The sequence below is a fragment of the Beta vulgaris genome, chromosome 6 (assembly GCF_026745355.1).
Source record: "Beta vulgaris subsp. vulgaris cultivar EL10 chromosome 6, EL10.2, whole genome shotgun sequence".
In the NCBI taxonomy this organism is placed as follows: Eukaryota; Viridiplantae; Streptophyta; class Magnoliopsida; order Caryophyllales; family Amaranthaceae; genus Beta; species Beta vulgaris.
Window position 1 is genome coordinate 63,926,965 of NC_079207.1, and position 70,343 is coordinate 63,997,307.

Genomic DNA, 70,343 nt, shown 5'->3' on the forward strand with positions numbered 1-70,343 from the left:
TTATTATTTGCTGGACTTCACCCACCCAGCGAGGGTTCGGAAGGAGATCACCCATCCTCCAAGGGTTGTTGTTCATACCATACCTTACTAGGTACCGGCCTTTACCCATTTCCATTTATAATCTATTTATCTCTGTAGTTTAAATATATAGTACATCACTACCTCACTTGAAAAAACATATATTCATCCATAAGAAGATGAAAAGGAGGAGTAGTCACACTCATCCTAGTATTACCATTGTTTTAATGTACTAAACCTTACGTGAAATTCCTCGTTTAATAATTGAATTTTTCCCATGTTGATGAAAGGTAAAACTTTTTAGGAAAATAGTCAAACTATGCTGGTTGTACAAAATATGCATATACCTAGGTATCTAGCTTGCTCATTTAAACCTCCTTTACAAAGTAAACTAGTTTGAACATATAAAATTTCGTCAGAAATTTCAGCATAAAACAGTAGCATTAAAATGGTTCTAACTTCCTGCTCAGGAGTCCAAATCGAGAAATTTCAGGACCTATCCTCAAGAGTTTTTCGTTACGAACATTTTCTTGTGAAATAGAGAAAGGCTAAAAACCACGTTTCGGGGGACAAAACTTCGATTTACAGTAACAGGTCACATGAAATCCGAAAATAATACTCAACACTTTATTAAAATCCTAAAAATTTCCTTTAAAGAGAACTTTTATTTTAATTTATGAGTGAAGAGAAAAGACTTCTAAATCTGTAAAAGAAAGTTATCACCTAAAAGAAATAATATATATATTTTTATTTATCTACATATTTGCATAATAATACATACTTTTATCAAAATTCATTTCCATTATAATAGAGTGACTTCCTTAATTCTCCTCTTTCATGGATGAACATCAAGAGTATTTATAACTCGAAATCAATCACATGCAAGTGAAATCTTAACTCAAAATTTAACATGCATGAACTATTTTCATCAATTTGATCAAAAAATTAAAAAAAAAACATAATTGAACTACCACACATCAAAATGTCACCAAAACTAAAGAGAGTAAATAAAGAGGGTGTTCTCATTTACCTTAATCTCCTTGATCTATCACTCAAATCGTTTTCCTAAGCTCCTTTTACCTCCAAAGACTTTAAACTCCAAGTTCCTACATAGTTTTATCAATGCATACCATTAATTTCATGAGCTAAGCTTACATCCAACTTTAAATATGTTCTTCTACTTCCTTTAAACTTTTCTTACCTTGTATGAGGATGATTCTTTAAAATCTTCTTATTCTCCTACAAAGATCTTTACTCCTAGACTCCTTTTTATGCAAAATTTCAATCAATTACTAGATTAGGATCCTTTGATGAAAATTTTTTCCAAAGAAATGCTCATAAGGGACGAAGAGGAGAAAGGAAAAGAAAGAGGAATTGCACCTCTATTTCTGGCGGGTGCATGCAGTGGGGAAAAAGGGAAGTGGGCAATGTTATTTTAATCTAATTTAGGGGCTTTGGAAGTTGGGGTATCACCCTAGGGTTGTCCCCTACCCATTGAGAATCCCAATCTTCTCTTTCCTCATAAGTTTAATGAGATATCCTTCATTTTATGGGTTGCTGTCCAGCAGTCCTTAACTCACTTAATCATGTGTTTGGGGCCCTAAAACCCCTTCCTAGCCTAACCAAAAAAGATGTACACTAGTAGCCCACACATGGTAGGGCATATTACAAGTGTTTTTAGAGTTTCATTCCTTTATTCATGGCCCTAAAGTGATGTTACTTCCAAAGTCTCAAATCTAAGATAGAACTTGGTTTCATTTTTTTTTTTCTAGAGTTTATTTTATTCCTTCCATCCTCCTAAGAACAATTTATTACCCCTTTACCATAGGTAATTGAACACTTTCACTTGTCCTTCAGAGATCATAAGAAAATTTAATTATAATAACATTACGAATATGCACATATGATATTATTGGTACGCACATGGAGAATGATTGAGATGTTTTTTTTTTAAAAGGTTAAAATTTTGGAAAAATTCACATAAATAATCCGAACTATTGGCAGTCTTCCCATATTAATCCCAATTATGAATTATTCTAGTATAATCCTAACTATTTGGGGTATCTTCTCCTAATGACATGTAACATGAAGAAACTGGTTGAGCAAGTTATTTAAGGCACGTGTCTTGCATTTATTGGTTCCTATAAGTTTTTGAAAGATTGTAAAAGAATTTAATCACAAAACTCAAATTTCTCCCTCCACCCTTTTTCCCCACCGTCCCCTACAAAACAATAGAAACCCACCACAATCACCAACACCACCTTCGACACCACCATTTTCGTTATTGTCTCGCCACCGCCATCCTCATTTGACGTCGCACCGTCTTTCGCTCGCCACCATTGTTCCAGTACACCACTAGGCTTGTTAGTGGCCTAATTCGACCACCTAAGCTCCAGATTTGGAGCTTTAATGGTCGAATTTGACCATCTAACACCAAACATAGTGCATTAATGGAGGACGGAGGTTTGTCTCATATGTTCCCTTCTTTTTAGTCTTTTTGGTTGGTGGTTGAGATATTGTCCAATTTTGTTGTTTAGGTGGTTCGGAATGGTGGTTTTATGGTTAGGGTGGTGGTGTTGTGGTGGTTAAGTTTGCATATTTTTTAATTTGCGCAATTCGTGAATAATTGTTGTTTATGGTTGTTGTTTGTTGGCATGGAACTATACTGGAGATAGTGTTGTGGTAGGGAAATAAACGGTTTTGAGGGGGCATGCGATTGGGGTTGGGGGTAGTTTTCAGGTGGATGGAAGTGTTTTTCGAGGTGGTGGGCTTGGTTTTGCGGTTGATGATGGTGGTTTTCGGGGAGAATAAAATGATTTCCAAATTGGTGCTGGTGTTTCATAGGGTGGGTGGGTGTACCGGTGGTGTTTCAATGGATGAAAGTGGTGGTCAGTGGAAGAGAAAGGAAGAGAGAAAGAAATAAAAAATAAAAAAAAACGAAAATCTTAAAATTTAACCGGTTTAACAAGTTGTAGGTCATCCGGGTTCAATTAAGGAATGTAACTCAATAGTTGGGATTATACTAGAATAATCCATAATTGGGATTAATATTGGAAGACTAGTCATAGTTCGGATTATTCATGTGAATTTTTCCTAAAATTTTTCGGGCTGTTACATGCTACCCTACTTAAGGAAGTTTCATCCCGAAACTTAACGATGATATAGAAACCTAACCTTAACTTTCTTCGTGGAATAGTGCAGGATAGCGGGCTTTCATGTCTGCTTCTTTCTCCCAGGTTGCCTCCTCGGTGTTGTGATTCCGCCATAGAATTTTAAGCAATGGTATTGATTTTCCTCTCAACTCTTTAACTCTTCGATCTAAAATACGTACGGGCTGCTCCTCGTAGCTTAAGTTCTCCTCAATTTGCAGAGGTTCATGCCTTAATATGTGAGAGGGTCATAAACATATTTCCGGAGTTGCGAAACATGGAACACGTTGTGCACCCTGGCTAACTCAGGAGGTAGGGCTAGCTCAAAGCTACTTCCCCGACTCTTCTCAGGATCTCATAAGGCCTATAAACTTGGGACTTAGCTTCCCTTTTATCCCAAATCTCTTTACTCCACGGGTAGGGAGACTTTTAGAAACACTTTATCTCCTTCCTGGAACTCCAAAGTCTTCCGTCGCACATCAGCTACTTCTTCTGACGATCTTGAGCATTTTCATCCTTTCCTGAATCATTCGAACCTGCGCCATGGTTTCTTTGAATCATTTCTGGTCCCACATCGCCCCCTTCCCATAATCATCCCAACATATCGGTGTTCGGCATCGGCGACCATATAAGGCTTCATATGGGGCCATATCAATGGTAGCCTGATAGCTATTGTTATAGGAGAACTCGACAAGTGCCAACCGGTCCTCCCAAGATCCCTGGAACTCCATTACACAAGCTCTAAGCATGTCTTCCAGTACTTGAATGGTCCTCTCAGTCTGACCATCAGAAGCTGGATGAAACGATGTGCTGAATTTTAACTTTGAACCAAATGCCTCCTGTAACCTCTGCCAAAAGCTCGAGAGGAAACGAGTATCCCTATCCGATATTATGGTTCTTGGCACCCCATGAAGTCGAACTATTTCTTTCACATATGACTCAGCCATTTGTTCATACTCCACGTGCTTTTCATAGCGATAAACCGACTCGTTTTCGTGAGCCGGTCAACAGTTACACATTGAGTCATTTCCTTTTCTTGATCTGGGTAGGCCAACAACAAAGTCCATGGAGACCGACTCCCACTTCCATTCAGGCACTGGCAACGGTTGAAGAGGGCCTGCTACCTTACCTCGATCAAATTTTATCTTCTGACATGTTAAACATTTGGAGACATATCTAGAAGCATCTCTCTTGAGTCCCCTCCACCAAAAGTATTCTTTGAGATTACGGACTAACTTGTCCCTCCCCGGGTGAACCGAGTAAGGACTACTATGAGCCTCCTTTAAGATCTTTTCCTTTAAAGCTGGATCCTCCGGAACACACCATCGCCCTTTCAATCTAATGCTCCCATCTTCGCCCAGGTGGAATTCGGAAGGTTCCCCCTCCCATCTTGGCCCGTATCTCCGCCAGAAACTCATCTTGGCCCTGCTTCTCTCGGATTTCATCAAACAAAGATGGTTGCGCAGTTAATACATTTAATGACTCCTGCGGAACTCCCCTCTTGACCACATTCAGATCCAACCTTTGAAATTCCTCATATAATTCATAGGGTAAACTTAACAAGGAATTTACTACTCGCCTAGGCCTGCGACTCAAGGCATCTGCCACCTATTTGCTTTACCCGGGTGATACTGAATCTCCATGTCGTAATCTTTCATTAATTCTAGCCATCTCCGCTGCCTCATGTTGAGTTCCTTCTGAGTGAAAATATATTTATAACTTTTATGATCGTGAATATCTTGCAAGGAACCCCATAAAGATAATGCCGCCACAATTTTAGCGCAAACACCACTGCTGCCAATTCCAAATCATGCACAGGGTAGTTCTTTTCGTGAGGCCTCAATTGTCGGATGCATATGCTATAACCCTTCCATTCTGCATGAGTACACAACCCAATCCTTCAATGATGCATCACTGTAAACTTCGTATGGTTCTCTGCTATCGGGTAAGGTCAGAACGGTGGCACTCGTCAGACGCAGCTTTAGCTCTTGAAAAGCTTCTTCACATTTCGGTGTCCATTGGAACTTGACATCCTTCCTAATCAAACTGGTGATGGGAAACGCTATGCGGGAGAAATTTTCAACAAACCTCCTATAATATCCTGCTAATCCCATGAAACTACGGACCTCGGTCACAGAGGTGGGTGCTGGCCATTCCATAATCGCCTTGATCTTCTCAGGGTCTACGAAAATTCCTCTCTTAGACACTACATGGCCCAAAAACATGACCTGCTCCAACCAGAATTCACATTTGCTAAACTTCGCGTAAAGTTTTCTCTTCGTAGAATCCCTAGAACAATCCTCAAGTGTTCTTCGTGCTCAAAAGGACTCTTCGAATATACCAAAATATCATCAATGAAAACTACCACAAACTGGTCCAGGTATGGCTTAAAATATCTTTGCATTAAATCCATAAAGGCTGCTGGGGCATTAGTTAACCCGAATGGCATCACCACAAATTCATAGTGTCCATACCTAGTCCTAAATGCGGTCTTGGGTATATCCTCCTCCACAATTCTCATTTGATGGTATCCCGACCTGAGATCTATTTTCGAAAACACCCTTGCTCCCTTAAGTTGGTCAAACAAGTCATCAATTCGGGGTAAGGGGTACCTATTCCTAATGGTAAGCTTATTTATCTCACGATAATCAATACATAGTCTCATGGTCCCATCCTTTTTCCTAACAAACAGCACAGGTGCCCCCCAAGGTGATGCGCTGGGCCTATGTAGCCTTTTGAAAGTAATTCTTCAAGCTGGGTTTTTAACTCGGCCATTTCTGCCGGGGCCATACGGTATGGGGCCTTAGATATAGGTGTTACTCCGGGCATTAAGTCTATGTGAAAATCTACAACTCTATGAGGGGGTAATCCAGGCAATTCATCAGGAAATACATCACAAAACTCCTTAACTACCGGTATGTCTTCTGGTTTCATCACAACTTTAGTGGTGTCCACCACTTGACACAGGTACCCTACATTCCCCCTTTTAACTCCTTCATCATCTTCAGAGCAGATATTATTTGTACCCTAGGTTTCACTGTAACCCCTTCATATCTTACTTGAGTTCCTGAGGCTGTTGTAAGTTGGATGGTCCGCCTAGTACACTCTATCACTGCCCTATGATCCCTTAACCAATCCATTCCCAAAATTACGTCATAGATCCCTAGTTCGAACTGAACTAAATTTGCCATAAACTCGTTCTCAGAAATTCTGACAGGACAATTTCTATACATAACGTCACACAAGGACTGGGTTCCATCCGGAACGCCTATCAATAAATTTATTGTGGATGGGGAAGGAACTTTTTTCAAATTTTTAACAAATGAAACAGAGATGAATGAATTGGTGGCTCCAGAGTCAAACAACACATGAGCATTTACAGAGCATACGGGAAAGGTGCCAGAAATAACATTACCTCTAGTTGTAGGAGCCTTTAGATTCCCTTGGGAGCTTTCAGACATAGAAAATACTTTGCCCGGGGTTTTCCCAGAATTTCCCCGATTTCCTTGATTGAATCCCGCATTCCTACCTTGGAAACCCTGGGGTTCCCCCTGCTCGATTGTACCCAACAAATCCAGTTTGCCTCCCGGAGCCTTCACCATTTCCGGACTTCTGAGGGCAATCTCTAAACCTGTGACCCGGCTTCTTGCATCCAAAGCAGACTTCCTTTCCCTCACAGCTCTTTCCCCAGTGATCCTTTCCACACTTAAAACAAGCTTTTCCCTCTTTGGTGCCTTTTGTGGCCTTCACCCCTTTGCTGTTGTTCTGAGCCACTTCTCGTCGTTTGATTCCTCCTCATTCATTTTACCGTCATTCTTCCTCCTATTTGACTCCTCCTCTTTCTGATCAATCCTCCCTGCTCTAGGGCTCGATCATATAACTCTTGATAGTTGGTGTAATACCCCACCCTCTTCTGGTACTTAAAATTCAACCCTTCGAAAAAGCGAGATGTTTTAAATTTCTCCGAGCTGACTAGTTCTGGAGCAAAACGGACAACTCCATAAATTTTGCAGCGTATTCCACCACGTCATCTTTCCTTGCCGGAGATATAGAAACTCACTCTCTTTCTTCTTCTGTAGAGCTGGGGGATAAAACCTTTGACGTATGGTTTCCAGAAATTTGTCCCAAGTGTAGTCTGATTGCTGGAAATTTTTCTTGACAGTCCTCCACCATATCTCAGCTGGCCCTTCTAGGTAGAATGAAGCCAACTTAACCTTCATATGCTCAGGACAACTTATGATCTCAACAGCTTTTCCATGTACGCTATCCAGTCCTCAAACTTAACCGGATCTGGCTCCCCATCGTAGGTTCTTGGCCTGTGGGATGATAGCCTCTTATAAAATTTTCCTTCTTCATCATCAGACCTTTGACCCTGAGCCTCCAGTATAGCCAATAATCGAGCATTCATGCTCTCCATCTGACGCAACCGTCCTTCCATTGAGGAGCTCGATTCTCTAGCATTTTCGTCCCCTTGAACGAGAGGAATTTCGCCTTCTCTCGACATGCTCTTTCACGATGCCTTCCCTTATTTAATTCAAAGAATATTACTAAGTTAGATGATTTAAATTTAAACTAACCATAGTAATTTCACCTCATATATAATAATCATACTAATCATCATGTTGACAAATAACACACACAAGTTGTAGCAACACACTATTATGATATTGACTACTCATGAACCATTATCCTTTCCTGGCCTAAGATGGCTACCTTTTTAAACATACATATTTAAGTTATAAGAAATCGAGTTGGCCCAAACAAATTTATCCCTTTCATAGAAGATAATACCAACTCCTCATAAGAGAGTTTATAGTTACCACGCTACTGGTAATGCATAGCACCAAAGTTCTACATCATCAAATGAAAACATAAATAAATTGTTCATACAATCCAAATGGTCATAAAAACAATGTCTTAATCAAAGAAAGTAAAGTAGAATAATAATAATCTTCTTCCCCTTAGCCATTTCACGGAACTTCCCTTCTTCTTTTAATTCCATAATTCCGCTTCCTACTAATCCAAGTCTAGAGGGTCATAATAATAGCCACTATCAGTGGTACTGATGCTAGGGTCCTCAGGTACATAGTCGGGATCCCAAATATTAGCGTTGCTAACCGACCCTGCACTACTACCATTAAGGGATACACTCACACTAGGTGGGGTCCTCCTAGAAGTACCTGCGGTAGACTGCCTCCTATTATCATCCCTAACAACTCTTGTCTCTTTTGCCTCTTCGCGGGTTCCCAACCGCTCATAGAATTTCCGCCAGAACTCCCCAGCATCTTCAATCATTCCCCTTTCCCTAATCCGGGTATCTACCTTCCTCATATCTCTTAATACCTCGTCCGCTGACACCTTCCATCTAATGGCCTCTTTTGGTACCCCTTCGGGCCTATTCCTCCTCCCAAGATCCCCACATTTGCTACATACAAGTATAAAAGCCTCCAATATGCCCTCCTAAATGATTCCCATGGTTCACACTCGGGCAAGGTCTTAATCAGAGTGTAAGCTTGGATTTTCGACCTTGAATACTGGTTGTGATCCCCTCTTCCATAGACCGCATTCCAATCAGCAATCTTCCCAAGTACGCGGTTAGCATTATCCATTGCATCCTCCCAGGCAGCGTTTCTCGGCCTATAGGTATCTGGTTCCTGCATAAAGGGTCCACGAGATCCTTGGCCTTTCTGATTCCTGGAACTCATCTACACCATACATCAACAAACATAATATCCGTTACTTCACATCAAATCATTAATCTTTAATAATGTCATTAAGCATCCATATATATACATTTCTATTCTTAACAATATTATAATATCTCTTTACCTCAAGGTTTCCTTCACTTACAAATTGTAATCCCAACACACCTTTTTCCCTCTTATATGTACCCCTAACAATCCCAAGAATTCAACATATACCCTCATACACATAAATTACACGTATTAAGATTAAAATAGGTTGTAATTAACAAAAACTTCTCAAGTAATAATGTGAAAATAATATATATATATATGTATTACTTTTTTTTAAAAAAAATAAACCTAGGCTCTGGTACCAACTGTAACAGCCCCACATTCTCACACATCGTAATTACCTTTTTCGTGTGTCATGGACACGCACATAATCTAAGTGGGGCTACCACAAGCAGCAGGTCATACTAGATTTACCACAACCATACTTAAGATAAAGCACTTTATAAACATTATTATTACAAACCATCGATTTATAACCTTTAAAGAAAACTATTCAAAATACTTATACAAATATATATATATAAGTGTATTTATAGCAAAAAATGCTTTCCAGCGGAAGATGGAAATCGACTAAGAAGCAACACAACAACAAAGGACTTCACAAAATGGTGCTGACCCACGCGACCATGACAAACTTAAAGAAGTAGTTTCCCCACCTCCTTTGATCTTCCTGCAACAATTACACTCCTACCCCCACCAAGACAGGTTCAAGAACAAATATCAACAGACAATTGAGTACAAAAGTCCACCCCAAAATTCATGTTTGGTGGCTTATATGTCATGAAATCCAGTTGTGTTAAAATAAAATCAATGCATTTCACAATAATACATTTCCCAATACTGGAATCAATATTCATGTGCAAAACCTTAGAGTGATAAAAAGAATTACATCATGAAGATCACCATTCGAGTCATTCAACTTCCTCAAAACAAAACATTATTATACTTGGGTAAAGTGAACACGAGTAGAGAGGGGCTCCTATACTAGGGCCGACTATCTCTAAACTATTGGAGGTCGTCACCCCACCATTTAAAATTTTATGCTTGCAAGCCTTAACTAGGACATGTACCATTCTTATTATTTGCTGGACTTCACCCACCCAGCGAGGGTTCGGAAGGAGATCACCCATCCTCCAAGGGTTGTTGTTCATACCATACCTTACTAGGTACCGACCTTTACCCATTTCCATTTATAATCTATTTATCTCTGTAGTTTAAATATATAGTACATCACTACCTCACTTCAAAGAACATATATTCATCCATAAGAAGAGGAAAAGGAGGAGTCACACTCATCCTAGTATTACCATTGTTTTAATGTACTAAACCTTACGTGAAATTCCTCCTTTAATAATTGAATTTTTCCCATGTTGATGAAAGGTAAAACTTTTTAGGAAAATAGTCAAACTATGGTGGTTGTACAAAATATGCATATACCTAGGTATCTAGCTTGCTCATCTAAACCTCCTTTACAAAGTAAACTAGTTTGAACATATAAACTTTCGTCAGAAATTTCAGCATAAAACAGTAGCATTAAAATGGTTCTAACTTCCTGCTCAGGAGTCCAAATCGAGAAATTTCAGGACTTATCCTCAAGAGTTTTTCGTACGAACATTTTCTCGTGAAATAGAGAAAGGCTAAAAACCACGTTTCGGGGGTCAAAACTTCGATTTACAGTAACAGGTCACATGAAATCCGAAAATAATACTCAACACTTTATTAAAATCCTAAAAATTTCCTTTAAAGAGAACTTTTATTTTAATTTATGAGTGGAGAGAAAAGACTTCTAAATCTGTAAAAGAAAGTTATCACCTAAAAGAAATAATATATATATTTTCATTTATCCACATATTTGCATAATAATACATACTTTTATCAAAATTCATTTCCATTATAATAGAGTGACTTCCTTAATTCTCCTCTTTCATGGATGAACATCAAGAGTATTTATAACTCGAAATCAATCACATGCAAGTGAAATCTTAACTCAAAATTTAACATGCATGAACTATTTTCATCAATTTGATCAAAAAAAAAAAAAAACATAATTGAACTACCACACATCAAAATGTCACCAAAACTAAAGAGAGTAAATAAAGAGGGTGTTCTCATGTACCTTAATCTCCTTGATCTATCACTCAAATCGTTTTCCTAAGCTCCTTTTACCTCCAAAGACTTTAAACTCCAAGTTCCTACATAGTTTTATCAATGCATGCCATTAATTTCATGAGCTAAGCTTACATCCAACTTTAAATATGTTCTTCTACTTTCTTTAAACTTTTCTTACCTTGTATGAGGATGATTCTTCAAAATCTTCTTATTCTCCGACAAAGATCTTTACTCCTAGACTCCTTTTTCTGCAAAATTTCAATCAATTATTAGATTAGGATCCTTTGATGAAATTTTTTTCCAAAGAAATGCTCATAAGGGACGAAGAGGAGAAAGGAAAAGAAAGAGGAATTACACCTCTATTTCTGGCGGGTGCATGCAGTGGGGAAAAAGGGAAGTGGGCAAGGTTATTTCAATCTAATTTAGGGGCTTTGGAAGTTGGGGTATCACCCTAGGGTGTCCCCTACCCATTGAGAATCCCAATCTTCTCTTTCCTCATAAGTTTAATGAGATATCCTTCATTTTATGGGTTGTTGTCCAGCAGTCCTTAACTCACTTAATCATGTGTTTGGGGCCCTAAAACCCCTTCCTAGCCCAACCAAAAAAATGTACACTAGTAGCCCACACATGGTAGGGCATATTACAAGTGTTTTTAGAGTTTCCTTCCTTTCACTAGTACAAAATAGGCGATTTGCGTCGGATGTGAGGCGCCTATTTGCGTCGGACATGGGTCCGACGCCACAGCCCTCGACGCAAATCGCGTATCAATGGTCTGCGTCGATTGCAGATCCGACGCACTTTCACCTATTTGCGTCGCACCTATACGGCGACGCAGATGGCTATCCCAGCCCAATTCAGAGTAATGAGGGTAATGTGCGTCGCACATTGCTAGAGTGCGACCCATTAGTGATTTGCGTCGCACCTCGGGATATGTGCGACGCAAATTACTATTTTAATAAAAAAAAATATTTTTGGAAACTGCACATACAATTCTCGAACAGTAGAAGATTGAGAAAAAAATACCAACTGAAATCGAAGTAGAATAGAACACAACAAAATATACAAACAAAATAATTTCAGATGAGTAACAAAAGATTTCATCTAAAAACAGATCTCTAAAAATAATTCTCGAACAGTAGAATAGAACACAGCAAATGAAGCAAACTCCCAGAGATCTCTAAAAACTTGTACAGTAGAATATAATACTTCCGAGTTCCGACCTTGTACTATAGTAGTCCGACGAGCAAACTCCCAGAGATCTCTAAAAACAGATCTGCAAATGAGAGTAACAAAAAAAAATCAATAAAAAATCAGATTTAAAAAGTAAAAAAACAGAAGAAAATAATTTCGGATGAGTAAAACTCGAAGACAATGAAAAAATGAAAAAATTACATCTAAACAATGTAAAAATGAAAAAACGAAGGAAAAAATTGTAGATCTGAAAACATGAAAAAATGAAAAAACGAAATTGTAGATCCGAACAATGAAAAAACGAAAAACCAAAATTGTAGATTGAAAAATTGAAAAAAAAACGAACCTGTGAGAGAGATGCCGGAGACGAAGTCGAATGTACGCCGGAGAAAGATTGAGTTCGTCGGTTGAGTTCGTAGTGGCTGCGACAAAAATGTTGATGGGCGCGGAAAGATCAGACGCAAGTGGTGAGGAGAGAGACGGAAAGATCTTCGTCGTTGTTGTTCAGAAGTAGTCGCCGGAAAGAGACGCTGTTCTAGTGTGAGGAGAGAGACGCACGCGAGAGGAAGAGGGAGTTTTAGGGTTTGAGAGAATGAGGTTGTTCTAGTGTGAGGAGAGAGACGCGAGAGGAAGAGGGAGTTTTAGGGTTTGAGAGAATGAGGATCCGTTCCAGTGTGAGGAGTGCTTAAGAGTTTGGGGTTTTTGGGCTGATCTGCGTCGGATGGGCCAAGGGTCCGACGCAGATTACTTTGTTATGTGCGTCGCACTGTGGGCTTCATGCGACGCACATAAATGATTTGCATCGCACGTTAATTATATACGACGCACATCATTCGTCTTGTGCGTCGATTCATTGTTGCATGCGACGCAAATGGTATCTTTGCGTCGTTTCCGTGTTTGTGCGACGCAAATGGGGCGACGCAAATTGACCTTTTTCTACTAGTGTTTATTCATGTCCCTAAAGTGATGTTACTTCCAAAGTCTCAAATCTAAGATAGAACTTGGTTTCATTTTTTTTTCTAGAGTTTATTTTACTCCTTCCATCCTCCTAAGAACAATTTATTACCCCTTTACCATAGGTAATTGAACACTTTCACTTGTCCTTCAAAGATCATAAGAAAGTTTAATTATAATAACATTACGAATATGCACATATGATATTATTGGTACGCACATGGAGAATGATTGAGATGTTTTTTTAAAAGGTTAAAACTTTTCGGACTGTTACACGGTTATATTGAATTTTTGGATCCAATACCCTCAATCCGATCCGAAAATCCAATTTTTCAAAAAATCTCAATCCGAATCCAATTTGAACACAGTTCGAATCTGAGCTGAATTACTAATTCGGATTGGTTGGATTGGATTTTGGATTTTATCCGAATAACTTTCACCCCTATGCCATACACAACATCTAATGAGGGATGGATTTTTTTTAACACAAAATAGGGCATTATATTATAAGATCAGTTTGCTACATCATAAACAGATACTAGTAAAATCCACCACTGATTTGAGCACATTACAATCAGCCAAGTAATTCTTCTAACATACATCATCACCAACACCCAAAAGGAAACTGACAGAAAAATTATGCCATAGGGTTGACCAGTTCGTGCATATACTCTTTCATTATGCATTGTGGTGGTGCAGTATGAGTGATCTTGTCCGCATCCATTGCCATCCCAAATCTAGCCAGACCATGAGCAACCATATTTGCATCCCGTTTTGCATGAAGAAAGATAACTACCCAGTTCGTTTTAAGAAGTTAAACAATATCACAGATGATAGCATTTAGTTGATGATGCGGATGATGTTCAGCTCTATCCATCATGATCTTGAGGGCCTGTGCGCCAGTTTCTACCTCAAGCCTCGAGATGTTGTGGTCTTTTGCAATCGAAAGCCCTTCTCTTATAGTCATTAGCTCTGCTGCAGCTGGGTTGATGGCACTAAATTTGATAGAGAATCCCATGAACCAAGAACCATCGGTCCTTCGAATCACCCCTCCACCACTAGCTTTATCATTTGCTTTCCACGAACCATCAGTATTAAGCTTCAGGTAGCCATGAACAGGTGGTTTCCACGCTACAGGTTGGGTTGGTTTGATAGTTATCTTGCTTTGATTCTGAAAAACATGGTTATTATGCATGTAATCGATGAAGAAATGATTGTAATGAGAGGCAGAGCTGGCCATAGCACCTTCAAACACTGCCCTATTCCTGTTTTTCCAAATATGCCATAAAGCAACAACAAATAATTCTAGCCAATGCAGATTTTGAGAGAGGTTGAACTGTATCCAATCATTCCACTCATCATTAAAAAAATGAAAAACATCAATTGCTTTAGCTAGATGGCAGTTTTGGAAGATCCTTTTCCACAATATACTAGCATGAAAACAGTTTCGGAACAGATGCAAATGAGATTCTGAATCCATAAGACAACATTGACAGCTTGCATCAAACCAATGTATTTTTTGGAGCAAATTAGAACCTGTTGGAAAAATTTCATGAACGACATTCCAACAAAGCATTTTGTATTTAAAGGGAACATTTATTTTCCAGATTTTAGGCCAGAAATTAGGCGTTTGAGACAAAGATCTTTGAATGTTACTGAGATTTCGATAAGCTGATTTGATAGAAAAATCCCCATCCGAAGTAAAAGTCCATCGAAGGCCATCCTGAACAGTCGCAATTTTTGGAAAGGGGGTAGCTCTAATTTCAGCTATAACCTCCTGAGGTAGTAAGGAAGTCAAAAGGTTTAAATTCCAAGACCCATTTTGAATGATGTTAGCGACTCTCCAATGAGCTATTGTTTCCGGGATAACAATTTCGTGATGCTTGTAAAGAGGTTTATCCCCAACCCAATGATGATACCAAAGAGAGATATCTTCTGTAATATCCCGTACCTAAGTAATATTAATTGTCGGATTAATTATGGATTAAATCTTTTCAAACTAACAAAAACAAGAATTTTAGATATTAAAATGTATAATGAGCTATTTTAAGTTTCCTTTATTTAATCTAACTTGTGGACAATAGAACAAGTATATACTTAAGCAAGCAAATTACAAAAATATCCCTATGAGTCTAACACTCTAGCCTATCTTCTTCCTCCCTCCAACTTCCTTCTTTCTCGATAGATTTTCATGTTCACACATGAAATCAAACATTTCACCACCACATTTCAACACTCTTGTCAGTAGCTAAGATCATATAGTCAATAAAGCTTGCAACAACATCTCACAAAATCTGGAACTTTGAATTCTCCATCTTCCTTCATTAATATAACTTGACCAAAGTTCATAAGCTTTGAATTATAAATTGAACAGCAAGACAATGGCAACCTCTAACAAGTTCTATAAATACGGATTGATTTCCACGATTTGCCAACACAAACAAAAACCAAAAATCAGATTTTTATTAGCCAAAATACCACTGCTTTGTTCCTCTGTTTTTGGGCGAGCTCCACCGCACCACCACTGAACCACCCACGTCTGCCGCCGCTATACCCAACCACCAAGCACTCCGCGCCGTCCAGTCGCGCAGCCCGCCTCCCAACACCGCCACTACCCAGCCAACCACCGAACACCCACACGCACTCCCTTCCTCTCGCACACCCACACGCACCCCCTTCTCTCTCCTCGGCCCACCTGCGTCGAGCCTCCACCACGAAAGAAACCACCTTCGCGGTTCCGCCACCTCGACCCTCACCAAGTGCTGCGTTGCAGCCTCCATTTCCGGCGAAGCGCGTCTCGTCGCACCCCCTCTGTCCTTGCCGCAAGGTATATGAACCATGTTCTGTTTCCTTCATTTCTCTCTTGATATTAATGTTAGAGTTCTGCCTTACTAGTTTTAATGATAAATAGTAGGCTCTTATAATAATTGAACTTGATTAGTGATTCTTGGGCCTAATGAACCTAAATCACATTTCCCTACTTATGGTGTTTGGGCAGTAATACAAACTTCTAACTTATTGTTGTTGGAAGTATTACGTATAAATACTTACTAGTTACGAGCATATTACTATCTTAAACATAAGTATAATATAATCTAAGTAATGTGATTTAGTATTGGACAAGTTGAGTGAAGTAGTGAACTAAGTTAAGCCAACTTAATAATAAGTAGTCATATTTTATATTTTTGTTAACATAATATTATTGACCTTAATTAATTAACTTATACATATGATGAGTCCTAATATTATTTAGAGAGGAGTTAAGTAATAATAATTATTCAAGTAATAAGACGGTGCTTATAAAGTTTAGTAAACAAAACGAATATACATAGTCCAACTATTAATTTGGTTAACGAGTCAACCTTATAACTATAATAATAATAAATGAGGAATGTTACAGTATTAATCGTCTCGTTATCAATTATTGGTTAGATTAAGAAAAAAAGGGATATTACAAGCCTCCCCCGACTATCAAAGTTACTAAGCAGGATTTGAGGTAACGTCTACTGCTAACACCCGCATTCCCTTTCTAAATATATGTATGTTTTATGTTGATATTTATAATGTTTATGTTAAATGTATGCTTTTATGGATTGCGGGATATGAAATAATTTTTATGAACATGATATTTCATGACGTTACGTAATTTATGATGAATTGCGAAAGATTAAAGAATATGATTTCCATGATGATTGTGAAGTATAATGTATAAATAAAAAGAAATGGAACATGATAAACAAAAGTGAAAGATGGTTCTTGGCAGTACGATGTTATGTTGGTCGTGCACGTACCGTTCTATTCTATGGCGGAAACGCCACCTTCTGGTTAGGGGCAATTGTCCCTGGTGGCACCGCACTATGCATGGCTTTATGCCACCTTCTGGTTAGGGACATTGTCCCTGGTGGCTATTGCCCTATGATTATGATGATGATGATGATGATGGGAGACGTCCCTGTATGTTATACTCGCCAAGATACCAATAAGATAATTATGATGATGATTATGATATGAAGATAATAATGAATTTATGTTTACATAAAATGTTTATGAAATGTTTTTACTCTATTCTCTCTCCTCCCTGTTTGCAACTAAAATGAATTGAAATGAATTTACGATGTTAGAGTAGTATGTTACTGGGCTTCGGCTCATGACGTTTTGCTTTTCTGTTTTAGGTAATGACGGGGATGACGCAATGGCGTAGCAGTGAGGAATAATTATTACTTAAATTAGGCAGACTCTTATTATTATGTATTCTAAGCTTAAGAACATTAGTTTATGAACCTTAACTATGTTTCACCTAGTCATTTACGCATTTTTAAGTTAGTTATGAAGCTTAATATTTATAAAGTTATGTTTTTTTAACGAACTGATGTTGCCTTGTATTTTCCAAAAGGAAAGTACGGCAGTAACGCACCGACTAAGTTAAGTCTTCCGCTGCTAAGTAAGAGCTAATTAATGAATTAACGATGCTTAGGAGTCGGGGCGTTACATCTTCCCCATTTCCCACATTTAGAACAAGGCCTTTAGCAAGCAAATCCCTACCTTTAAGGATATCACGCCAAATATTAGAATGAGAAACATTAGGAATGACATCCATGAAAGTAGTACCTTTGCAATATTTATTATTTAAAATTTTAACCCAAAGTTTTGAAGGTTGAGTTAAAAATTTCCATCCTAATTTGGCCTTAAAACAAAGATTCCAATGTCTTAAATTTCTAATGCCCAAACCGCCCTTCATCATTGGCTTACACACTTGATCCCAGGAAGTTCTGGAAATATAATGTCTCTGACCTACCTTATTCCATAAGAAACGTTTGACATTTTTCTGAAGATCATTTAGAACCCCTATGGGAAGAAGGTTAGTCTGCATGACATGCAGAGGATAGGTATTTAAGACTAATTTAATTAAGGTGCAACGGCCAGCCATGTTTAGAAGCTTTGCTTGCCATCCTCGGATTCTATCAGTAGTTTTATCAAGCAAATCCAAATAGTCTGATTTTCGAAGCTTATTAGGAGAAATGTGGACGCCTAAATACTTCCCAAAGTCATAAGAGACATCAAGACCACTATGAGAAGTTAGAGAAATTCTAACATTGTGATTCATTTTTTTAGGGACGATAATAGTTGATTTTAGTCTATTAAGAAACAACCCTGATTGTTTTCCAAATTCATTCAAGACAGTGAAGATTAAATCTAGGTTATCCAAAGAGGCTTTCCCGAATAAAAAAACATCGTCTGCATAGAAAAGGTGAGATAAGCCTATGTCCCGGGAAATCATTAGGGGTTTCCACAGTTTCAAATCAAGCTTTTGCTGAATAAGGAGAGAAAGCCTTTCCATACGCAAAACAAAAAGGTAAGGGGACAAGGGGTCTCCTTGTCTTATACCTCGAGAGGGGCGGAACTCAGGTGTAATCTCGCCATTCCAAAGAACAGAAATAGAAGGCGTGGTGACCACGCTCATGATAATATTAATCAGCTTGTCCGGGAACTTAAAACCAACTAAGGTATCCTTAATGAAAGACCATTCAAGACTATCGAAAGATTTGGTAAGATCTATTTTCAAGGCCATAATACTCTAATTACGTTTTGTTCGATTAAACAAGTGAGCAACTTCCTTTAGAATGATAATGATTTCATCAATAGTTCTATCTTTTATGAAACTAGACTGAAGAGGACTAATCAAATCTACCATGAGAGGTCTCAAACGAGAGGTAATGGCTTTGGTTATTATTTTCAGAATAGTGTTACACAAACCAATAGGTTTAACTAAAAAAAACAAAAGGAGTTATGTTAACCGCACTAGGTGTAGACATGTTTATTGGTAGGATCATGGTAGGTCAATAGCATGTGGGGCCATTAGTTGGTCACTTTTTGCGAGCTAATAGCTTGTTAGTCCTATCGGTTTGTGAGCCAGTACCGATCTTGAATTATAGGCATGGTAGTAGAAGAGTTGGACATCTAAGATAGGATATATAGAAATTGACATTGCTAATAGCTCAACCATACATAAACACTTGTTTTACCCTAATCTTTTTTTTGGAAAATATTTGGCCTATGATCTCATGACCCCTTTGTATAGGTTTATTGACAAACAACTCATGCAGTAGCGACGTAGCTAGTATTCGTCTTTTGATTTTGCGTCAATGAGCCATCCACTTGAATAGTTTTGGTATTCATTGTTTTACTATAGTTTGTCTTCCTATTTCTAATTAATCGATCAATTTGCTACAAGACATTTTTAATTTTTATTGGATTCGATAATTTTCATTATCGTAAAAAAAAAAACGACATACTTTACTATATATTATGAGAGTCAATCCTACTACTTTTGGTCCTGGGGTTCCCACACTTGAAAAAAAATCTGGGGACATATCGCTCAAATTATTGGTTCGCCACCTGACGTAGTTTTTCCTCTAGGCAAGATGCCAAATATTTACAACAATCTAAATAATCTAAAACTCGAAAATATCAAGTATCCTAAATAACTAAAATATTGAAGATAAAATCATAACAAGAATAAAATCTTTTAACTAAATTAAAAGACTAGTATATTGAAAATAAATAAAAACGTATCCTTTTCACACATAAACTACTAGTCTTATATGCACGCGATGCATGTGTTAATTTCAAAATTTTTTATTTTATTATAGATTCTTTTATCAAATGCAACCCTTCAAAATGACCAATTTGTATTGCAACCCTTTGATTGTAATCTCTTCAAATTACAGTCTCAAATAAACCAAATACTTTTAAGTTGCAGCCTGAACCCAACTTATTTTTGTGCCTTTTGGACCGCAACTTATTAGTGGTTGCTCTATTTGAGGCTGCAACTGAAGATATTGAAATGAAAGGGCTGCAATGAATAAAGTGACCACTTTAAAGGGATGCATTTGCCAAAATTATTATATATACTCCATTCGTATTATAACTATGATTACACTTAAAATGTCAAAGATTAATAGTTAGATGAATTTAGATATATTAATTTGCCAATATAAAAAACTAATAAAGGTTGTGAGTGATTTTTAATATTAATTTTTTGTGACTGAATTAAAGATTATCAAAGGTAATGCGTGTTTCAGACTTTTCAGGTGGACGTCATGTATACCATATTCTCTTATTAAAAAAAAGGTCAAGATATTTTGTCCATTTAATTTTCTGATTGAAAATTTTCACATTACTATTTTTAACTTATTTGAATGGTAAGTTCAAATGAGAAATGATTTTCAAATTGTTTTCTTTTGTAATTTTTTTCATTTAATTAAATCGTTAAGGGTAATTTAGTACTTCCAAATGAGGACACCATCTTCCTCCCCCCCTTCCCTTATATAATAGAGATTAAGAGCATGGCTAGTCGTTGCCCACATATCATGGACATGAGAAGATATGTAATATAAACCTATTATAAAATTGGGGAGAGATGGAAAAAATGGAAAAAGTGTGATGGATTGGAAATGGGAAAGGGAACGGGAACCGACCAAATTGTAGATAACAAGGGTGGAGTGTATAGTGGGCTATAGAAGGATCATAAGATAGGATGGAGTGTAGGAAAGAGAATATAAAGTCAAAATATTATCGAGCAACCATTATGAGTTGGGAAAAGTATGAGTGAGCCATAGTAAAGTGATAACGCTATAAACTAATAAAATAATTGACAACCATTTATGTTGGGGCAAACATTAGTATGCTTTTCAGGGTGTGTTATCTCCACCTTAGAAAAATAAGTTTCAAGTTTGTTCGAATCTAACCAAGGTTGATCAGATCTAATTAAATTTGAATCTAAGGTGAAATCATGGTTGATCAGGTCTAATCATGTCTAATAAGTTAAATCTATAAGTTTAGGTGAATAAATCTCACCCTAAATAAAACCAAACCATAACATTACCACAACCTTAAATTGTAAAATAAGCAAGACCCCTAGTTTAGCCATGTTTTGTTGGACACAATTTCAGTTCAATTTAGTTCACTTCAACTAGTTTTCTCTCACAAATTTAGTTCAGTTTGATTGAGTAGTGTTTCTTCACATGTAACATAACATGGGATCTTAGGAGGTGGTGGCTCTTGCCATTTCTCGATCTTCTTGCGGATCTCTTCACGTAATGTCCTTCCTGTCTTTCCAGTTGGATCTCCTCTTATACAATCTACTCGTGCTGCAAGGCTTGACTTGGCTGCCAAAAGACGACATGCACGCATTTTCAAAGGAGGAGGCGTGCTTTGAAATATCTCTGTTTGATCAATATAGCCAACACGATATTGAGATGTTGCAATTGAAAACCCCGCCAAATTCTTCTTTTTGGCCCCAAGAAGTTGAACATTACAAGCTGGCATCTTAGCTAATGCGTTCAAACCTCCAGCAGTCCTCATAAGTTTTGCTGCAACAGCACTTCCAACAATAGATGAAAGATTGGGTGCAATATATACCATTCTGCTTTCCACAAAGTCAAGGACATTCTTCCTTGCTGAATCAAGTTCAATTGCACGATCACAAGCCTCAATAGTCTTCTGTAAAACATCCTCTGGGAGTGGCTTACCACTGGTAGTTGAAGCAGTGACTGAAACTACCATAATAATTGCAGAAGGCAGAAGCCCTTCCAGATCCACTAGGGTCAAGTCCACTTCATTACCAATCTTTTTGACAACACGAGCATAGTCAATAGGGTGATGAACAAGAGATTCAAGCTCCGGAAATTTTAGACGTACTTATCACGAATGAAATTGTGGATAATAATAATCTCATTTTCAATATCCACTGATAATGCATTACAGTCAACAATCAACTGATATTCAGGATCGTCTTCCAAAACTATTCCGTGATCAGGAATCTCTGAACCTTTTTCCAATGCATCTTCAACTTTCCGCCAGTAAAAGAGCTTATTATCCATGACTGTATAACTATTAATGAATAAGTAAGAAAGACTCAGAAATTTATTCGTTCAAACATCCCATCTTAAAGATAAGCAGTGAAACAAGATTAGCACCCAATCCATAGAACAGATGACAGACAGAGAATAAGCAGTAAAACGAAATTAGCAGATGATGGACCTAAGGAAGAGAGAAAGAGAGGGAGGGCTTCGGCAGTTGGCAAAATAGAAGCACAGACTTGGGACTTGGGCAATAAACACAAAGGACTTGGGCAAGTCATGCAGATGAAGCTAAATCTACCTTTCAGAATAGGACAAAGGACTTGCGCAATAAACACAAATGGCGATAATAGATAACTGCTGATAGTTACAAAATCATAGAAGCTAAGAATAACAGTAAGCATAACACTGTCTCAAGAAGTCTGACAGTACGCCAAGATGCCCAAGACTCAAAAGGAAGCATGTAATGTTTATGACCTAACCTGCATTATGTCACTGTAACGTTGTGATTTTTGTAGTTTCGAGACATTATCAAGATCATCATAATTCAAGGAGTCTATGTCAGCCAACTCTCCATCAATATCCTCCTCTATGTTCTCCCCATCAGCATCTTCTTCCACCTGCAAAAGCAACAGCAGAAAACAAATTGGATACATGCCAAGTTCTAATGCAGTTCTCCTTGCAACAAAACAGATAAATCATCAAGATCAGCCAAAAATGAATCCGCAAGAGTTGCCTGGAACAAAAGTTTAAAAAGAACTCAGCCAATATGCAAAGAGGGAATATGACTTATGCAGTTGATAAGCATGAGAACAGAACCAAGCATAGAAGATTTTATGTATTTTTTAAGCTCGCACTAAATATTTCCTACCCAAGAACTTCGTACAGAAGATAGCCTCAGAAACTTTTGGGCACTACTCTAATCTCGAACATTTAAAACTTCTATTTCCAATCTCAGCGACACAAAAAAACTGCCTCAAGCCCCGCCGCACCCTAGAAATAAAGAAATAAAAAAAAAGCCACCAACAATAACCATCGTGATGGTTCTATAGGTGATATCTATCATATTGATGATACTTAGCATGCTAAGCACGTCGACATCCTAAACTATCACTGAAGAACCCCCACTACACCTTCAACATGTCCGCTGTCCAGACCTCAAAAAATAAGCCTAATATTCATGAAATCAAACACTTAAGTACACACAAGATGTTAAATAGCCAATCTATTCACCAATTAGCGTTCTAGCCACTAACAAATCTTTGATCTTAAAACCATCAATTATAGATATATACCTTTCAATTATAATGATCATTGAGAAATAACATCACATTGACGGGTGCTAGTTAAACATTCACCCTAAATTCAAGCTAATTCTTATTAGAATAAATTTCTCAAGTACATGATAGAACAAAAAAAGAAGTAACAAATATAACTTCGATCACGACTTTTGAATTATTGCAATTCTACACAAAACTTAGTAAAACTCTTAATTACTATGACTTCCTTTCTACTTATTACTATTTCTCATTGCCTGCAACACCTCTTTAAAACACAAAAAAAAGCTATAAATTCAAACCAAAGAAGCATAATAAACATATTAAAATAAATAATATATGATTAAAGATTATAAATTAGGTTTTTCAATGACGAAACCAGAACTAATGTGACCAAATTAACGTCTTTTTAACAGAGAACTACACAAATTCAAATCTAAATCACGCAAAAAATAAACACTATAACTATGGAACTTGTATAATTCAAAGCAAATTAGAAAACAAAGAATTAGACTAAACGAAGAACAAGATTTACCATTGTGATTTAGCTTGGCCAAACTAATGAGTGAATCAACGCCTGAAATTGGGATTATACTTAAAACCATAATTCGTACATATAGCGCACAAATTTAAATGAGTTTGTATTACGGAAAATATTGTAATATTGTGATATATTTTCCTATATTTGTAATTATCTTTTAGGAGTATCTGGTATATCTTTTATAACGTGATTTTAGGAAGTTAGGTGTTTTAGGGTTTTGTAAAGCCTTGTATATATGGCTTTAACTTCTGGTGATTTGATATACAAAAATATATTCTCCTAAACTGCTAAACACATCTAGCCTCCTTGTTCTTAACATGGTATCAGCTTAACATCGTTCTTGGGTTGTGTTCGTTTTTCCGCTGCGTTTGTTTTCTGTTTGTTCGTTTGTGTACTCCATGGCAGGGGATAATGATGCTGCTCCTAAGTCTTATGGTTCTCGCTATGAACCTTTCATCGAATATTATTTACATCCCAGTGAATGTACGGGTGCGGTGATCAGTCCTATTCTTCTTAAAGGTGACAACTATGAAGCTTGGTCGAGGTCTCTTTGCAACAACCTGCGTGCCAAAAACAAATTAGGCTTCATCGACGGGACTATTACGGTACCCGATTCCAAATCTCCTGATTTTTCTCAACGGGGTATTGTTAATTCTATGCTTGTTGCTTGGATTTTTAATACGTTAGATGTGTCTGTGCGTTCTACTATGTGTTTTCTCGATAATGTTAAGTCCCTGTGGGACGATTTACGTGATCGTTATTCCCTTAGTAATGGTCCTCGTATTTTGGAGTTAAAAAACCAAATTCGGGATTATCGACAAAATGGTCGGTCGGTTGCTATTTATTTTGGTGAATTGCATCAGTTGCAAGATGAATTGATGTCTTACTGTAAACTACCTGTTTGTACGTGTCTTGCTGCATCTGAGTATATTCGTCTTCAAGAAACCGAACACTTGCATCAGTTTTGTTTGGGTTTGGATTCCAAGAAATTTGGAATGCTGGTTTCTGGTTTGCTCATGCAAGATCCTCTTCCTTCCATCAATGTCGCTTATGCGAAAATCATATCTGATGAAAGGAAGCAGTTAGTTTCGGCTTCTCACGAGCAGACCCAGGTTGATGCTGTTGGTTTTGTTGCTTCGTCGTCTACTGCTGCACGCCCCTCTAGTTTGCCGCAGGGGGATGAACGTGTATGCAGCCACTGTGGTCGCAAAGGCCATCTCAAGGAGACTTGTTACGAGATAGTGGGTTGGCCTGCTGGTCGTGGTCGCGGGGGACGTGCTGGCAGGGGGGGTCGTGGTCGGTTTACTACGCGTGGAGGCTCGCAATTTGCGGGTAATGTTGGTGGTAGTTCGCGACATTCCTCTTCCTCTGTGAGTGATGTTGATCGAGCGAGCACACCTACTCTTAGTGACGCTCAATTCCAGCAACTCATGGGTGCTCTCAAAGGTGTTCAAGTGTCTTCTTCTTCCGAAAAATTGAGTGGTATGTATGGTTCTTTTGATTGGTTGATTGATTCGGGTGCTTCTAATCACATGTCTGGTAATCTTGATGCGTTTATTGACTTACGACCTGTGTCTTCTCGTGTTGGTTTACCTAATGGAAAAAGTCTTATGGCTAAAATGGGTATTGTTCGTCTTCTGTTAGCTGTTGCTGCAGCTCACAATTGGCATTTGCATCAAATGGATGTTCATAATGCTTTTCTTCACGGGGATTTGGACGAAGAGGTTTATATGACTCTTCCTCCTGGTTATAAATGTTCTTCAACTACCAAGGTTTGTCGATTGCGTAAATCTCTGTATGGTTTAAAACAGGCTCCTCGACAATGGTTTGCAAAATTGTCTAATGCTTTGCTTGACTATGGTTTTCAGCGTTCATATGCTGATTATTCTCTGTTTTTGTAATCCCCCACATTTTTAAAGGATTTTCATAAATATATTTAAGTATTTATGTAATTATATTTAAATCCAAATGAGTTTGGAAAATGATTTGACTTTTAAAAAGGGTTGACTATTTTAAAAGTCAACTAAAAATATTTTTCTTAGCTTAATAAAATTTATAATATTTTAATTAAGCGTGTTTTAAATAAGAGTTTAATTATTAAAAGCACATTATTGAAAAGAAAACTTAATGGAATCGAAAGCCCAAAAGTAATAAAAAGGGAAAGGATGATTTGATGACTAAAGTCCTAATAAGCCCATCTTGTTGGTCATCAAAGTTTTAATTATTGAAATTCTTTTTCCTAAGCCCAATAGGATTAGCCTATTTAAATATCCTAAAAACCCAAATATATTGCCCTACACTTTATTTTCTCTCTCCTCCCTTGTACGTGGTTTCCGAACTCTCTCTCTCTCACTCGACATTTTCTCTCTCCTCTTCCTCTTGAGCGTGAGTTTCATATTTCCTCTCAAAATCGTTTCTTCTTCGCTAAGTAACGTTTCTTGTTGAACAAGAAACGTCACAAACATTTTCTTGAAGCCGAAAAACCTGCTGCCCGCCGGTCCTTGCTGCTGTCTTCAGTCCGGCGCCCCTTTCCTCCTTTTTGTTTCGGTTTGTTTCTTTACTTCTCCTTTAAGATTCCATTAAAGTCCTAATTTTTATTGTTATTTTTATTTATTTACATGATTATAATTTGAATTATTATTTATTATGAAAAATTAGTTTCGGTTTCATATGATAAAAGAAAAATTTCAGATTTATTATTTTTAGTTTTAATCATGAAAGATGTGATTTTTAGGGTTTTAAATCACTAGAAATCGTATATTTAAAGTATGAATATGAATTTTGATTGGAATACGATTTTTATATGCATTTAAAATATTTTCAGAAGGTTTAGAAAATTTTATAAATGCTGGAAATTCAGAAAGTTAGTATTTTAAGGTTTTTAATGATTTTTAATCACTAGAATAGTTGTACTATACTAGGGATTAAAAATAAGAGAGTTTAAATTATAAAAACGATTTTTAAAGACGTTTAAAAGGGTTTGGACGTTTTTAAAGTTGCTGTATTTTTTTTAGTTCAAGTATTTACTTGATTATTTGGTTGTTCTAGGCGGAGAATTCACTGTAGGGGACTTTTAGAGCATAAAAGTGGCCTACCGTTGCGTTTATACAAGGTACGTACATAGTCTACGTGCTATATGGTTTAGAAACATGCCTTAGGGATGTTTTTATTTATTAGTATCATGTATAGGACCTTGTTGTTCATGTATATGATTTACTATAATTACTTTACATGTTACTTGCCTGTGTGCTACATGTAAACTGAGAATATGTATGAGTATGACTTGTTTGTATGGAAGTTTGATGCAAGCAAATAAGTTCAGTTTGGTATTAATTCGTAAGTGGATTAATTTAAGTAAGTTGGAATCATGTGTTACATAGATTCTTGGAGATTATTTATTTATCTTATAAGAACCGTGGATCTTATTTGGTAAGTATGGATTATACCTATGTAAAGGTACGGATTTCTGTTGGCTGGTTCAACAAAGGATAAAAAGAAATAAAAGGAGTCTTGATTGATAAGTTGTGAACACTTGTTAATCAAAGATAAAAAGAATTTGTTATGATTATGTGATTGCGAATTGTGTGTTATTTGATTATTGTGGTGTCAACACAAGTATTTAAATGAATGCAACGTAAAGTGAAACGAGAATAAGTTATAGACTTTAGACTGGTGCACGTCTAGAGTTGGACATAAGGGTTGGGGTTATGGTGAGCGTGCCATAGCTTTTCTAGGAATGGCTGGGTTGATCACCATCCCTTTTTAGTCAAAGGTTCCTCGATATCGCAGGTCACTCTGAAATGCGGAGTCGCGCCCCCATTTCATTTTTATTGGCAGGACAACTCGTCTAATAACTATTCCATTAAAGTGATAAAAGATGTTTATGTTTAGTTCAGTAAAAGTTGTCTGCAGAGTATTACTTATTTATGTTATTATTTATCCCTGCAAGTTTATGTTTGTAGTATCATGTTTAGGATTGTTTATGTCTGATATGTAGTACTCAGCTTTGCTGATTACGTGCTTGTCTGTGTTTGTGATCATGGCTTTGCCTATTGATCCTGCGGTGATCCCTTCGAGCAGAGTCAAGAAAGCATTGACATTACAGGTTCGAAGATGCATACCATTGGGAATCTGGAATGGAGAGGCTTTTGTGACATTAGTATTATTTAAGTTGTTTCCGTAGGAACATCTTCATTTAAGTTTGAGGTTTATTTAGTTGGTGTTTTAAGTTTGACATTGTCATTTGGTTTCATAAGTTTAATAAAGTTGATTTTTGTTTTAATAAGTTTTTCCGCTGCAACATTCTGAGTAAGTCGAAACTTATCCACGGCGATAATGCCTGGGTAATTCTCTAGGTTTGTTATAAAGGTATTTTCTAGAAAGAGAGAATTATCGGGGTGTTACAGTTTTGCTATACTAAGGGCACAGTTTCTCTTCATGTTTTGGTGTATGTGGATGACCTTATTATTGCTGGTTCTTCTTCTGACGTTGTGTCACGTTTTAAACAGTACCTTAGTTCTCACTTTCATATGAAGGATCTTGGTGTCCTTAAGTATTTCCTTGGTATTGAGGTGGCTCGGAGTTCCAAAGGTATTTTTCTATCTCAACGCAAGTATGCGTTGGATGTTTTGAGTGAGTCTGGTATGTTGGCCTGTAAGCCTATTGACACTCCGATGGAGCAGAATCACCGCTTGGCTTTGGTTGATGATGTGCCCCTATCTGATCCAGATCGTTATCGTCGGTTGGTTGGTCGTCTTGTGTATCTTTCTGTGACTCGGCCCGAACTCAGTTATGTGGTGCATACTCTGGCTCAATTTTTAAGTGCTCCTATGGTTCCTCACTGGGAAGCCGCTCTTCGTGTTCTCCGTTATCTTAAAGGGAGTCCAGGGCAAGGTATTCTCCTTCGTTCTCGCAATGATTTGTGTCTTTCCGCGTATTGTGATAGTGACTGGGCTGCTTGTCCTACTACACGACAATCATTATCTGGCAATCTGGTTTTTCTTGGTTGTTCGTTGGTCTCCTGGAAAACCAAGAAACAACCAACAATATCTCGTTCTTTTGCTGAGGCAGAATATCGTTCTATGGCTGTTGCTACTTGTGAGTTGAAGTGGTTAAAATCCCTGCTATCTTCTCTTGGTGTGCTTCATTCTCGGCCCATGCGTTTGTTTTGTGACAGTCAATCGGCCTTGCATATCGCAAAGAATCCCGTGTTTCATGATCGTACGAAGCATATTGAGGTCGATTGTCATTTTGTTCGAGATGAGTTATTAGCTCACAATTTATCTACTTGTTATGTTCCTACTGGTCATCAATTGGCTGACATTCTTACGAAAGCTCTTGCTCTCAGTTCATTTCTTCTCCGCAAGTTAGGCATTCGTGATCTTCATGTTCCAACTTGAGAGGGGGGGGGGGGAGTATTACGGAAAATATTGTGATATTGTGATATATTTTCCTATATTTGTAATTATCTTTTAGGAGTATCTGTATATCTTTTATAACGTGATTTTAGGAAGTTAGGTGTTTTAGGGTTTTGTAAAGCCTTGTATATATGGCTGTAACTTCTGGTGATTTGATATACAAAAATATATTCTCCTAAACACATCTAGCCTCCTTGTTCTTAACAGTTTGTGTTGTAAGAGACCGCCTACTTTTATATTAAAATTAGGCAATGGATAAGCGGTATGACCCAATACCTTTTCTTAATAATTTGCAGTCATCGTGTGTGTTCGTGTCACAACTATATCATTAATTGTGTTTTTTTTGTCCTACTAAGAGGAGTTTCCCACCGCCTTCGACGAGTGGAATAATCTCACGCGGGAGTTTGCATGAGTACCTCTACGGACATCATCCATTCCAGCTGGGATTTTTCCCATACCCAAAGCTCCAACCTAAAACCTTAACTAAAGAGCGAGAGATTCTTAACTACTCACGCCAATCTCAGCTAATTATTGGACTGTTTTTATAACTTAGTAAAAACTAATAAGAAACTATGGGTGACAAAATCAAAGTACACAACTTTTGGCAAAGTAAAAAATCATAGGATACTCAACAACACTTTCCTCCTCCAATCCTCCCTTATAAAAAATGTCAAAAGTAGAACCCCCCCTAAATAAAAAAGCTTAGCATAAAGTAAAGTACTACTGTAACATATTCCCATATGATATTCCAATTCTCCAACCCTTAATTGAGAACCTTATCATTTTAAAATCATATGCGCACACACACCCACCTTTAACTTTTTTGACACCAAAAATCTAAAGTTACAAATCCTTCACTTTCCAACATTATTTTATACGACTACCATAAAAATCTCCTATAGTAATAGTACCCTTCTTCTTTAGGTAATTAGCAAATTTGTCTGCTATCACACCAATTTTTTTCTTTGCCCTTACACCCCTAATATAAATTCTTAGTCTGCGTTTCTTCAAGGGTTTTACAACAGAAAGAAGAAATAAAATTAGGGGTTTGAGAAAAAAAAAAAGAGGGTTCCTAAAAAATAAAAAGAGGGTATTTTTTTTTTAGTATAAATTGATGGCTGCTGAAGAAGGAATTATTTCTGGTACAGATTTACCAGTGAAAAGACCAAGAGAAGAAGAAAATATGAGTGAAAATAATAATAATGGTGTTAATGGAGTTTCAATGGAAACTGAAGAGAAACCCAATTCTATGTCTTCTATTATTCCGGGCTGGTTTTCTGAAATCAGCCCAATGTGGCCTGGTTAGTTTTTTTTTCCTGTAAAAATGTCTTTTTTTTGAATTAATTTGTTTAAAAGGATGAATTTTTTCTTGGGTTTTGTCATTTTAATTGTTTGAATGGGAATTTTTCGAGTATTATTATTTGTTTTTGTTGGGTTTTTTTGTGTTCTTATTTATGCCTTTTTTTTTGTTGATTTTTTATTTGACTATAAATTATTAAAGATTGTTGCTTGATTTTAATTGATTGAATGGCGATTGTTTGAGTATTATTATTTTTTTGTTGGGTTTTTTTTTTGTGTGCTTATTACTGCTTTTTGTTGATTATAGATTATTAAAGTTTGTTGCTTGATTTTAATTAATTGATTGCCAATTTTTTGAGGTTTATTATATTTTTTTTTTTGGGTTTTTTGTGTGCTTCTGTCTGCTTTTTATATGTATTATAAATTATTAAAGTTTATTGCTTGAATTTAGTGTGAAATAAAAAATATTAAATTGGGTAATTTTCTGGGCGAGTTGTTCTTGAACAAATCTGGGTTGTCAATGATTGTTAATAAAGACCTTTTTTTCTGCACTTCTGTTAAATTGTTTTTTGGTAATCATTGTTTCATCTGTGTTAGTTGTTCACTGGTCTTTCTTTAAATCTTGATGAAGTTATCTTCACGCCATAATATTAAGGTAATGGTGCTAATTATTTCGCCATCATAACACATGCTTAAAGCACATATATTAATACTTTCACTTTTTTCTTTTCACCATATATAAGGCCTGTTCTCCCCACCTTACTCTCACATATCACTATTTTTTTTTTTTGAGGGGCACATATCACTATTCATTTCAGTTCAGATCAGTTCAATTCAGCTGTTTTATGCCGAAGAGAACATGCCCTAAGCTTTGGTTATTGGTGTTTCTCTCAAACATGGCAACCTCAATTTGCATAAAAAAGCTATGTTTTTTATGTTGTGATCGAATGAGTTTGCTTACATAAGTACATTCATGGATCTGATTTTTTTGTTGTTTCTTGGGTCGCGAAATGACGTGATTTTTGATAAAAATTCTTAGTCAATATATTTTTTGGTCAATTAGTCCAAGTTCCCGCTTGGGCAAGTATCTAGATTTGTTTATCTTGTGTATTATCGTAGACATATGCTTTTTTTATATTAGTGGTTACCCTTTGGTCATTGAATAATCATCTTTGTTAATGCAATTGATGTAATGACCTCTACAATTGCGACTTGTGAGTCATCCATATACACATTGAACTTCTGTGTAGCAGCTCATAGTCATAGCATTTACGCTTTCTAGTGCTTTGTAGCCTGTTAGTTCTTAGAGCACAGAGGGCACTGGAAGAGGATGCCTACACCATCACTTATTGAAAGAGCAAAAGTTACAGGCTCGTAGAACTTGGTAAAGAGCTTTTAGTTGCCGTGAGCTTGATCTTGGCAATAACTATTAGTTACCGTCAAAACAAGTACTACTTGGTAACACTATATGTCACTAATAACCATCATAGAGATTTGAATGGATGTCAGAGTCTAGAACTTTATTGCTAAATTAGTGTTTCATTCACTGTATTTTGAAGAAATTGTTCAGTTTTAGGTGAAAAGGTGTCTGAAAGCCGGTTGTTTGGACAAATGGAGTTGAGATAATAACAGTTGAGTCTTGCAAAGTAGTACTTCTATTTAGTTCCCAAATAAAGTGATTGATGGAGACAAACAAATTAATTTGCTGTTTCTTGCTATTCCTTTGAGTTTGTTTCTCCTGACATTAACTTCTCCAACCTGAGAATATTTTCCCTATTTCATTCGTTGAATTATTTTGGCATCTCTATATTTTGTCTACTAGGTCTTTCATAAATATATTTGGTGATGAACCTTTGTACTTTGAAACAGGTGAAGCGCATTCACTAAAAGTGGAGAAAATTCTGTTTCAGGGCAAGTCAAAGTACCAGGATGTCATTGTCTTTCAGGTATTTTAAGTATATGACTTCATTTAAGGGCCAAGTCTAGTAAATTTTGTTGATTGATTGACTTTGTGTGTGTGTGTGTGTGTGTGTGTGTGTGTGTGTGTGTGTGTGTGTGGTATCGCAGTCCTCAACATATGGGAAAGTTCTTGTTTTAGATGGGGTAATTCAGCTCACTGAGAGAGATGAGTGTGCATACCAAGAGATGATCACTCACCTTCCGCTTTGCTCTATTCCAAACCCCAAAAAGGTCAGTTTCTTTCTCACTACTCCCCTTGTCCACTCCTGTAGAAGGATTGCTAATTGTGTTTATCTTCATTGTTTTTTAGTCTAGTTTCTCTTCTTTAACTGATAGATCTTATCTTCTAATCAAGACATCAATGGTAGGCCAATTTGTTTCTGATACCGAAACTAAATAACAACTTCTCGCTATCTGTGAGTTGTAGACATAGAAAAAGGCATATAGAAAAGAAATATTCTGTAACTTTTCCAGTTCATTTGTTTTTGTTGGATTTCTAAAAAGGCCGTTTACTTCATCTTTTTGCTTTATTCCTTATGCCTTATCTCATGGAAAGAAAATGATTCTTTCAATAATTTAGGTGATTTTGGGGGATAGTTAATGCTTCTGCTCCCATCCTCTCTTTACTGTCTTAATCTTACCATGCACGGGCTGTAAAAGTCCTTGACAATAATTTGTTGGAAACTAGAATGTGCCAGAGCCAGGAGTTCCTACTCCCGTGACATTAGATGTCTTGTTTATTTACTTCAATATTTATGATTTAATAGACCACAGCCTTTTAGTAATTGGTCAGCGGCCAGCAGCCGGCCATGGCATTGTTGCATTTAGTTGGTCTTGTTTTTGTTAGTTAACTGAAGGATCAATTGAGAGGTGCTTGATGACTTGTTATTTTCCCCATGCAAGAAGACCCTTGGAGGCGGGCATACTGTTTTCCCTTTCTAATGGAATTGGTGAGAGCGTATTATATTGATTCTGTGTTTATCTTGTAGGTTTTGGTCATTGGAGGAGGAGATGGAGGTGTCTTGCGTGAAGTAGCCCGCCATTCATCAGTTGAGCATATAGATATTTGCGAAATTGATGAGATGGTAGTGACGGTGAGTGGTTGAGACTGATACGCTTCTAACATGTTTTCTTTTGTAAAGAAGATTAAACTTGAATCTCTTGCATTTAGTAATTTTGCAATGAAATTCTGCATATCCTTGTTCATTTGTTATTGATTTTCTAAATCTTCCTAAAATAGAACTGTATACTGATTCTATGGTCTTGCTTTATTCCGATTTCCAAGAGATTGACTTTTTAACTCAAAACCTCCAGGTTTCTAAGGACTATTTCCCTGAGGTAGCTGTTGGATATGATGATTCTCGTGTGAAATTGCATATTGGTGATGGTATGAGATTTTATTTCTTCCTCTTTCCATTCTGTCTATAATAATTCACTCCCTTTTGTTGGGGGGGGGGGGTTACTTCTGTCAAAATTTTCTTTCTGTCACCACAAAGTTGACCCCTGGGTTCCGCAAATGTTATTGACTTACGAGGTTCTTGATCTTCAGGAGTTGCATTCTTGAAGGAGGCTCAAGAGGGGACTTATGATGCGATCATTGTTGACTCATCTGATCCTATAGGTGATCTTTTATTTCTTCCACAGATGGAGATGTGTATTAGCGTTTGTTTCAACTTTTAAATCTCGCTACTGATGTTGACCAGGTCCAGCTAAAGAGCTCTTTGAGAAACCATTTTTCCAGTCAATCGCAAGAGCACTCCGACCAGGTGGGGTTGTGTGCACTCAAGCTGAAAGTATATGGCTGCACATGCATATTATCGAGGATATTGTTTCAAACTGCCGTGAGATTTTCAAGGGCTCCGTCAACTATGCCTGGACTACGGTTCCTACATACCCAAGGCATGTTCTCTCACCCCTCGCTTCTTTTTCTTTCATACAAACATATGGAAGAATTAGTTGTACTTGTGTGAAAACTGGTAATGTAATATTGACTTTTGAGTCTAGTTTACTTGAATCCAGTGCATGATTGATGATATTATGTGTGTTTTTTTCCTTCTGAGTTAGAATTGCCTGTTATATTACATTATTCAGTAGAATGTGTCTTCACATGTAACATAACATGGGGTGCTCTTTTCAAATTTCAGTGGTGTGATTGGCTTCATGCTCTGTTCTACTGAGGGGCCACAAGTTGATTTTAAGCACCCAGTGAACCCTATTGATAAAATTGAGAACACTGAAAATGAAGCTCGGCCATTGAAATTCTACAACTCTGAGGTAAGTTTGCTCCCGTTCTTTTATCCTCCACGAAACCAATAAGACTTTATCTCTTCATTGTTCAAAACTCACTTATTCTTGCTCATTTGCAGCTACATTCTGCCGCTTTTTGCTTGCCCTCCTTCGCCAAGAAGGTCATTGAATCAAAAGCCAAGTAATCTTGGTTGGTCATGAAGACCGCGTTTGCAGCTTGAGGAGATTTTATTTGGGTTGAGCAGAGAATAAGTCGGCCTTTATTGAACATTCGAAGCAGATAAGCTTTCAAGTCCCCTGAGAGGATAGCATATTAGTTGAAATTTCTTTCCCTTTAAACAAACCTGAGAGATTTCATGGGAACCAATTTGTTAGCTTGTTTTACTGTAGTTTTGTGATGATAAAGGATGTCATGAGGTTTTGATTCTCATGTTTTAATGAAGATGTTGCTATATTAATATTTCCTCTTAAATATGGTATGATCAGGTATTTTAGTTATTCCAAAAGTCCTTTAAGTGCTTTCTTTTATTACAAAGTTAGCCTCTTGTTTATTTATAGAAATTCCGTAATACCTTTACATTTATTTGAAAAATGGGATTGACACTCGCAAACATTCTTATACATTCTTTATTTTTGACCGTTTCAGAATAAATGAAACATTATTTTATTTGGCATTTAGTTTCTCTCTCTTTATCACGTCAGTCTTTCTTTTTATTTCTCTGTATGACTGTATGGGCGTATCGCTCTCCTCTCCTATGCCTCTTCCCCACGTTTCATGTCTTTTATAATGGAGGAAGTATTTTGCCTGATTTGAGGAGTTGAGTGGTTGTGTTCTTGCATAAGATTCATGTAGAAACTCACAGAAATGCACTTCTTCCTAGTTTCTCTTTTTCTTCTTTCTGATAGAGTTAGCTGAGTACTCTTATATGACAGTATAAAACTCAGAGAAAGGACAGAATGCAGTAAAATAATATAAAACTTAAGATGCTGTAATTTGTCAGATGATTTACTCTCTTTTTTTCCTCAATTTTGGGCTGCAAAGAAGATATTTACACTATCAAAACCAAATCTCTGGATACAAACTACTTGAAAGAAGTTCCTGCAAATGATCTATTCACATTTCATGTAAGGAGGACTACTTTGAGATCGTGATTCCATGTTGTTTCTGGTTTCAACGGCATAGCGATGACCAGGGCAACCATCTGAAATAGAGAAAACATATTCTATCATCAGATAAGACAGAGAGAGAAAGAGAGAGATCGGGGAGGTTGAGAAAGCGAGAGATACCATCGAAAAGGCTGCACAAACCAAGCTGAAGCCTTTGCAGTCGAATGGCGCATTGTTTGATAGAAACCACTCTGGAGGCGCGAAAATAGGCAATTGTATTAATTAGCAAGTCTGCTGTTGGATTAATTTGACTAAATATGCGGCAAAAACACAAGCTTACGAGTTAATGGTGTCATAATAAGCGGTGATATGAAACCTGCTATTGAGTCCACTGCAGCAAGGAATCCTTGTACTCTCCCCTGCAGTCATTCATGTACATCCTCAGACATTTGGTCACAATAAGGAAGTTGGTAATGGAAGTGTTGCAAATAAAGAATTTAGTGACCTGTTCATTTGAACTTGATGCTCTTGATATAATTGCGCAAATCTGAACATCGTAAGACCAGAATGAATATAGCAGAACAAACAAACATCAACGCCGTGAAGCACAAGAAGATTTCTTCTACAGATTATACACATGAAAGTAGTAGCTTACTGAAGGTTTGACGAATCCATATGCTAGCCCAAGTGACACACTAATGTATGGCAGCTGCGAAACAGGAAAGATAACAGAAGATTTTACGAATTTGAAGCAAATAATCAAGTAAGGTGACCACAGAAACTTCCTAAGCAAAATAGATAGTTATTGTAATACACACCCAAGTCGCCCACGCCACGCTGTAGAAAAATGCCTGTGATTCAGAGACACAAATTGAGATCATGACATCAGTCAAAAATGTATAGTAACGGGGAAAAAACCGTGGACAAAGATAGAGGTTGGGAAATTTACATAGGTCACTGATGCAAGTAGACCCATGGATAATATGGCCTTCTCCCCAGTTAACGCATTAATTACAGGTACAATCAACATCTGAAGCCAAAGACAAATAAAAACGCGGTATATCAGCAACTTATTTTCGATACAAATTAGAGGAAGATGGAATTAGTAGATTAAATCAAAGACTGAAAGAAAAAGAATCAGTTTAGAGCTTCACTCATTCATTTTCTAAGTTTAGAGCTTCCTCATTCATTTTCTAAGTTTAGAGCTTCCTCATTCATTTTCTACATATTACAGACATCCTGATTACAGCACCCTTTTAAGATAACAACAAACAGTTCTGATTGCAATTTCTTCCGAGGCAACCACGAAAGATGTCATTTGATGATACATTAGAAAAGAAAAGAAAAAATACAGTAAGAGCAATCTTTCAACAAAAACTTCTTGATTCTATTGGTTTTTTGCTTCACAAATAGAAGCTAGTGTGTTGAAGAGATCCTTATTTTCTGATTGTAATCATATTTTGGGCATACAAGCTTAGTTTCACTTATTTTCTTCATTGCAGACAACATATATGTATGTCAGGCTGATATTCTTTCATCAGTAAAACAATAACTAATTCCATAAACAAAGGTAAGTTCTGGCCAATGCATTTTATATAAATGTTCAAGAATATAGAGGAAACTGCAGTTAAATAAAACAATGAAAGCTTCAGATTGAAAAGAGTGAAAGCCGTACCTGTGAGAAAACTGATCCGATTTGTACAATCATTAGCGTCGCTGACATATTACCTTCATTCATATTTAAGGCATCCTTCATATAGAACTGCAAATGGGGTTATCTAAAAGTCAAATCTTTTCTCATAATACTCTTAAGCATCACAATAGAACATGAAAGCTACTTGAGTTAAGAGAAAAGCTGCTACTTTTAAAGCTCTAGCAAAACACACATGTCCTCGTCCATGTTTCAAACCGAAACTTCTAATTTCTGATTGACAGTTTGTTATAGACTGTGGGAAGTGCCTGCATATCTCAAAAAAAGTGATCATTTGATTTTCTGAAATTCCATACTATTTTACCATATCCAGCACCCCATCATTTTCATTTTAAAGTCACATTTTCCTAATATGTATACAAATAACCGATTTAGGACTCTTAAAGTCGGAGCGGAGGAGTATTATCTTAATGCACATAGAGATGTAAAGAAAGAATTAAAGCAAACATTACTTGTTAAATACTTAACAGCAATAATTCTATAACATGACAACTACCTTAGCCACCATAGGCACATACCAGAAGAACACTGCTGATGCCACACATGCCGAACTCATAGAAAAAAGAAACCAGATAAATCCCCCTGAGTGTAGGTCTGGAACAAAAATAACATCCTTGATCAAATTGTTGTAGAAAATAAATGGTTAAGAAATGTCGAGTTATAACCTTTAAATTTTAATCTATAATGACAGGATGTAACATCTATAAAAATTCAGAGAACCATCTTATAAAATCCACATACTTGGTAAAGATTACAGTTGCGCCATATCTGATAGAACTGTATCGCTCTCTGATGGGCTTAAAAAGGATGGACCAGAGTGACTGCTTTGTCATAGGTGCCCGTCTGGCAGTCTCAGCCACAAAAAGTTGTATAAAGAGCGGGCACATGAACAACAGAGGGATTGACAACTGGCAATGTAAAATTATAAGTAAAACTACAATGATGATGAGATAACTGTGACTCTGAGCATATAAGAAACGCTAAGGTAAGGACATGCCTCAAAAATGTACTTTCCCGGGACAAACCTCGCTAGCAAAGTCCCCAAGACATGTGAAGCTGATAATACACCTGTGATCCAACTGAACGCTGCAACTCTTTTATCATCCTCAACTACATCTGCCTATCAGAGAAAGTGATTTTATTCCTAATAATTGCCAATTACAATTTACCACCTCATAAGTTGAAAGATATCTTACCGCATAGGCAATAGCAATGCAGAAAACGCTCCTGAGACTTAGAATGTAGGAAAGACAACGAAGAGCGAAGTATGCATTAATGAATGCCCTTGAATTGCTAATGGCAAGAAGAACTGCACAGAAAAAGGGGGAGAAATATTGAACATTATTAATCATAATCGTAAGCAGCATAAAGAGACATGGAGGGAAATAAAGGAGCGAGATACGAATAAAATTACATACCAACAGGGAAAATGGAAGTAGATATTGTCAAAAGGAGAAGCGGTTTCCTTCCATACTCATCTGAAAGTTCACACAAGAGCGGAAGTACAGGAATCATTAGAAGCCCAGCAATCTGCAAAGTGAAAAATATGTTAAATCATAGGAAATCCATTGCTATAGAATCAACCCGAACATTGCAAAATAATATAATCTTCCACGTGCTATGAACCACAAGTAAGATCTTGAAAGACGAAATAGAGGGGGGTAATTGACTTATCATCCAGTACTCATAACTCAGGTTACACAAAGATAAAGAAACAATTCTAAGAAAGCATTCACAGAACATTACGATGTTGGAGTACTCAGCCTCATCATGTCAATCATGCACATAACAGTTAGGTATTGCATAAACTCTACCCTCAAAACAAACATCAAGAAAAGATAGATAACAGAAAGAGATTAGCATCATAAAAAGAGGAAAACAATGAGAGAGGATTACAGTTTGTTGAAGATTATTCAGGTAAAGCGCATCAGAGCAGGTAGTCTCTCCAGGACACAAAGCACTGCTGATTACTTCCATCAGATATGGACTGGACATTTCATGAGCAATTCCATGCAAAAACAATGGCACAAGCAAATGCGACAAAAGCCTTATATTTCGGAACATAATTAAATCTCTCATGCTTTGCAAACTTTCAATCAATTTTGTTGCCATTTATCTCTTTGCTTGCACAGAATTCAGATCTTACAACAATAATCATTCCTTAGGTAATGTGGAGAAGAGGATGCATGTTAGGCACAAACATAGAGATATAGAACCACCACATTAGAGTTCTTACTCTGATTGATTCAAACATAAAGATAAAATAGTACCACCTATACATGTTCATGCCTTGAAGTAATCAACTGGGTTGACATAGAAACTGTTTCTCCAATTAATTATACAAAAGAAGAATATTAAATCCTTAAAATGCCTAAAAACTTCTATACTCTATTTTAGACAAACAACTAAGAAAAGGCAATAAAATGACTAATGAAGTTTTGAAATTGACTCAATTCTTAATCATCTTGTCAATCTTCTAACTTTATGATTACTCCTAGAACAACAAACCCTGCTAAATACTCATAGGGTTAGAACCTTAGAGGTAAGGTTGCGTATATCTCGACCTCCCTAAACAACGTGATCATTGAGCAACAAGATCAATAAAAGATGGTATCACCATTTGAATGGTAAAACAATTACCAAGTCTCATAATTGTTTTCTACATTCTTTCACGAAATCGATAACGGAAAGTAATACTCAGCTAACATCTTTTTCATTTGCTCATTCTATTCCTTAGTCCCCATCAACATTGTAGGAATAAGACTTGGTTCCATTCATTCAATCCATTCAAAAATGATTACAGTTTTACCTTCTACAAAATATTCTGAATAATACTACTATAATCATGAAAACTCTAATACTAAAAATTAAATAAAACTCCCTCTTTTTCTTTTTAAGTGCAACATTTTAACTTTTTGCATTATTCACTCATCTCACTTTGACCATAATCTTTTTACTACTATATAAAAACAAAAATGATCATATTTTTGTAATACCAACTTTTTATAACTTTTACAAATACATATGATATTAATAGTCAAAGTTGTGCATTGACAAACGTAAAAGTCAAACTATTGCACTCATTTAGAACGGAGGTGAGTAAAAATAAATAGCTAGCTGGCAATTTCTCACATAATGTCATTCCAAATTATGCAACCCATAAGCAAATTAACACCATATAATTAGAACAAACACGTCCTAATGCGGTGACATTATTGACTAGTTCTTATCAAAACATACTTCATAAATTAATTAATAAAACAGAGGAATTTGCATAAAATAAACTTTTCTAAGGAATATGCTATCATAAATTCGAGCTATAGTAGACCAAATAATTAGTTTTCAATTTACTTAGAAGATGATAATTAAAGGAAACTAACCCAGAATTCATATGGAAGAATTAAACCTCAAAGACGTGGCCTCCACAGCATTGCACCAACAAGAAAAGATGGTTTTTTTTTTTTTTTAGTAAACATTGAAACTTAGCAAATTCATAAAGAAAAACCAAATTAATTAGATGGAAAAGTTTATTACTAAAAGAAGAAGATGAGCATAATTTTGAGGAAGAAAATTAAAAAACTTACCCTTGATAAATGCAGGCCAAACTATGCCTTTCATGTCCATAACTAGTTATTAGGTACTTGTTATGTTTTGGATAAGAATTTTTTTATTTATTAGCATTGTACCTTAAATTGATAATATTAAATACCATTTGGTCGAGTGGTTAAGACTTTAGCTTATGAACTTGAAGTCACGGGATCAATGCTTACACTATGTACTAATTTTTTTAGTGAACATGAATTGCATGAAGTAAATCACCCTTAAAGAGAGCGTCACATGTGACTGTTCCTTGTTTAGGAGAAGTTAACAGTTGAGTTGGATGAGACGACAAGAAAGGATTTGTGTAGCCGCTAGTTGGTATAAAAGAATTACTAAAAAACACTTGAATGGATGAATTTACAATAATTTATTTCGCACCAAAAATTATATGGTATAATCAATTTTCTTAATATAGTGAATTTTCATTCAATACAATTTTATATGATATTTTGGATCGGATGTCCCGAAAAATTCTCATATTTTGGAACTTTTCGGATATTTGAATATGAAAATTTCTTATCCGTATCCGATCCAAAATATCTAAAAACTATAAAATCAAATCAAATATTCAAATATCCGATTTATCGGATCAGACCAAATCGATATTTATGAAGCATGATACATTTCCAAAGCTCATCTCCTCAAGGACATCGTATCTATAGTATCTTTAGCCAAATGTGGTCATTAAGAATTGGACTAGACCAAGACTTGTAACATCTCATTGTGTTTCTTTAACCCATTATGTCATACGACACCTTTGACACTCAAAAAAAATATAGAAACAACCTTAGCAAATAAGCGAACACACTTTCATAAAAAGTAGAAATTTAACTACCAAAAAGATAATAAAAGCTGAGTAAACAAACTAGTAATATATCTACCAACAGTAAACATTTGCAATAAATCTTAATTACATCTCCATAGAGTCTAGTAGTACTGTACATGACACATGAGAATGAGAAAACACTGCCATGCATTCTTCAGAAGTTAATCTTTTAACAAAGATCATCAGTTTTCACAGCTTCACCAACCTCATCATCCTTCTTTAACCACACTTGTGCTTTACAATCATAAAAATACAGCACAAGAGCAACCCACTTCACCAAACTCCCTAAGCAAACTAACCCAACAGTGACTACAATTCTAACATTTACATAATTACACATACTAACAAGCACAAATGGAATCCTCAGAGCAACACTATATACAAAGAAAACAAGCATCAATCGAAACCCGATTTGCTTGCAATGCTTCCCATAGTAAGCTGATAATTCTAACGCATCGATTCCATTTTCGCCTTCCAAAACAGAAATCACCATGCCCATGTTCCATGAAACACTCCAATCTAGATACTTGTTAAGCAAAGCTAAAAAAATCACTGCATGAAACCCTGCTGACATGAAGTTTATAATAAGGCCCTTTTGTGTGACAGTATCATAGTCAAATCCATTAGTAACTATATAGTGATTTGCCACTGCCCAAATCAGACCAAAAAGAGTAGAAACTGAGAACAATTGCACCCAAAGACAGGTTTTAAAACAACCTTTCAACTTATTCTTCTGACAAAAAATCTCCTTCATGTTACCTGATTCCATGTTTCCTGTACATATCTTTGCTGCAATATTTATGATTATGGTTGAGCTAAACAACTCAATGAGAGGTAGAACAATCAAGTATAAGGGAAAAAGCTCGAAAACGAAACGAAAAACTCTCCTTCTTGCATCATTTACATCATAACTAATCAAATCATTGCCATCAAAATCATACATAATGTAGGATCCCAAAGGTGGTACCAACAGTTCTGATATAAGATCCTTTACTTCAGGAATCTTCATCTCAAAGAATATCATGAAAGCAAATAAAGGTACAATAGAAAGAATCATAAACAACATAAATTTAGTGTTACTTGTTATGTTTTTCACTGCAGATTTCAAAATCTCAAAGACCTTCATATGATTATTGAGATCAAGATTAAGACTTTGCATATCATTTCGCCTCTCGAATCGAGTTAGCTTGAGTTCTTCCTCCTCTTCTTCATCTTCATGGAATTTTAACAAAACTTCTGAACCCATGGAATGTTTATTAGTCTTCTTTTTACTGATATTATGTGATCACCTACGTTGTTGTTGGATCCAATGTAACTAATATGTTTAAATAGCAGCAAGGTTGATGAACTTGACTCTGAAAAGTCAACTTCACAGATATCAACGAGAAGATTCCACCCACTCCATAAGAATGGTCAGAAGAGCTACACGATCAAAGTTTAGTATTTCAAACTTGAAAGTCAAGATTAGTCAGATTTATAATAAGCGTGTGTATTAAATAATTAGATGATAGAAAATCGAAAACCAACGTGACCTCAAGTTAATATACTAAGTTCTAATCAACAAGCTATGCAACATTCGATGATATTTTTTAACATGAGATGTTAATAACCTGGGATATCGTTTGGAACTAAAAACTAGTTGTAATTAAAAAGAAGATAACAAACGAATATTAAGTTCACTATTGGGTTAATGAAACTGCGTCTAAAAAAACTAATATGAACCCGATGCACACTAATTAGTGTGCACCCAATCCATATCACGTGAGTTTATGATAGTGTATATTGATATGATATAGTGTATGTTAAAATGATATAGTGTATGTTAAAATCATATAGTGTATTATTAAAATGATATAGTGTATGTTACAGTGATATAGTGTATGTTAAAGTGATATAGTGTGTGTTAAAATAATATAGTGTATGTTACAATGATATAGTGTATGTTAAAGTGATTTAGTGTATGTTAAAGTGATTTAGTGTGTGTTAAAATGATATAGTGTATATTAAAATGATACAGTGTATGTTACAGTGATATAGTGTATGTTATAATGATATAGTGTATATTAGTACTGTTTAACGGGTCACGTGCCTGGGCCTGGTCCACACTATTTTTAGTGTGAACCGGGTCCACGTAAGTCGGATTGAACTGCGTCAATATTAGGGTAAAGCTCAAGTTTATTAATGATAACAAGATTAAAATAGGAAACTAATCAACTTCATAGACCAATATATACAATCTTTAACATAATAAGATACAAATCAAATTGAAACCCTACCTTGAAAGAAAGGTCTCGCTCTCTACTTTGGTGGATCTCTCTACCCCCTGGTTCCCCTCCGCCGCGGCGGCGCTTCTTCTTAGCCATGGCTGAGGAGATCTCACGAATTGTTTCTCAGTTAACTATTGATGACGAAGAAGACGAGATTCTGGACTTAGGTGCTCTAAACCCTAGCGTGGAGAATAAGCTTTCATTGGTTCTTTTTGGGAGACTGCTAACAGAGCGCTCGTTCAACGTGGAGGCTTTTAAACGTACGATTACTTCTGTCTGGGCTCCTTCCCAAGGACTGGTTATTCGCGTTCTTAGCCCCAACTTTTTTGCATTCCAATTCTTTCATTGGAGAGATATGGCAAAGGTAATTGATGGACGTCCTTGGTGTTTTGATAATATGCTCATCTTGTTGAAAGAAGCAGATGGAGAAGAACAACCGGACCAGGTAAAAATCATTCACTCTCCTTTTTGGGTTCGGATTAAAAATTTGCCATTTAACTATAGATCGGACGAGATAGTTAAAGCCCTAATTGGGAATATGGGTGAAATTTTGGAGATTGAGGAAGATGTATTGGGTATTGGTAGGTATCGAAGAGTTAGGGTGATGATGGATGTAACAAAACCTTTGCGTAGATTCCGTAAGTTGAAGGATAAAAGAGGCCAAGAACTTCATGTTGATTTCGCCTATGAAAGGCTTCCTTTTTTCTGTTTCACGTGTGGAATCATGGGACACTCGGAACGGAATTGCCATATAGTTCCGGAAGAAGAAAAACAAGAGAAGCTGGGATGGAGTGCTGAACTGAAAGCTACTCCAAGGAAAGGAAGGTTAAAGGAGATTGAAGAAGATGAGAAATATAGAGCTAGTAGGAAAATTCTTTTCACTGCTGCTCCAAGGACTGAAGCTCCTATAAATGATAATACTATGTTGAACACGTTGGATGGTAAGTCTTCAAAGCCATTTAATGATGCAGTGGTGGAATCATTTATTGAAAAAGTAGTTCATAAAGTCAATGATGCTTTGGTGGAAGTACAAGTGGCTGGGGTAAAGGAAACATCCTTTAATGCTAGTGAGACATTTATTGAAAACGTGTCTCATGAGTTAGAGACTATTTCTGTGAGGCACCTTTCCCCAAACAAAGCCTTGCCCCTTTTGTTTTCTCTAGCTGCAAAAAGGGGCACGTGGAGTCAGTGCCAAAATCCAAGGCTTGGAAGAGATTGGCTCGTGGAGCTAGGGAGGAAAATGGTGGGGTTCATTTGATGAAAACGGATGATGCAGTTCAACAAAAACGTTATCTGGAGGTAAGTGATGGAATGGAGGTGAGCGAGGATGGAGGGGTTACGAAGCGAATAAAGCAGAGCCCTTTGATTCAAACTGATCCCATGTTATTGGCGGAGGTTGGTACTGACCAACCCCGCCAAGCATCATGAATACCTTATGTTGGAACTGTCGAGGGATGGGCAACCCTCGATCAGTTCGCCAGCTGGGTCGCTGGATTGTTACTTATGCCCCTGATATTCTTTTTTTGTCTGAAACAATGATTAAGAAGAATATAGCTGAGAATCTTAAAGAACGCTTTGGTTACTCTAATGCATTTGCAGTGGCTAGTAAAGGAAAGGCTGGAGGATTGTGTATGTATTGGAAGGAAGAAGTTAATTTTTCACTTGTCTCTTTTTCTCAAAACCATATTTGTGGTGACGTAGGAGAAGGGGATTCAACTTGGCGATTTGTTGGGATTTACGGTTGGCCAAAGGAGGAAGATAAGTATAAAACGTGGGTTTTGATACGTCATCTTTGTGAAAATACAGAGCTCCCGATCTTGTTTGGTGGGGATTTCAATGAAATCCTAAGCTACAGTGAGAAAGAAGGCGGTGCTGAAAGATTTAGGAAGGAGATGGTCTCCTTTCGGGATTTGGTAGATGATCTTAAGCTCCGTGATTTGGGTTTTAAGGGGTCTTGCTTCACTTGGGAACGTGGGAAATCGGTTGATACTTGTGTTCGAGAACGTCTGGATCGATATTTATGCACCAAAGCATGGTTTGATGTTTTTCCGGGAATGATAGTGGAGCACTCCCTTCGTTATAAGTCTGACCATGTAGCAATCATCTTGCGTGAGATGACCTGTCGACGAAGGAAGAAAAAAGGTAGAGGTTTCAGGTTTGAGTCTGCGTGGCTGTTGGATGAAGGATGCGAAGTGGTTGTGCGTGATGCTTGGGCTGATTCAACTGGGGAGGTTCTCACAACTCGCCTGACTTTGATGGCTCGTGATCTCTCGGGATGGAGTGCACAGAAGTTTAAGAAGCTAGATAAACAAATTGAGCAAGCCGAAATGAAACTAAAAGCAACCCAAAACCGCCCGATTTCAGACGAGAGTTGTTTAGAGTGTGCTGGCCTTGAACAGGAAGCTTATTGGTATATCCGTTCTCGGGTAGCGGAAGTGAGAGATGGTGACAGAAACACCAAATATTTCCATCACAAAGCATCTCAGAGAAGGAAAAGGAATCTTGTTGCGGGCTTGTATGATAATGTTGGTGTCTGGCATGATAAAGATGATGATTTGGAAGGGATTTTCGAGGGCTATTTTAATGACATTTTCACTACTTCCAGTCCGTCAGAGGGGAGTTTACAGGACGTCTTGCAGTATATTAGTCCTATTATTTCGGATGCTTGTAACCAGAGTCTCCTGAGACCGTTTTCAAAAGAAGAAATCCATGCTGCTCTGCTACAAATGCATCCCTGCACGGCTCCGGGGCCAGATGGTATGCATGCTCTTTTTTACCAGCGTTTCTGGCATATTCTTGGTGATGATATTACAAATTTTGTTTGCAATATTCTACATGGTTCCAATTCCCCTAGCTGTGTTAACAAAACAAATATTGCTTTGATTCCAAAAGTGAAGCATCCTACTGTCGCTGCTGATTTCCGTCCTATAGCCCTCTGTAATGTCTTGTATAAGCTGGTTTCGAAAGCTCTGGTTATCAGATTGAAGGATTTTCTCCCTGATATTGTAACAGAAAATCAAAGTGCTTTTGTTCCAGGTCCGCTCATTACTGATAACGCTCTTATTGCTCTTGAGATTTTTCATTCCATGAAAAATAGGATTCGGAGCCGTCGAGGTACTATTGCTATGAAGTTGGACATGAGTAAAGCCTACGATAGGGTGGAGTGGGGCTTTTTGAGAAAGCTTCTTTTGATTATGGGTTTTGATGGGCGCTGGGTGAACCTAGTCATGAGTTGTGTTTCTACCGTCTCTTACTCTTTCATTGTAAATGGCGGAGTTTGTGGTTCTGTTACTCCTACTAGATGGCTTCGTCAAGGTGACCCTCTATCCCCTTATTTGTTCATTTTAGTTGCTGATGCTTTCTCAAAAATGTTGCAGACTAAGGTTCAGGGTAAACAGATTCAGGGGGCAAAAGCTAGTCGCAGTGGCCCTGAAATTTCTCACCTTCTTTTTGCTGATGATAGTCTTCTCTTCACAAGAGCTACTAGACAGGAATGCACTCTGATTGTTGATATTCTCAACCAGTATGAGTTGGCTTCCGGGCAGAAAATATTAGACAAGTCAGAAGTCTTTTGCAGAGGAGTCAGTACTGAACAAAAAGATTTTTGGTGGGGATTTTGCAGATGCGGCAAGTAAGAAACATGAGAAGTACCTTGGTATCCCTTCTATTAGTGGTCGATCGAAAAAAGCCATTTTTGATTCACTTCTTGATAGAATTTGGAAGAAACTCCAAGGATGGAAAGAGAAGTTACTATCTCGAGCTGAGAAGGAAATTTTACTCAAATCAGTGATCCAAGCCATTCCGACATATCTCATGGGTGTGTATAAACTCCTGAGTGTGATTATTCAACGAATTCATTCGTTAATGGCCCGATTTTGGTGGGGAAGTTCGGATTCGCAAAGGAAGATTCACTGGAAAAATTGAGATTCTATGTGTACTTTGAAATGCCTGGGTGGAATGGGATTCAAAGATCTAAGTGTTTTCAATGATGCTCTCCTTGGGCGTCAGGCTTGGCGTCTTGTTCGTGCGCCACACTCCTTATTTGGGCGCGTCATGAAGGCCAAGTATTTCCCTAAATGTGATTTTCTTGAGGCTTCTATGGGTTATTCGTGCAGTTACTCTTGGAAAAGTATTTGGAGTTCAAAGGCGCTTCTGAAAGATGGATGTATTTGGAGAGTGGGAAGTGGTGAAAGAATTAATGTGTGGACTGATCCTTGGGTTGCTAGTGATGAGGGGCGTTTCATTTCGAGTGATCCGATTGTAGGAGTGGAAAAAGTGAGTGATCTTATTGACTCCCGCACCCATGAGTGGAAAGTGAACTTGATAGAAGAGAGTTTCCAGGAGAAAGATGTTGAGAGCATTCTAGCTATCCCTTTGAGTTGTTTGAATCTTGACGATGAAGTAACATGGGCACTCACTAAGAATGGGCATTATTCTGTTAAAACGGCATACATGCTTGGGAAGGGAGGTAATCTTGACTCTTTTCATCAAGCATGGGTTGATATTTGGAGCATGGAAGCTAGTCCCAATGTTAGGCACTTTCTTTGGCGGTTATGCACTAACTCTCTCCCTACTCGTTCTCTTCTTAAATTTCGCCACCTTATTGATGATGATGGGTGCCCATGGGGCTGTGGTGCTGCTGAATCCACGTCCCATGCTGTTTTTGAGTGCCCTCGGGTTTATGATGTTTGGGTAGAGTGTGGGTGTGCTGAGATGTGCACTGATGCTTCGAGTTTGTCAATGTGTGATCTAGTGGAGAGTTGAAGAAAGCTGGATAGGAAGAAAGTCATCAGAGGGATTTTTCTCGCGTGGTGCTTGTGGGGTGAAAGAAATCGCTGGATTTTCCAACAACAATGCACGCCCAATAAAATGTTGGTTGACCGAGTGTCGAGATTAGCTGATGAATATGGATCCTACACTGCTCGTGTTTACAGCCACGTTGCTGCAGCTTCTAGTCCTAGTGTGAAGACGTGGCAACCTCCTCCACCAGGCGTGATTAAGCTTAACGTCGACGCCTCCTATGCTGATGTAGGATGGATTGGTTTGGGAGTGGTGGGGCGTGACTCTAGTGGTGCTGTGTTGTTTTCTGCTGTACGACGGATGAGAGCTTTTTGGAGTCCGGAAATTGCGGAGGCTAAGAGCATAGCCATGGCTATTCGGCTGGGCAAGGTTTTTGGTTATGATGACATTATTCTAGAGTCGGATTGCCAAGTGGTTATTAATCGCCTATCGAAGAGTGCCCTCTTTCTTTCGGATCTTGATATTATCCTTCATGAGATATTAACTTTTTGTATTTCATTTAAATCTATTACTTGGTCTCATGTTAAACGTGATGGGAATTTTGTTGCCCACCACTTAGCAAGGCTAGTCCCGTTTGGTGTTGAGCAGATTTGGGAAACCACTCCCCTCCGGAGGTGGCGCCCTATGTACTATTGGACAATTTGTCCTTAAGTTAATCTAGCTTGCTTTTCCCCTCAAAAAAAAAAAAAAAAAAAAGATACAAATCACAAACGCCAAACTTGTCAAGAAGAAGACAAAAAGATAAGGCCAACCGTGCATCTTGCTTCAAGATTTACCCGAAAGATACTCTTTAATTATTTTGTACGTCTTGCTTTAGCCTTAAACTTATGGTATTCAGTTATTCACATATATTTTGTACTTTTGGACGAATATAATAAAAGGCGTGTGTGACAATGTATATACGTATCACATCTGTTACTCTACTAGGATTGTCCAATGTGTACATAAGTCATGTTAATTAACAAAAGTAAAATTAGCTTGCAACAAATTTGAACCTGTGACCTCTTTGTATTATAACATGACACAATTACCATCTCAACCAACTTTTAATCATGCTTTAAATGTTCACAATAAAAATTTGAAGTACAATTTTGGAAAAGACATAATACAATAACAAGCCACCAGAGAATCAACCCTCTTGTTAAAAATAAATCCGGAGGCCATCGTTTTGCATTATGAAAAATAAAACCTCACTTACAGCACTACAAAAGTGGAAGTAAGGATTTGAAAATCAATAAAGATTAAAAAAATCTAAAAATTTATTTAGCATGGAAAATCTCATGAAGAACATGTTTCCCATTCCCAAAACTCAAAAGGACAAAATTTCTTTAAAAGACCAGCGAATTTCCTGACTCAGTGATCTTCAGTCACAAAATGATATTTTTCCAACTAAAAATCTCTTAGCTAACTCTATCGTCTATGCCCTATTATATACATCTTTTGTCGTAATAAACAAATAAAACTGCAACAGATTTTTATGCAACAATAGTTATTTAATCCTAAATTTTGGATTTCACGAGAAATGAACAAATCGAGTGTTCAAAGGCTTTTTCGAGGCAAAACAAATGTGACAAGCACCGGCGCAATGTTACAAGTCACGTCGGCATTCCAATGAGTGTTTAGGAGAAAATATTATCAGGCCTGGCGAAGTCCAAAAAGGTCCCAAAAACACCCAAAATTAAAGGTTATAATACAAGCTTTCATACTTTCCCGTGGCTCGAGATTCGGACGGCACGGGGTGCCATTTAGAAACATGGGATGTCATTGGAAAGAAATCAAGTGGCTTGGAACGAATATACGGATGCATTTACGTTCATTTTGAGGCAATTTTGGTTTCACCAGAAATGAACAAATGCAGTGTTCAAAAGCTTTTCGAGGCAATGCAAATGGTGCGAAATACCCACGCAACATTACAAGTCACGTAGGCTTTCCTAGGAACGTTTCAAGAAAATATGACCATGCCGTAGAAGTCCAAAAAATATCCCAAAAAAAGCCAATATTGAAAGTTATAATATACGCTTTCGGACTTCCCCGTGACCAGAGCTCCGAACGCCACGGGATGCCTCTTAGGGACCTGGGAAGTCATTGGAAAAGAGTCGTATGGCTTATAACGAATATGTGGACACCTTTATGTTCATTTCGAGACAATTTTGGGTTTCACGAGAAATAAACAAATGACTTGTTCAGAGGCTTTTCGAGCCAACACAAATGGTGTCAAGTACCCGCGCAACGTTACAAGTCACGTCAGCTTTCATATGAACGTTTCAGGAGAAAATATGGTCAGACTCGGAGAAGTCCAGACATGTCCCAAAAACAGCTAAAATTGAAGGTTATAATACACACGCTTTCAAACTTTTTCCCCTGCCCGAGCTACGGACGCCACGGGATGCCTCCTAGGAACATGAGAGGTCATTAGAGAGGAGTCATGTGTCTTCGAACGAATATGTGGATGCCTTTCGTTCATAACGTGAGATATTAATAATTTTTCTGCCAACTTTTCCTCCCATTTTTTGGTTGATTTTCGGATGCAGTTTTACAAAAATTGCATATGCTACTAAATGACATATAAGGTTTTTTCCACTAGTGCTTTTACGTTCATTTCAAGACATTTTGGGTTTTGACGAGAAATGACAAATTGGGTGTTTAGAAGCTTATCGAGACAATGCAAATGGTGGCAAGTACCCGCGTAACGTTACAAGTCACGTCGACTTTCCTAGAAACGTGTCGGGAGAAAATATGACCCGTCCCGAAAAAGTCAAAAAATGTTCCAAAAACAACAAAAATTGAAGTTTATAATACACGTTTTCGAACTTTCTCGAGTACCGAGTTCCGAACGCCACGGAATGCAAAAAGAGTCGGTCTTATTAAGAGACCGTCTTATGTGCAAAAAGAGTCGGTCTTATTAAGAGACCGTCTAATTTTAATTTTAATTTTAAATTAGGCTTTTTTTTTTGTAAGATAAAGGGGACTCAAATGAGTCTTATGAGATTTGATCCATACACCTCAGGGATTACAGATGGGAATCGATACCATTACTCCACCACCTCTACCTCAATTAAGCAACTATTCAAGTTTAACTGGTACTTGGGTCCAGACGTTGTCTCGGGTTGGTATTGTGTTTCCGAACTTGATATGCATTTTTTTCTATTCCCACTAAATTTATTAAGGAAAACTCAACATTTAAAAGGTACAAATATAATAATGTGAATACTTTAAGCATGATTAAAAGTTGGTTGAAATGGTAATTGTGTCATGCACAACAGCAAGAGGTCACGGGCTCAAATTTTGTCAACTAAAAAAAATGGTAGCATTTTGTATTTGTTTAAAAGGTCCGTTTTCGATAAACTTGAAACAAGTTAACTTTGGGGGTAGCGATGGGAAAGTATCAAGTTAACTTTGGGGGTAGCGATGGGAAAGTATCGGGCATTGATTGTAGTATTGTATAATCAGTCAAAATTCAAAACGTTGCAATTATAAAATATCCAAAATGATGATTGTCATAGACCTGTATCTCTCGTTATACCTCATTAAACTATGAATGAGAGAGCGACTATGGAAATGATAATCACATAAAGAGACTTCCTCTATTTGTTTTAGTTGCAAGATAGGAAGAAAATTTAGGAGACTCGTGTTATAGCCTGTGATGAGGTTGCAAACCTACAAATATAATTGCGTGTTAAATAAACTAGTCATAAAAAATAGGGCATTCTTGGTTTGAGCATATTCTATAATTGGAAACGATAGTTTTATTTTTCCAACTACTAAAGAAAAGTCTATAATCTCTATGCTATCATATGGGAATTTTGGATGAGTTAATGGGTAAACAACCAAAGACTATTCTCTGCTCATACTTCCTACGCATTTGGAGCTGTCCAAATGGAATGGTAGAAAGTACGGTTTTTTCACCAAATATCTCCGGCAAAAAAATTTATTCACCAAATACCTCAATTTTTTTCAAAATTCACCAAATACACCTAATTTCTAAAAAAATTCACCAGATACCCCAAAAGTTGACAGACGTTAGTCACCGTTAGTGTTTATTTACAAGTTTGCCCTAAGTCAACCTAATTAGCCCTAAGTCAACCTAATTAACCCAAAGTCGACCTAATTAACCCTAAGTCAACCTATTTAACCCTAAGTCAACCTATTTAATACTAAGTCAACCTAATTAACCCTAACTAACCCTAACCCACAACACCACCTCTTCCCCCACCACCCCTACCCCTACCCCTACCCCTACCCCACCCCACCTCTTCCCCCCACCCCGCCCAGCACCCCCTCCCCCTTTCCCCGCCCTCCGTAGCCCCCTCCCCTTCCCCTGCATCCGTCGCACAACCCCCTCCCCCTTTCCCTACCCCCCGCAGCCCCGTCCCCTTCCCCTGTAACCGCCGCACAACCCCCTCCCTTCCCCTTACCCCGCAAACGCTGCCCAACACCCTCCCCTTCCCCCGCAAACACCGCCAACCCGCTCTGAAATGATAAAAAAAATCGACTAAATGGTGCGCGAATGGACGAGGAGGGGGGTTGCGCAACGGTTGCGGGGAAGGGGAGGGGAGGGACGACACGACTGCAGGGGAAGGGGAGGGTAGGAGGCGGCACGACTGGCGGGGAAGGGGAGGCGAGGGGGGCTGGGGTTGTTGGGGGTGGTGGGTTAGGAGAGAGAGAGAGGGGGTTAGATTAGTTAGGTTTTTAGGATTTTTAGGTTAATTAAAATTTTTAGGGTTTTTTAGCGTTACTAATTAACACTAAGGACTAACGGAGTTAACTGCCGTTTGTCATTAAGGGCATTATTTGTCATTTTTTTTTAAATTTGGGGTATCTGGTGATTTTTTTTAAAAGTTAGAGGTATCTGGTGAATTTTGAAAAAATTTGGAGTATTTGGTAAATAAATTTTTTTTGTCAGGTGTATTTGGTGAAAAAACCGTAGAAAGTACATAGTTCGAGAGCTATCCTTCATTATTCATTAAGGCGATATTTAATTCGCTGAAAAACATTTTCAACGGAAAATAGTAATATCCATGACAAATATTTTCCATGTGAAAAACACATTTGCAAATTGGTTATCCTGTTTAAGTGTCTCAATGCAAGCGAAGTCGAAAAGGAAAGCATATGTCGAATTAATGTGAGGAGATTGATTTACGAAAAAATTCACAAGAAAGAACTCAACTATTACCCATTTTCTTTTATAAATCCCAACTATGAATTATTCCGTACAAGTCTCAAATTTACTATCTTATAATTTTCATAGGTCATGAGTTACTTATAACTGATTTAGAAGGTAAGATTTTTAAATGTTTACCATCTTCGAACGCTTTCAGGAAGTGACAAAGACCTATAAAATGGACCCAACATTTAAAAATTTTACCTTTTAAACCGTTTATAAATAATTCAGGATTTATAAAAGTCACAATATGGTAAACTTGAAACCTTCAAAGAATTATCCATAGTTGGGACCTATAAAAAAAAAAGGATAATAGTTGGACCTTATGTTGTGAATTTCTCCTGGATAATAGTTCAAACGCTTTCAGGAAGTGAAAAAGACCTCTAACATGGGGCCACCATTTGAAAATCTTACCTTTTAAGCCATTTATAAATAATTCAAGACTTATAAAAATCACAATATGGTAAACTTGAAACCTTCAAAGAATTATCCATAGTTGGGACCTATAAAAGAAAATGGATAATAGTTGGACCTTCTGTTGTGAATTTCTCCTGGATAATAGTTCGAACGCTTTCAGGAAGTGACAAAGACCTATAAAATGGGGCCAACATTGAAAAATCTTACCTTTTAAACTGTTTATAAATAATTCATGACTTATAAAAGTCACAATATGGTAAACTTGAAACCTTCAAAGAATTATCCATAGTTGGCACCTATAAAAGAAAATGGGTAATAATTGGACCTTTTGTTGTGGATTTTTCCTTGATTTACTTTTGGCAAATGATCATCATATATAATCATTAGTTTTAGGGAAAATTTCAAAAACCTACCTTTTATAATCAATTTTTAAAAAAAAACTACCTTATATAACAAATTCCTTTCAATATACAGTCACCGTAAGTATTCTTACCTATAAGGCTAACGAGAAAAGAAGAGAGAAACAAAAGAGGAAGAAAGAAAACAATTTACACTGACTCAATTATTAGTTAATAAACCCCATTTATGATAAAATGATAATATATTAAAACAAATTTATTATATAAGAAAATGGTTTTTTGAAATTTTTTTGTTATAAAAGAAAATTTTATGAAATTTTCCCTTAATTTTATTTATATATTCTCTCTTGTGATTCAAATTTCCTAAAACATCTCCTTCTCCACCGATCACACTCCACATCTCATCTTATGTTCCAGTCACTCTCTTAGGTGCTTCAGGAAGCACTATGGAGGCTTTGCATCTTTGTCTACATCGCCAAATCTAAAATGTATCAATTAATTATAGTGCTAATTACGCTAGAGCTTAAAAAAAATTGTACGTTAGAATCTACTTTCACAATACCAAAATGCAGAATATGTGGTAATTAAAATTACATAGTAATCTATCAGCTGAAAACTCAAATGAACAGATTAAGTTTAGAAGTTGGAGCTCAAGACCGCCCTGCTTTTGTTTTCATTTTATGCACAAACTATATTAAGGATCCAAAAAGGTCTCAACAAGTTTTGGGACAAACTAGCACGCCAAACTTACATCTTGACAAAAATATCAATTGTAAGCTTTCAAATATGAAAACAAAATATGGAGATCAACCGGGCCTTCGATGATCCACCTCCATATCGAGACCAACTTTCTCAGGCTATCCACAAACCGTTGAGTTGGAGTTAAAAAGGTTACCAAAGAAAAGATTGTCCCAAACATTCACATAAAAGATGTAACAAGCTCTAGTTTCTTCATAATCAAGGTAAAAAGCTCGAACACAACGCACTCTCATACATCAGGCAGAAAATGCAAACAGGAAAGATAGATCTTCAACCCTGGATATGTGTCTGTCACTTTTATGTCATACACATTTAGTATTCAGCATACAAACATTCACATAAAAGATGTATCAAGCTCTAGTTTCTTCATAATCAAGGTAAAAAGCTCAAACACAACGCACTTTCATACAGCAGGCAGAAAATGCAAACGATCTTGAACCCTGGATATGAGTCTATGTCACGTTTATGTCATACACATATTTAGTAGTCAGCATAAAGAACAGTAAAACTCTAACAAGCCCTTTCTAATCGAGAAATCATGACAAGTGCAGGTGAATCTCAAATCTACTGAAACATATAAATAACACATGTGGCACCATGGTGGTGTTTGCAACTTTTGGTATAAGGTCATATATTGAGGTATTAGTAGTTCATTTGAGAGTAATTTTGCATGGGCCATGTCAATGTCCAAGACTTCAAGAGCAATAATTGGAGAAGAAACACATAACTGGAGGTCAAGATCCATTACCATATACTTCCTCCGTAACACAATAGATGTTACACTTTCGAAAACACACTTTTCTAGGCAAATTTTTGAAGAGGAGAGAGATAGAGAGAAAGAAAAAAGGGGACCCATGTGATAGGAGAGAGATAGAGAGTGATTGTTGCCTAAAAAGGAAGTGTAACATTTATTTTGTTACAACCATATTTAGAAAGTGTAACATCTATTTTGTTACGGAAGAAGTATATGAAACGTTCCATGCAACACACGAGCTCATTAACATACCTCCACTTACGACCTTACCAAACAAGACAATAAGAGCTATTTCCCAAAATATGTGTGCTTCAGTTTCATATAAGCCCAGTAATCACGCTACTATTCCATATTAACCCTTCAAAGTTACTCGGAATTTCCGCATAATATCATTTTGCAATGACATTTATTGTAGTCCTAGTAAACACCTGAGTTGAAGACCTTAATTATTCCACATATTACGAAGGAACAAAGTATCAAAGTGTTCAACTATTTGCACTTCACTTGCTCCGCTAATTTGTGGTACCAGTCTATTGCACCAAAATGTATTACAACCTTCCTTGGTCAAACCATAAGAAATACCTTACGGAAAATTCTACTAATGGATGCATCTTCGATTGAGCAAGCAACCAAAATTTTAAATGAAATGACTGAAAGCATCAGTCATGTTCACATAATAATGTCTGAACATTCAGTTTCACATATCACACAAATGTTGAAGACAGATCAGAGACAAAGGAACACATTTGGCAACACAAGCAAGTAACAAGCAGGCGAAAAAGGAAAAGGGGAAAAAAGGGACCTTACCTGCTGAAGGACTTTCACTGATGTCCTGCAAACTGCGCAGGAATAAATGTTATTTTGCCCAAAGGACAAAGGAATTGGAGGAGTACTTTTTACCAGGTCACAAGAAGAAGCAGGGAGATCAAGTCCATAAAGAACCCCTGAGAAGTATGTTGCGACTCTTAGATGTTCAGGCAAAGGGGGGATGTACTGTTTACTTCTCAACTCTTAAGTGCACTATGAGAAGTACGTTGTGACTCTTAGATGTTCAAGCAAAGAGGCATGTGCTGTTTACTTCCTTTTCAACTCTTTTTGACTTTTGAGTTCACTTTTACAACATCCAGAAATAGAACTCCTGATTACTTCTGTGGCACTCACAATCAAGCTATGATGAAAAGATTAAGAGGTCTCATCTTCTTCGAAAGGCTAGCACAGTATCAGTGGTCTAAGTAGAGCAGCTCGGTCGTAGATGATGAGATTTATAAGTTCGAGGGCAGCCAAACAACTGAGGTTGCAGATTCAGGATGACATGAAGCTAAGAAGTAGAAGCGACGAAAACTCGATAAGCAGATGACGATGCAGACAAAAAATGGAGCAAGCTAAGCAGTAAGTGTCGAAACGATGCCGTTGCATCCTAAACCACACCTCACAAAAGAAAATATGAACTTTTAGTCTTTCAGAACACCAACTTTACAGAGATTATAAACATACTAAGAAGATTAGATGTATGTGAGAAGAAACAGCTGATGATCACAAAACAAGTACAAAAAGGATAGAAAATGGCAATCATAACAAAAACCTACAACATAGGCGTAGAGAGCAAGTTGACGCAAAAGAGAAATCCAGTAATATCAAGCCACCATTCCTATTAGTACTATTGTTGCCAACTGCTGCCTCCTAAAAGCTCCATCAACATTAACCTGCATCAAACACTGCAATAAAAGAAAATTTTACAAGACTAGAAGCACAAAATGTGCTAGAAGATGTAATCAGCAATACAAGCTATAATGGTAAGTTCGGGGCCCACAGGATTGCGTGTGATTCTATGCTACAACATATTTTAGATGTGCTACCAAAGTGCAGCGAGGAGAACATACAATTGATATCCTACATACATATGTTACTCAGACTGTTCAAGTGATACTAAAGAATTCCTTTCAGTTCCGACCTTTTAAAAATACAAAAATAACAAAGAAATTGGAATTTCCAATTTGACAAAATAAATCTCACGGCCTAAGTGAATTTCATCGTTCACATTACAACTCGTCTTAGAAAATTTAAGTTCTGTTTGGTTGGGAACAAATCATTTTCCAGGAAAAAAGTTTCTCATTATCCTTCATTTGTTTTGTAGGGGGATGAAGATAATTTTCCATGGGATGAAAATAGGTTTTCCATGGGTGGAAGATTGTTGTCTTAATGGAAGAAAATATTTCTTGTTTGCATAGATGGAATGCCGCATTCTCCATTCATCCCTATTCCTTATCTCTCTTTCTCCCCTACCCTTCATTTTTTCAATGTTCCATTATCTCTTAACTTTCTGTTAAGGAACCAAAGAAAATAAATCCTTGAAGCCAATTTCCAATGAGCTACAATTTCCATATAAAATGAACACTCAAATTGCCATTACCAGCAAATGGACATAAATCAATCAGAATAACAAGGCAAGAAGCTACAGGATGTGGAGAACTTCACATACCCATTAGCCATAAGGTGAGATACGGCGAACACGACGATATGGTGGTGACCTACTATAGCTTCGACCACGACGATATCCAGGCGATATGCTACGTCTTTTTGGTGGTGACCTCCTTCCTCTTGGGCTATAACCACGAGGGCTATAGCTCCTGCCAAATGATGGACTCATGAGATCAATTCTCACAAAATAAAAGAAATGCCAAACAATTTATGAGACCTCCGTAAGATGGTAGTCCGAACAAATCCATTGGTTCTATCAATAGTAAAAATAAAAAAAATAAAAATAGTGGGACATTTCTCTCATCAATTAACGAAATCATCTTATTGATCGTTTACTACCCATATATTACCCACAACTACCCGTGCCATGGGTTCATACAAAAATGCCAATAACTAGATGCACATACGTTGATGTCCCCCAACCCCCAAAGTGAGCTTCAGCTATAGATTGCACAAAAGCCGCCCAGAACACTAATAGAAAGTATCAAACACAATAACCATACACGCAAAAGGAACAAAAGAAAAAGCATTTACAGTATCTAAAATGCAAACCTGCGGCCATAACCAGGACTTCCACGATGACGAATAGGGGAAGGACTTCGACGCCGTCCACCACCTATCCCTCTTGAACCAAATCGCGAGCGACATTCCCGAGCAAAATGACCAGGTTCACCACATTCATAGCATTTCATATCCTCACCCCCACGCCCACGTCCACCGCGGCCGCCGCCACCCTTCGCATTATGGGACAATTCCACTCGCCAGCCATTCCTTCCTGTTTTAAAAGCTGCTTGTGAGTCCAATTAAAACAGCCGATGTTGGAACATCACATGAAGAATACTTGGTAATTCAAATTTATAATTACTCCTTTTTCTTATAGTTGTATAAAGGCATTGAACTAATAACCCACTTTGACCATGTCTTTTCACTAATATATACTTCCTCTGTTTCACAATAAGTTTTCCTTATTTGGAATAATCACAATAAGTGAAACCAAGTTCCAAATAGTAAAAAAAGTTCACTCTTATTACAAATTTACCACCAAAGAGTAAGAGGGGGACCACAACTTCAATACTTCTTCACTCTACTTTATTGTGGCCCCAACGTTCTCTCTGTAAATTCCTTGGTAACTCCCCAAAGAGTTAGAGATATTAATGGTAAAAGTGGTGCATCGCAAATGTAAATGTCAAATGGTACAACTAAAAAACAAGAGGAAGTATATTATAGAGAGCTTCAGGTTCACATTGAAACCAGGACAATTGAAACATAAGGTCAGCATTTAAATGTCCATCAAATAAAAGCAAACCCTACAAAGAAGACATATTGACAAGGACATAGTCAACAAGGAAACTTTCATGCCACTCTATAAGGTATTGAAGTCATCCTTTCAGCTATTGATATGTTCATGTACAGTGAACAAATTAAAAAAAAAGAACTCAAAGACAAAATTTGATATAAGTGGTAGGTACAGCAAAACTATTAAAGAATCAAGAACAGCAGAAACACAACAAAACATAATTAGCTGAAACTCTACAATAACGTTCAATCCTCCTGTTTAAGTTGGCAACGTTAATTTCCCCGGGTTTGGAATACATGCACAGCTGGACATTAAGCTATCAACAATGCGAGCCAAATTTAATTTTACATAATATAGCACAATCACTGCCAGAAAATCACCAATCATACATGACAAAAACAACTACGTAACAGCAGAACAAGGACAAAGCCGGATGAATTAAGATATCAAAAGGAATAAAATTGAAAAAAAATGTATCATCCATTCAGCTACATATGACTCAAGTCTAGCATTCAAATCCGCCACCTTATTACAATCTTAAGAAATAAAGGTAAATCGATAAGAAGAGCTACCATCAAGAGCGTGAATTGCATCAAGTGCATCCCTTTTGTCATCAAACTCAATAAAGGCATAGCCGGGTGGCCTTCGGGCGACCCATACACTGCATCATCATCATCACACGCTAACATAAGAAACCAAAATTGATACAAGACAATTCAAAAGCTTTATAAACAACCACAATGAATTCTAAATCAATCTTCCATCAAACAACAGCATAATCGATTAAACCCCGGTTAAAAAAGGGCTAAATTACACATATATAAGCTGAAACGTAAACACTAATATCTCAATAAGTCATCAATTATCAATTATCCCATTTCTATAAGCTATTCAAATGAGAATATAAGAACAAGTGAAAATTTATCGAAAAAAACAAAGGAATAATAAATATTGAACCTCCGAAGAACGCCATAAACTCGAAATTCATCCTCGAGCTCGCGTTCAGTGACATGAGGATCCAAATTACCAACGTAAACTCGTGCCATTTTTCCTGCAATTTTAATACCTGAAAAAATTAGATGATGATTCAACACCTATAATCAAAACAAACGAAAAATTAGATAGATAATATAGATGATTTTTGCCATTAATTGAAGGAATTGAAGATGAAAAGAAACGAGAGGAAGTGAGGAGAAAGAAACCTTAGGGTTTCGACTTTCGATCAGAAAGGGGGAAATCTCGTGTTTGCAATTAGCAAAAGTAGCAGTTTTAATTTTTTTGAGAGACGAGTTTAGTAACCGATTTTTTAATCAACTACTAATATTTAACGAATTACTAATATTTAACGAACTTCATCGTGTAGAGTTATTTCAAAACTAGTTTTATATGCACACGATGTGTGCGAAAATAAATAGGAAGTTATTTTTTAGGGGACTTAGAAAATTAAATTAATTGTTAATTATATATAATAAATTAGAAATTTTTGAATTGTTGACAGTTTTCTTTTTGTAATGTTTTTTTTATTATCTTTTTTTTACTTTTTCAATTAATAGGTAGTTCCCTTATCTATTTTTACTTTTTTTATTTTTTAATTAATGTAAGTAGTTACTTCTTTTCTTTTCTTTTTCTTTATTCTATTTTTTGGTGCCCTACCCCTTTTAACATATAGAACTAGTCTTACATGCACGCAATGCGTGCGATAACGTATGATAACAAATGAAGTAGTAAATAAAATTAATTGGGTAGAAAAAATGTCTTTATATTTTATTTTCTCAAAAAACTGATGTTCAGTTTAAATGTCCTACTTTCCCCCCTTTTTCTATTCAAATGAAAGAGTTAGTTATCCTCTATTTTTTTTTCTTTTTTTCCTTTTTCTATTTTTTGGTGTCCCCCATGTGTTGCCTTATATAATAGAGATTTTAGAGGATCTCAACCGGTAAATAATGGATTTATAATAGCGATTTTTTCTTTTGTTGATCAATAAATGCATAGCTTTGGTTTTTTATATTAACCTTTGTTTTTAAATAGATGTAACAGTTTTATTTTTATATTTGCCAACGCTTAACTTTAACCATTAATATATCTAATTATGTAATTATAAAAGTTATAAAAAGTTGATGTTATGAAAATATTCATTGAAACACATTTAACAATATTTAATATGATCATTTTTGCTCTTATATATTGGTATTAAAAAAAGGTCAAAGTGAGGTGTGTGAATATTGCAAAAGTCAAAGTGTTGCATTTAAAAAAGAAAAAGATAAAGTATTATTTACGTAATGATAGTGACTTTGTTGAGTTAGAAATTTGTAAAGATAAATGTTTTTTTATTTAGAGTTCGGTTATGTGAAAGTATTTGTTAATATAGACATATACCGTTAATCCGACCCGAACACCCGACCCGAGGCTCGTTCTCCCACCCGAAAATAATGACTAGAATAGAAATGAAACCCCCTCCTGGCTTTCCACTAGAAGAATAACAATCTTGCCCTAATCTGACCCCACCCTGGGCTCGATCCCAAAGTAAAATAAATCGAATATGACCTGAATCGGGAGTGACCCAACCCCAATGACCCGATAATGACGATCCGACCCCGTCCCGAAAATTGTCATATTAGTTACTTTTAAAACAAATTTAAGGAAAAATCGTCATGAGATACTATATATGATTTAGCCACTGTTAATTAATTATCTAACTTACTCTCATTAGTGTTATATGTGGTTTATTTATTTGCGAGATTGAAAACCCGATTCAACCCGATCCAGCCTAAGCTATTTAGACACGGCCCGATATGATCCAAAATTTCATGGTGGTATTTCCGAACGTGCTTGACCTGAGTGCAACTCGAGCACAAAGTTGACCCGACTATGACCTGACCCGTAATGACCAGACTTGTATGAGTCGTTTCACTCATCTCGTTCAAAATATTAATTTGAAGATTGCCTTCGTTTCATTATAATTACATCAATTTGTGTTTGTTTTGATAATACAAACATAATTGTACAGTAATAATGTAGATTTAATCCATATGTTGACGAGGTGGAATAGTAATCACATTCTGGTTGAATTTGAAAATTTTACTAAACCTCCACCTCCTATAAAGTTTGAATAAGTTTCACAATTTTTCGAATTTGAATCAACTATTTTTGATCAGAATCCACTCGGATTCGGGTCAACGTGACCGAATTATTTTCCCTTATAAAGTTAATAACACGAGGAAATCAGTCTTTTTGACCCATATTATACACTTGATTATCAGTTACCACAAATGAAAAATTGATAACATCATTCATCTTTTTTTTGTTAAAAGAAACAACAAGATTATATTAGATTGATGAATAAGGATCATCCTCCCCTCCCAACCCCAAAAAAATCTTACTATTATTCGTCAAAATGATCCCCTATCTTATCTCAAATATGGTAGAAACTAGAAAATCATCCGAGCTACTTGGAAAAAAAAAATTATGAAATTGAAGTCACCATTTTAGCTCAACCAATCATGGTCAAACCTTTTCAATTTATTTCATAATTTATATAGTGTCTCCTAGTACTACTGAGAAAGATTGTGACAGGACTATAATTATACTGACGTGTCCACCTCTAATTGGGTGGCTGAAACCGTCAGTTATTACCATTCTTGTACTCCTCTCCCTTACAATGACGCATTACTCTTGCTAACTCCCCACTCTCCAATTATTGCCATTACTAAATTTCATCACATGCCCTTCAATTTCCCAAGAGATAAGGAACTCAAAAATCAAAACTTTTTTGTTTTTATTGATGCCATTTCTATAAATTGATGCAAAAAATTTGTTCTTTTGAAGAAAAACTAGATTTTGGGTTGTAATTGTAATCTCTTATCATGTTTTGATGCCATTTCTCTAAGTAGATGAAAAACATTTGTTCTTTTGAAGAAAAACTAGATTTTGGGTTGTAATCTTTTATCATGTTTTGATGCCATTTCTATAAGTTGATAAAAAAAATTGTTTATTTGTTGAAAAACTAGACTTTGGGTTGTAATCTTTTATCATGTTTTGATGCCATATCTATAATTTGATGAAAAAAATTTGTTCTTTTGAAGAAAAAAACTAGATTTTGTGTGGTTGTATTTTTTATATCTATATAATTTTTGTGGGTGAAAAAATGGTAGGAAAAGAGATAGTAGTAGAAGAGAGTAGTAGTAATTTGAGGTGGGTAGGAAGTGGTGGAAGTGGAACATCAAGGTGGGTAGATGGAAGTGAAGTGAGTTCAGAAGATGCACCAATTTGGTCAAGATTAGAGGAAGATGAATTCAAGAAAAGATATGGTTCACCTTCTGGTTCTGTTAAAAGAAGGCTTGTTAAGAAGGCTAAAAGGGTTGATTCTTTAGATGTTGAAGCTATGCAGATTGCTGGAGCTCATGCTCATCATTCTAAGGTTTTAATCTTGTTGTTTCATAACTTTTTTGATGTTTGATTTTGATATTTCATAGATGATTTTGTGGAGTAGGATTACTAATTTACTTTGGGTGTTTTCTTTGACGAATTTGTTTATCGAACTAATCTGAACTTATTAGAACTCATCTGAATAAGGCCGGTATTGTGTCTATTGGAACTTAAGTAAACTTGTTGGAACTTTGGGTGCGAACTTATCTGAATTGAACTTATTTGAAATTAATACGTATTCTTATTGTAGTTGTGAATTGAATTTGGATAGCCCTTTAGAGAGAAATTGAGCATGGAAGTGTTACGGAACTTGGAAAATTTTCTGATGTTGTCCTGTCGAATTGGTAGTTATTATTTAGAGTAATATGTGTAAAAATTTTAAGGATTTGTAGAAGTTAAGGAGATAGGGGGGGAATGAGGCAATAGTGACTATGGTCTGTTGAGATTTCTGGGCATTGTAGGCAAGTGAGTGGGAAATTTTTGATTAGGTGTGGGGATATATTTGTGCTTTTTGGTTGATTAATACTCTCTCCGTTTCAATATGATAAACCACATTTTTAAGGTCAAACCATGTCAACTTCAACCATCGCTTGGTGATTTTGATAGTAATCAGGATAAGATTATGATCTTCTGAAGAAGTTGTAGTTTTTGTACACCATAACTTGATGCAACTAAAGTCTAAAAGACAAACTAATTAGTTGTCACATGCAGCTTTACCTAGTTCATTGTACAAGAATGGATAGAGGGATACAATTCGCTACTGAGTTTTGCTATACAGACCAAACTATACCACTTTCATGTTCTAATTTGTATTTCTTTGATCGGAGTTTGTAGATTTAGCGAATTAGGTAACACTAGTCATATGTCAAAGTGTCTGTTTGACCATTAATATCTTAAATTGGGAACTGTTATTTTGCAATGGAGGATCTAGAAATTTTGATTCATTATCAGTTCTTTTTTGAAGTTATAAACATGGTTCTTTGACTTTGAAATGACTAAATTATTCTCATAGTGCTTAGGCTTGGAGGTGATCCTAATATGGGATATATTTGCCTGTGAGCAAACTTTGGCAACTTCTTAAATCTAGTGGCTGTGTTATTGAATACATTTTAATTCATTGTACAGGAGTTCTCTACATGGCACACTCTCGCCTTGGCATTCCAAACTCTTGGTGTGGTGTATGGTGACGTGGGTACGAGCCCTCTATATGTCTTCACTGACGTGTTTAGCAAGGTGCCTATAACATCAGAAATCGATGTTCTGGGGGCATTGTCTGTTATACTGTATACAATAACTCTTGTACCCTTAGCGAAATATGTGTTTGTAGTGCTTAAAGCTAATGACAATGGTGAAGGTACAAGATTTTCCAACTTTCTTTCTGACTTGTTTGTTTTGTCAATAGTTATTTCATGTCTACAAATAACTGGCAATTATTGGCTGCAGGAGGGACATTTGCACTATATTCACTTATAAGCAGGTATGCCAATGTCAGTATGATTCCAAATCGCGAACAAGCTGACCAACAGATCTCTAGCTATAAGCTTAAACTACCCACTCCGGAACTTGAAAGGGCTTTGAGCATAAGAGAGATTTTGGAAAAGAAAGCCTCTATGAAGACCCTTCTGCTATTTTTGGTTCTCACTGGAACTTCATTGATTATAGGGGATGGTATCCTGACTCCAGCTATGTCAGGTATGTACTAATCTAAAAGCTATAGGTTATGCTTCTTTGCTATTTAGCTTGCTATTCGTATTGTATCGTTTGCTGCTTTTTGTGTGCAGTTATGTCAGCTGTGAGTGGTCTTCAGGGTGAGATTAAAGGATTTGGTACCAGTAAGTATATGTTCCTTGTGTAGATACAGTAGTGTTTCATTTATCAAGCTCTATAAGCTGGACTTACATCTTATATAGAGTAAGAAGGTTATGTCATCTTCTCGCAATGTGCCATCCCCTAACACATCTTGCAGTTACTTCAACTGCCTGTATTCTGCATTTTGAGAAGTCTATGAGCTTGTACAAAATGTTGAATCTGAATATTCCATTTTATTATCTGTTGTAGATACAGATACTACAAAACAATTGTAAAAATCAAGATCATGGTGATGTTAGGGGGGTTGATTCATCTGACATATGATCAAATAAAAGGTTTTGGAAAATTCACATGTTGATTTGGTCATGGTATCTTTGGATAGGATGTGGTAGTTTTAACTCTCCAGTGGATGAGCTTCGTATGGACTGACTGACATTCTGCTGTGTTGTATTGGCAGATGCTACGGTCATTGTTTCAATGATCATTCTGATTGGGTTGTTTAGCATACAGAGGTTTGGGACCAGCAAAGTTGGTTTTTCATTTGCTCCTGCGCTGTCACTGTGGTTCTTTTCTTTGGCATCTATAGGAATCTACAACCTCTTCAGATATGATGTAACGGTATTAAGGGCCCTCAATCCAGCTTATATCTACCTTTTCTTTAGGAAGAATGGTATCCAAGCATGGTCAGCTCTTGGCGGCTGTGTTTTGTGCATCACAGGTGATTTAAATAGTATTTTTGGTTGTGATTGCCATGAAGTTAGCAACAGATATAATTTCTACTTGACTTCTTTAATAAGTCAAATTGTTGTCGTTCTTTGTACCATCATTCCTTCAATTGATCACTGCTGCATAATTAGTATGACACATTTCCTATTGTTTTGGCTGCTGCAACTAATCCCCTTGGTTCTTTCTTAACCAGATTAAGTTGTTTTAATTCAGAGAAAAATTCCTAACAAGTTGTGTCTGAAAGCCTAAAGAAATGCTGTTTCTTCTCAGAATGCTGAATTACTTTTCAAGAAGTTTATGACGTTCTGTTAACTTGCCTATGCTAACATTGTAATTTGTTGGAGCTGTGTGATCGCAGGAGCTGAAGCAATGTTTGCTGATCTAGGTCACTTTTCTGTACGATCCATTCAGGCAGGTCTTTCTCAGTTGCATGGAAGTGAAACTCTTCCGAATTTCTATTACTACTCCTGCTTATCTTAATATCTCTTAATATGATGACTTGCAGATTGCATTCACTTGTGTTGTGTTCCCCTGCCTTGTGTTAGCTTACATGGGCCAAGCCGCGTTTTTGATGAGGTTTCCAGCCTCATCTGAACGAATATTTTATGAAAGCGTACCAGGTAACCCTTGAAATTGATGAAGTTACTACACTATACTATCTTCTTGGATCATATGGGCTTTTTGCTGACACTTCCATTGTTTCTTGCCATGTAGAAGGACTTTTCTGGCCAGTCTTTGTGATTGCTACACTAGCTGCTGTTATTGCCAGTCAGGCCATGATATCTGCTACCTTTTCAGTCACGAAGCAAGCCATGGCCCTGTCATGTTTCCCGAGGCTGAAGATAATTCACACCTCGAAGAAACTGATGGGTCAGATTTACATCCCTGTCATCAACTGGTTCTTGATGGTTATGTGTCTTGTAGTGGTTGCAACTTTTAGAAATACCACAGACATAGCAAATGCATATGGTAAGCATCTTTGTCTTACCTCTTGCACGTCTACAAATGATCAAATCCACTAATCCCACTTTAATTGCTCAAGTTATTAGCATTTATCCCTGATGCAGATTGATTTAAGAAAGTATTTCTTAGACAAGCGAAGATAAAAAAGTGGCATAGCACTAGATAAGAAAGTATTTAAAGTGCGTCTTGAGTAATATTTTCTTCTGTACTTTATATGTCACTCTTGCTCTTCAATTTGCCTTGGATACTTGTGTCGGATCTCTGACACTCCAGCATGGGTATGGATACTTCGAAACATCATTTGGAGTTAATATCATGGAAAAGCCATTCATATAGGTGTCGGACACTTAGATGCAAACCCATGTCCGATATGGCATAGCTACATTTGGCTAGAGGCTTGAGTCGTAAAAGAAGCACCGCATATAGTGACTGTTCGATAAAAGTACATGTACTTGAAGCTTATTGCATATGCCATATGTGTTAGAAGAAGAATTTCTGATGGCATAACCATAATATAATTTCAGGCATTGCCGAAGTTGGAGTCATGCTGGTGAGTACAACCTTGGTGACAGTGGTGATGCTATTAATCTGGCAGACTAATATATTCATAGCTCTCGCTTTCCCTATCATATTTGGATCAATTGAGCTCATTTACTTGTCAGCAGTCTTATCGAAAATTTTGGAGGGTGGTTGGCTTCCTTTAGCTTTTGCTTCCTGCTTCTTACTAGTAATGTACACCTGGAACTATGGAAGTGTTCTCAAGTATCGGAGCGAGGTGAGAGATAAAATCTCCATGGATATCATGCATGAACTTGGATCCACTCTTGGAACTGTAAGAGTCTCGGGGATTGGATTAATCTACAACGAGCTTGTTCGTGGAGTTCCATCCATATTAGGGCGATTTCTTCTAAGCCTTCCGGCCATTCACTCTACCATTATCTTTGTTTGCATCAAATATGTCCCTGTTCCTGTAGTACCTCAAGAAGAACGGTTTCTCTTTCGAAGAATTTGCCCTAGAGACTACCATATGTTCCGTTGCATTGCTCGTTATGGTTACAAAGATGTTCGTAAAGAAGACCATCATTTATTCGAACAACTATTAGTTCAAAGTCTTAAAAATTTTCTGAAAAATGAGGCTCGAGATTTTGCTCTTGAGGCTGACTTGAATGATGAACTGGATATTGATAGTGTCTCAGTAAGATCAAGGGATGCAGACGCTACTGATGATGTTGCAGATGAGCTGCGAACTCCATTGATGCATGATCAACGACTAGGAGAACCAAAAGCACTGAAATCAGAAGAGAACACGGAGAGTGTATTGTCATCAGAGGATGATCCTAGCTTAGAGTATGAATTCTCTGCTCTTCGCGAAGCTGTAGATTCAGGTTTCACATACTTGCTTGCAGATGGAGATGTTAGAGCAAGGAAAGATTCTTTGTTCCTTAAGAAGTTGGTCATCAATTACTTCTATTCTTTCTTGAGGAGAAACTGTAGGAGAGGTGCTGCTGTGCTGAGGGTTCCACACATGAATGTCATAGAAGTTGGGATGACATACATGGTTTGATTTGTGTTTATATCGTCTGGACGTCTAATGTTGCACACAGGCTGCAAGAGTACGATTTTCAACATATATATATAGCTCGAAAATTTTCAAAGTTCCTTGGAACCAGAAATATCTGATGTTATATGGTCGACAAATACAACAGCTACTTTCCCGTCAAATAATGGAGGAGGTTGCTTACGTAGAATTCCCTATAGGATATGGAACTTTGTATCCATTATAAGTTTATAGGTAGTTATGGCTTCACCAAACTACCACTAGGAGGAAATGATCTATGATGCTCGATTGATTGTTTACAAGTTCTTGTTCATGCTTGTTGAAGTTAGCTGTTTTGGTCTAGTCTTTAGGCATGGTATGGTGGTGTAACTGGTGTTGTATTGTTTTATTCTTCATTACATTTTAAGAAAGGATTATTCTTTCAAAAAGTACATATTATATGCAATAAGGATACTTATTATTCAATGATGGATCATTAAGCATAGGATGGTTTATTCCCTAGACATTCATCAATATACTAATTCCAACCCATCCTCCCTTTTTTAGTT

At 36.9% G+C, this 70,343-nt stretch overlaps 8 protein-coding genes across 16 annotated transcripts; 4 read left to right on the forward strand and 4 right to left on the reverse strand.

The window, feature by feature from the left end:
* Positions 1–21,075: 21,075 nt before the first annotated feature.
* On the reverse strand, positions 21,076–22,709 carry LOC104897675 (U4/U6 small nuclear ribonucleoprotein Prp31 homolog). The gene is given in 3 exon segments (XM_019249981.3): positions 21,076–21,873; positions 21,876–22,032; positions 22,521–22,709. Coding segments are annotated over 3 exon segments (1,044 nt in total). The 5' UTR covers positions 22,695–22,709; the 3' UTR covers positions 21,076–21,160.
* Positions 22,710–30,083: 7,374 nt separating this feature from the next.
* On the forward strand, positions 30,084–35,276 carry LOC104897409 (spermidine synthase 1). Its single transcript, XM_010684278.4, has 9 exons — positions 30,084–30,574; positions 32,442–32,518; positions 32,640–32,762; positions 33,521–33,625; positions 33,846–33,918; positions 34,081–34,152; positions 34,235–34,430; positions 34,676–34,805; positions 34,898–35,276. Exons 1-9 carry the CDS (start codon positions 30,388–30,390, stop codon positions 34,961–34,963), a joined length of 1,029 nt encoding a protein of 342 aa, XP_010682580.1. The 5' UTR covers positions 30,084–30,387; the 3' UTR covers positions 34,964–35,276.
* Positions 35,277–35,746: 470 nt separating this feature from the next.
* On the reverse strand, positions 35,747–41,253 carry LOC104897676 (uncharacterized). Of its 4 annotated transcripts, none has more exons than XM_048646390.2 (14): positions 41,181–41,253; positions 39,015–39,074; positions 38,793–38,905; positions 38,594–38,716; positions 38,338–38,504; positions 38,115–38,190; positions 37,561–37,647; positions 36,835–36,915; positions 36,704–36,736; positions 36,541–36,594; positions 36,391–36,432; positions 36,226–36,304; positions 36,066–36,136; positions 35,747–35,980 (listed from the first exon to the last, which is right to left on the reverse strand). In XM_048646390.2, exons 1-14 carry the CDS (start codon positions 41,218–41,220, stop codon positions 35,900–35,902), a joined length of 1,107 nt encoding a protein of 368 aa, XP_048502347.1. In that variant the 5' UTR covers positions 41,221–41,253; the 3' UTR covers positions 35,747–35,899. The 4 variants fall into 4 exon arrangements, with proteins under 4 accessions (XP_048502347.1, XP_057251372.1, XP_048502348.1 ...); XM_057395389.1 differs by lacking the exon at positions 41,181–41,253 and adding an exon at positions 41,003–41,169 and having other exon boundaries at positions 39,015–39,126; XM_048646391.2 differs by lacking the exon at positions 41,181–41,253 and adding an exon at positions 40,977–41,169 and having other exon boundaries at positions 39,015–39,126.
* A 938-nt stretch (positions 41,254–42,191) lies between these two features.
* LOC104897410 (uncharacterized) lies at positions 42,192–43,031 on the reverse strand. Its single transcript, XM_057395842.1, has 2 exons — positions 42,782–43,031; positions 42,192–42,670 (listed from the first exon to the last, which is right to left on the reverse strand). The coding sequence occupies exons 1-2, from the start codon at positions 43,029–43,031 to the stop codon at positions 42,192–42,194; spliced, it is 729 nt and encodes a 242-aa protein (XP_057251825.1).
* Positions 43,032–44,383: 1,352 nt separating this feature from the next.
* Positions 44,384–45,547, forward strand: LOC104897677 (uncharacterized). The gene has a single exon (XM_010684614.1). It carries the CDS (start codon positions 44,384–44,386, stop codon positions 45,545–45,547), a length of 1,164 nt encoding a protein of 387 aa, XP_010682916.1.
* Positions 45,548–48,246: 2,699 nt separating this feature from the next.
* Positions 48,247–49,053, forward strand: LOC109135246 (uncharacterized). The gene has a single exon (XM_019249983.1). The coding sequence runs from the start codon at positions 48,247–48,249 to the stop codon at positions 49,051–49,053; it is 807 nt and encodes a 268-aa protein (XP_019105528.1).
* Positions 49,054–55,643: 6,590 nt separating this feature from the next.
* Positions 55,644–61,660, reverse strand: LOC104897411 (serine/arginine-rich splicing factor RSZ21). 6 transcript variants are annotated; one of them, XR_008969719.1, is made up of 8 exons: positions 61,517–61,631; positions 61,272–61,408; positions 60,887–60,975; positions 59,570–59,792; positions 59,019–59,166; positions 58,126–58,254; positions 57,347–57,956; positions 55,644–55,883 (listed from the first exon to the last, which is right to left on the reverse strand). XR_008969719.1 is itself a non-coding variant. In XM_057395391.1 (6 exons), exons 2-5 carry the CDS (start codon positions 61,358–61,360, stop codon positions 59,022–59,024), a joined length of 546 nt encoding a protein of 181 aa, XP_057251374.1. In that variant the 5' UTR covers positions 61,361–61,408; positions 61,517–61,631; the 3' UTR covers positions 57,969–58,254; positions 59,019–59,021. The 6 variants fall into 6 exon arrangements, 1 of the variants encoding a protein (XP_057251374.1); XR_790618.4 differs by having other exon boundaries at positions 55,644–57,956; positions 61,272–61,365; positions 61,517–61,660; XR_007275180.2 differs by having other exon boundaries at positions 55,644–57,956.
* A 2,325-nt stretch (positions 61,661–63,985) lies between these two features.
* On the forward strand, positions 63,986–70,260 carry LOC104897412 (putative potassium transporter 12). Its single transcript, XM_010684283.4, has 9 exons — positions 63,986–64,731; positions 65,865–66,093; positions 66,183–66,431; positions 66,521–66,571; positions 67,006–67,266; positions 67,633–67,685; positions 67,780–67,894; positions 67,989–68,243; positions 68,762–70,260. The coding sequence occupies exons 1-9, from the start codon at positions 64,459–64,461 to the stop codon at positions 69,799–69,801; spliced, it is 2,526 nt and encodes an 841-aa protein (XP_010682585.1). The 5' UTR covers positions 63,986–64,458; the 3' UTR covers positions 69,802–70,260.
* Positions 70,261–70,343: the final 83 nt, after the last annotated feature.

Bases quoted from the DNA above. Each gene is read 5' to 3' on its own strand.
- LOC104897676 (XM_010684612.4), bottom strand. From the start codon at position 39,708: ATGGCAACAAAATTGATTGAAAGTTTGCAAAGCATGAGAGATTTAATT. The intron at 38,717-38,792 runs GTAAGATATCTT...TTTCTCTGATAG, and splicing joins GCATTGCTATTGCCTATGCG to GCAGATGTAGTTGAGGATGA. The intron at 38,191-38,337 runs GTATGTGGATTT...TTTTTGTTCCAG, and splicing joins GCAACTGTAATCTTTACCAA to ACCTACACTCAGGGGGATTT.
- LOC109135246 (XM_019249983.1), top strand. From the start codon at position 48,247: ATGGGATTCAAAGATCTAAGTGTTTTCAATGATGCTCTCCTTGGGCGT.
- LOC104897677 (XM_010684614.1), top strand. From the start codon at position 44,384: ATGGCTGAGGAGATCTCACGAATTGTTTCTCAGTTAACTATTGATGAC.
- LOC104897409 (XM_010684278.4), top strand. From the start codon at position 30,388: ATGGCTGCTGAAGAAGGAATTATTTCTGGTACAGATTTACCAGTGAAA. The intron at 32,519-32,639 runs GTATTTTAAGTA...GTGGTATCGCAG, and splicing joins AGGATGTCATTGTCTTTCAG to TCCTCAACATATGGGAAAGT. The intron at 33,919-34,080 runs GTATGAGATTTT...CTTGATCTTCAG, and splicing joins GAAATTGCATATTGGTGATG to GAGTTGCATTCTTGAAGGAG.
- LOC104897412 (XM_010684283.4), top strand. From the start codon at position 64,459: ATGGTAGGAAAAGAGATAGTAGTAGAAGAGAGTAGTAGTAATTTGAGG. The intron at 64,732-65,864 runs GTTTTAATCTTG...TTCATTGTACAG, and splicing joins CTCATGCTCATCATTCTAAG to GAGTTCTCTACATGGCACAC. The intron at 67,686-67,779 runs GCAGGTCTTTCT...GATGACTTGCAG, and splicing joins TTTCTGTACGATCCATTCAG to ATTGCATTCACTTGTGTTGT.
- LOC104897411 (XM_057395391.1), bottom strand. From the start codon at position 61,360: ATGGCACGAGTTTACGTTGGTAATTTGGATCCTCATGTCACTGAACGC. The intron at 60,976-61,271 runs GTTCAATATTTA...ATGATGATGCAG, and splicing joins GTTTATGGCGTTCTTCGGAG to TGTATGGGTCGCCCGAAGGC. The intron at 59,167-59,569 runs GTTTGCATTTTA...ATCATTTGGCAG, and splicing joins AGTCCTGGTTATGGCCGCAG to GAGCTATAGCCCTCGTGGTT.
- LOC104897410 (XM_057395842.1), bottom strand. From the start codon at position 43,031: ATGAAGATTCCTGAAGTAAAGGATCTTATATCAGAACTGTTGGTACCA. The intron at 42,671-42,781 runs GTAACATGAAGG...TGATTTGGGCAG, and splicing joins TACAGGAAACATGGAATCAG to TGGCAAATCACTATATAGTT.